Raw genomic sequence first — 71,566 nt, 5'->3', positions numbered from 1 at the left:
CTGGAGAAATCATCAATGCAGACAACATTATAAAGTATGTACAGGAAAAGGCTGTGCTATACTATATGCATTTATTACACTTCATGGCAGTCTTTCTCATCAGCTTGTAGTTAAATGTGTAATGTAAAATTGACTTTAAAAATTTTAAATAGCTTTGGGGTATCATTGACATAAAAGTTATATATATTTAAGGCCTATAATTTGATGTTTTGGTATTACATCCACACTGTAAAACAATGTCCATATTCCAGCAAATTATTATATCTCTTGTCTCTTCATCTGAACGTGTGTATGTATGTGTGTATGTACATGTCATTTCATGTGTGTAGAGCATACTTTTAACTGTTGTCCCTGTGCTGCTGGTTAGACCTCTAGAACTTACTCATCTTCCTTCATACTTTTCCCTTCCCTCAGTCCCTAGCAACACTCTCTTCTATGAATTTAATGATTTAGATTCTGTATATAAGTTATATATAAACTGTGTTTCTTTTTCTGTCTTATTTGTTTACCGTGATGCTCTCTACCATCAAAAATGACTGATTGAGTTCTTTTAAAAATATGTTGTGGTTTTGAGAGTTTAAAGCAGATTTTTACTTATGTGCTTGTGTGTGTTCCTACTTGTCTGTATGTGTACCAAGTTTGTGCAGGTGCATGTGGGAGTATAAAAAGGCATTGAATCCCCTGGAACTGGAGCTACAAGTGGTTGTGAGCCACCTGACATGGGTGCTGGGAACCAAACCTGGGTCCTCTGCAAGAGCAGTAAGTGCTCTTAACCACAGAGCCATCTCTCCAGCTTTTTTTTTTTTTTTAAGACTGGATAATACTCCTTTGTATGAGTGTGTGCTTACACATATGATATATTCTTTATCTTTTTTATCATTTGAAAGACTTTAAGGGAGTTTCCCCTTTTGGTTTGTTTAATAAATACTGCAGTGTGTATGGGAGTGCAGATACCACTCTGTGACAATTATTTTATTTCCTTTGGTTATCTCTCTGGAATAGGATTGTCTCTCTGAAGCAGAGAACTTATAGCAGTTAAGTCTTTATTTTTCTGAGGACCCTCTATGCTGTTTTCCTCTCATTGCTGTTTAATTACGTTCTTACCAACAGTGGTTAAAGGTTCCCATTCCTCTGCATCTCGCCAGCACTTACCTTCGTCGTGATAACTGTCGTCCTAACAGGGTGACACTCATTGCAGTCTTGAGACGCAGTTCTCTGGTGGTTAAGATCGCGAGACCGTTTTCAGTTGCGTTTTGTCTTCTGAATGTATTCTTTTATGAAGTGTCTGAATGGTCGTTTACTATGTTGGGTTATTTCTATTTGGGGTATTGAGTTATTTGAGTTCCTTACTTGTTTTTAATTTCCCTTTTTTTATTAATGTCCTTTTTAGGTTTGATCATGTACCTTTAGCAACACCAAATGGAGATATTTTGATCCGAGATCTTAGTTTTGAAGTAAGTTTTTAAATGTTCATATAAGAGTTTAAATTATCTTCAAAATATGAACTGGAAATTTGAATATTTAAATTAAATTTAAGGTTTGAGTTGTCTCTATCTAAACCCATACTATTACATTTGAAACTAACTCTTTGAACCATCTAGAAATCTCGTTTTTCTTAAAATTAACTGGGCTTTAAAAATTTCAGGGATTACTACTGCATCAAATTTGTTTTGTTGGAGAGATGGCTCAGCAGTTAGAACTTAAGCTCTCACAGAGGAACCCGCTTCTGTTCCCAGCACCCACATGGCAGCTGACCACTGTCTGTAACTCCAGTCCTAGGAGATCTGACATCCTCTTCTGTTCTCTGCAGGCTCCTGCACACACACAGTACACATAAACTTATGCGGGCATGCACATACACAAATGAAAAAATAATCTTCAAACAAATTTTTTTGCAAATAAATCCATGACAAAAAGGTGCATCTAATTAGATTTACCATGTATAATGAAAACTTAAACATGCAAATACAACTTTAATCGCCTTAAATAAAAAACTCTAAATCAAAAGTCTCTTTGGGGGGGGTGTTTATGCAGGAAGATTTATATCCATACAAACAATACAAGGTCATTCTCTCTTTACATTTTATTTATATATTTTGTGTGTTGTATGTTGGGGGTGGAGCACATGTCATATTAAGTATGTCAAGGTCAGAACACAGTTTGAGTGAGTGGGTTCTCTTCATCTACTATATGGGCTCCAGGAGTTGAACTCAGGTCATCAGGCTTGGCAGGAAGCATCTTTACCTCCTGAGCCATCTCACTAGTCCCTGAAAAACTAGCAGCGCAGCTGCACCTCGTGTAGCCAGTAGGCTGTCAGTCAAGTAAACAGTGATATTGATGCACTGTGTTTCCCTAATTAAACTGGTGATATGATAGGTAAAATGAAAAGGCTGTCCGTGACTGTTTTTGTGTGATTTGTATCTTGAAGTTTGAGGATTACTGTTTTAGGTTATTTGTCTATTGAGACTTTCTGAGCTCGAAGTCTTAAAAATTAGTAACACATTCTTACCCTACAAATGGTCTCTTAAATTCCAGATACCGTCCTGTAGAGCACACTGCCCAGGAGAACTCTGGGTCGCTCTGTGGCCAGGATGGGTATTGAGCATTGAAAGTGTGGCAGGTGCAGTCATCAGACTCAGTTGTAGAGTGTATTTAATTTTAATTAGCTTGATTTAAATAGCCGTGTGTGACAGTATTGGACAGTCTTGCTCTAGAACCCTCCTCTGTGTGTACCCATTGTGCTAATGTATTTGTGTGTTTTTTAGCTGCTTTCACGGAAATGTTTTCTGATAGCTTATAAAATAAAGAATACTGTTAGATTTGTTTTTAAACTCTTATAATCTTAGGTAATTCTTTAGTTTTCTGCTCTTACTAATTTATATTTACTAAATATATCTACTGTCTTAAGTAACTAAGAATTAGAAAATGTTAGTTATGCAAAGTGAGTATTGTATCATTGTCATGCCTCCTTTACAGCCAGGCACTGTAACAGGAAGTAGAAACTGTACTGTGGTTGGTAAATATTGGCAGGCCTGGGGTGAGGAGCACTCCTCTCAGTCACAGGCTGCTTCCTTTGTAAGGCAGCCGCTCCTCCTTCCTGCCAGCAGCCCTGAGCTCCACTCAGACAGTCTGCTCACTGCTGCTGGCTTTTCTAGTCCCATTGGCCCAGTCTGTCCGAGGCCCTAGTCTTCCCAGATTGGCCATAGCCTCTTTCTCCCTCATAGTCGTGTTCCTGACTCACCCGTTAGCTTCCGTTGGTCCCTGTTTCTCTTTCTCTGGAAACAGTCTTCTTGTTCTCTTGGTCTGCTGTTAAGAATCCCTTTTCTGCCTCACCTCTAGGTTAGATTTGGTCTTTTCTTGTTTGTCTTCCCAGGATTTTCCTCAACATGGAGTTTCTTTATGGAACAAACATTCCTCAATTTTTTATCATTTCCATTTAGTTGTGCCCATCTTGACTCACTTTTCAAAGTCAGTATTCCTTTCTTTGGAAAGTCGTCATAAGGCCGACTTGGCCATCAGAAAGCACACATTTCCTACTTGTCTGCATGTTGTGTTATAGCTAAACGATGCGCTTTCTGCAGGCTAAGATTTTAACCCTCCTCCTTTATGAGCTCTCAGTACAGGCATAGTTTATTCCTTTTTAAGATAAATAGTATTCATTGTGTGCATATACTACATTCTGTTTACCCCTCATCTGCTTGGGCTGTTTCTACCTTTTGGCTACTTTAAATAATGCTGATGGCAGTCTATTTTATCTCAGTAGGAGCCCTCAGTTGGTTTGTGCTATGTTAAGGGCTTGCTGACCACTATCTCTTCCTACCTGTTACCTCTCTGAGCTCAGTCAGTGCTACTGTTCTCTTTGCTGTCTTCTCCAGCAGAAGCAATCTGTCTGTCCTGTGAGATGAGGCTCATTCCTGTCCTCATGCCTGCTTGTTATGGGTGGCCAGGAGTGGTTTTCTCATGATAAGCTCCTTACACATCTGAAGTTTTCTCAGTTCTCACTTTGAGTGAGGCATTTTTTTTTTACCCTGTGGCTCAGTACATATCAATACTGAGTCTGTAGTATACAATTTAACTTATTTTTTGTATATATTCTTGCTGACATAGAAGTTATGCACAGTGTTATCTAAAAGAGCAAAAGAAAATATGACCTACATATCTAATCATTGGGGAATTTTTAATGGTACACTCTTAGTATGTACTACAGGCATTAAAAGAATGAGCAAAAGGGACATAAATACAGTGACCTGGAGGAATATTTGTGACATACTATTAAGTAAATATAGACCTCTAAGTAAAAGATTATAGTCTACAGTTCAGTTAAAAAATATGTTAATAAACATGAATATAGACAATTATTATTGTCCAGAATCCTCAGATTTTTTTTAAGCTTTCAAATTTTACATTCTGATTAAGACTACACATTGAACAGTCTAAATCAATGATGTTTTTTAAGAGAAAAAGGAAACAGTAAAAATTGAAAGTAAGCAGATGTCAAAGGTTTCTCCCCACATCACTCCATAGTTGTACCTGACACCACATTTACAGGTAAAATGAGAAGCTAATAATAAGCAGAGACCCCTTTGACTCTTAAGGAAATGCACATGCTTAATTTAGTTAATTAGTTAATTCAAAGACTTAATGTCTTTCAGGTTCGATCTGGGGCCAATGTTCTCATTTGTGGTCCAAATGGATGTGGAAAGAGTTCCCTCTTCCGTGTTCTTGGTGAAGTATGTGCATACTGGTTTCTAAAATTTACCATCTTATTTTGTAATGCTGTTAGGTTCTGAATGTCACAGTCACTTCTGTCCTCTCTTTGTGTTCATAGTTATGGCCTCTTTTTGGAGGACGTCTTACTAAACCTGAGAGAGGAAAGTTATTTTATGTTCCTCAGGTAAGACTTTGAGCTATTTTGTAACCTTTAAGACTTTTTGGTTTACTCTCTCAAAATGTACTTTTAATGACTCTTGCTATGTCATTATGACTACTAGCGACCCTATATGACCCTGGGAACACTGAGAGACCAAGTGATATATCCAGATGGAAAAGAGGATCAGAAGAAGAAGGGGATATCTGACCAGGTAAGGGGTGATCACATCCTACATTCACCAAGCATGCCCACTTCAGATTCTTTGTCATTTTAGATGTCAGATAGTGTGGCCTAATCTAAAGCCTTCCAAACCATGGTTACAGCTCTCCAGGCGGTGGCAGGAGGATAGCTGCTTCACTTAAGTGTTACTCATGGCATGTTTTAACCATTGTGATAGCGCTGTATCCCCATTACCCTCCTCTTTCAGTTGTATGATGCCGCTACCGTCTTTAAGCTACCAGACAGTTTAAGGGTAGTATGGCTAGAGACTGACAGTTCAGGTCACTTTGTGCCATTTCTTTTCTGAAGAGCACCTACCTGTCCAGGTGGTTGGCCATGGAGTAATGAGCTAGTCTAACAATAAGGTGAGACAGGTCATTAGCTTCTAAAACACTTTTTCGGTCTTTCATCTTTGTATAAAGGTGCTGAAGGAGTACTTGGATAATGTGCAGTTGGGTCATATCCTTGAGCGGGAAGGAGGCTGGGACAGTGTTCAGGACTGGATGGATGTACTCAGCGGAGGAGAAAAACAAAGGATGGCGGTCAGTATCCTCTGAAGACTGGTACCAAATACTTCTTAGAGTCGCTGTTAGAATCCAGAGTTTGGCTAATCTGAACACAGAGTTTTGTCTTTTCTCAGCAACTATTAAAGTATTAGTTAGTTTAAATTGTAATAAAAGTGCTAGGAAATGTTTAACTTCATATAAATTTGGAATTCTGAAAAATGTATCAGTAATGCTATTGTTCCATGAAAGGGAAAGCTGTAGATCTACTGTATCCCACCAGTTCATTTTTCTAGACATTGGCCCTGTGAGGATGACGATCGTGGTTCCATCTTTCTGTAGCTTTTCCCTCTAGATAGCACGCTCCTCTCTTCTGACTGCTCTCCCTGAGTAGCTGGAAACGCTGGAAACATGAGTTCTCCATGCTGGCCTTTGCCATTGTCCTCCTTCACTGTTACTGTGACTTGTTTCTCCACTTACTGACCTGCTCCTAATGTTAGTTAGAACTTAAAACTTTCCTAGTGTAAAGAAGAATTGAAAAGACACTGTTTGATTTTTATATATATATATAAAAATAACAAAGTTACCTTGGAAAAAGATTTTTCCCCTGCTTCCCAGCACTTACTCTTCCAGTATACCATCCCCTCATTATTTATTATATTCCAAGCTCCCACAGAACAGCCCATTAAACTCTGAGCAGCAAATGGCTTTTCCAGCTCCAAGTTCCAAATGCTTCCACTATCCTTCCAAAAAACACCATGGTTAGGTCCATTATAGCAAAACTCCACTATTGGTACCAGTTTCTGTCCCAGTTTGCTTTAATTGTTGTGATAAACACATGTCCAAAACCAATCTGGAGAAGAAATTTTGTTTTAGCGTACGTGTTACAGACCATCGTCTAGTGAAGTCAGGGCAGGAATTCAAGGTAGGCTCCTAAAGCAGAAACCACGAAGGATGCTACTTACTGCTCGCCCAAAGATGGTACTGCCCCAGGGAGCTGGGCCTTTTTTTTTTTTTTTTTAATAATTTTTTATTTAAAAAATGTTTTTCTTTCCTTTTACATACCAACCCCTGTTCCTCCTTCCTTCTCTTCTCCTGCTCCCCGCCTCACCCCCACATCACCACCATCCCCTCCTCATAGAGAGTAAGGCCTCCCTTGGGTAGTCAACACAGGCTGGCATACCAAGTTGGGGCTGGATCTAGCCCCTCCTCCCTGCATCAAGGCTGATTAAGTCATCACACCATAGGGAATGGGCTCTAAAAAGCCAGTTCATGTGCCCAGGATAAGTCCTGGTCCCATTGCCAGGGAACCCACAAACACATCAAGCCATACAACTTTCACCCACATTCAGAGGGCCTAGTTGGGTTCCATGCAGGCTTTCTGTGCTGGGCCTTCTTACTTCAGTTAGTAATCAAGAAAATAGGCTAGAGAGATGGCTTAGTAGTTAAGAGTACTGTTTGCTCTTCTAGAGGACCCAGGTTTGATACCTGGTACCTACATGGCAGCTCACAACTGTTGGTGACTCCACAGGTCTACGTCAGATGCCTTGTGTATTTACTTTTTTAGACAGAGTCTATCACTGAATTTGGAGCTCTTAAGTTGGCTGGGCTGGCTGGCCAGTAAGGCCACAGGATCCGTTTTTCTGCCTTCTAGCACTGGATTAGAGGTGGAGGTCACCATGCCCAGCTTTTTTTTTTTTTTTTAACATGGGTGCTGGGAATTTGAATTCAGGTCCTGATGTTTGCAGGACTGGCACTTTACCCACCGAGCCATCTTCCCAGCCCCAGTCTTCAGTTTTCTACCATAGCACTGTACCTCTCAGCAGAAGAACTCGTTTTATACTTGAAAAAGAGAGGCTGTTATCCAGGTCAATGACAGCTAGTTTTGAGTGCTTAGTAGATGATAGCCAATATGCCAAGCAGATTCCAAAGGCTAACACATTATATCTCTAAAGCAGTCCTGTTAAGTAATCCTGACTATCCCAGCCACCAAGGAAACTGCACTTGAGTGGGTTAGGGCTTGCCAAGCCGACTGTTGATGTTAGAACTGGTGAACGGTGGCTTGTCAAGCTCAGCTCAGGCAGCATGCTGGCTTGAACATTTGCTTTATAGCTTCCTTGTTTTGTGGCGACAAATAGCTGACAGCATGGAGGGAGATGGAGACACACACATAGACACATGATGAGAAAAGGGAGGCACTTGGGAAACGCTGTCAGATGAACTGTATCTGTGTGATCGTGTCTGTTTGCTGCTTCCTCTTCCTCACCTCATGCTCATGCGTGTGAACCCCAAGAAAGCAGTTTGTTTCGGTTATCCACTTGGTGTGGATTTGACTAGAACAGCCGTGTAAGTGTTAGGTGTGTTGTAGTGGCTTAGTCATGATTTCTGTGTTAGAGAATCTTACAGCTTAGGCAAACATGCGAACTCCAGGATGCCATATACAGACTGTTGCAATTCCATAAAGGGTTCACTTGGATTGAGAGAATGATATTGAGCAGACACTTGAAAGATGTCTGGACCAGATTCTGGCATTGGGACTTAAGAAAGAATAAGCTTGAAGTGATAGCACAGGCATGGTCCCAGCACTCCAGAGGCAGAGGCAGGAGGATTGCCATGAGTTTAGGCCAGCCTGGGCTACATAGTGAGTTCTGGCCACCAGAGGCACAGAATGAGAGCCTCTATCAAACAGAAACAAACAATACAACAGCAAAATCAGAAGAAAAGAAAGGAAAAAGTGGCATGCGGAGTCTAAGGCTTAGGATGCCTTCCTTCAGAAGGAAAGAAGGGAAAGGAAGGTGACACTTGGGTCTCTAAGGCCTGGGATGCCTTATCCTAGTAGTTGAGCGCTGGCTGGATGTTGAGATCGGAGCAGGAGGAGGAAGACTCCACAGGACCTTGGAGATGAGAAAGGGGAAGCTGTGGAGAAGGTTTAAGTTGGGTGGGGTTCTTTGATTTGCGTATGTGATAGATTGTCCCTGGTTACACAGAGAATGGAGGAAAGCAGAGAGGGAGCTGAAGGTTGTATAATCCTGGGAGAAAGTGAGTGTTCTCTGGGATAAGGGCACGGCAGAGATGAGGAACAGTGAGTGAGACTCTGAAGAGGAGAGTGGCTGAGAGAGAGGGTTAAGACAGGGCCAAGAAGATTCAGAAGAGAGAGGATCTGGGATTTAATTCTGAGAACTCCTCATACACACGCTTAATGGCCACGTGGGAAAGCACTCAAAGGAAGAGAGCGGGGGACTCCAGTGGCTTCACTGTTACCCTCAAGAAGGGAGTGGTTTGAGTGGAATGTTTCACACAGCGTAAGTGGATTGGGTTTAGGAACATGTCTCCTGCCTGGTTTTGCGACATGATGATGTCTGTTAGGGGCAAGTGACAGAATAACTGTCCAAGACAAGGACAGACCTTTCCAGAGAGTAGAGTGCACTCGGAGTGGAAGTAAGGGAAGAGGTCCCACAGCCTTGCTGATGAAGTGCAGCTTGAGTTTTCTTGCCTGGCCCACGGTCAGGGCAAATCTCTCTCACCTGCCAGTCCCACAGCCTCAGACCCAATCAAGTAAACACAGAGACTTATATTGGTTACAAACTGTATGGCCGTGGCAGGCTTCTTGCTAACTGTTCTTACAGCTTAAATTAATCCATTTCCTTTAATCTATACTTTGCCACATGGCTCGTGGTTTACCGGCATCTTCACAAGCTGTTTCTCATCGTGGTGGCTGGCAGTGTCTCTCTGACTCAGCCTTCCACTTCCCAGCTTTATTCTCCTCCTTGCCCCGCCTATACTTCCTGCCTAGCCAACGGCCAATCAGTGTTTTATTGATTAATTAGCAACACATTTGCCATACATCCCACAGCACTTCCCCCCTTTTTTTTTTCAAAAAGGAAGGTTTTAACCTTAACAAAGTAAAATTACATATAATTTGGGAATTTGGGCGTAGCTTCTCTTACTACTTCCTGCTGGAAGGGGGCGCTGTATCTTATGGGGATACAAAGAAAATTTTAGGATTATGGAATAGTCCATGAGGGTGTATTGTCTGAGCCAGTTGCCTTCAAATCATTCTGGATGTTGGATCATCTGGGCCATGGTATCATCAGAGACCTTCAGGGGGTCTTGGCTGGTCAAACCTGATGTATCTTAATCTTGAACAAATCCATAGCCTCTGGCTTTCTGTGGGAACAAAAGCAGAGATTCTTTTCCAAAGTAACATGTCCTTATATCCAAATTTTGAAGTAAAGATATCTTTAAAATATACATATTGGTTTAACTTAGCTTCCTTTACAATCAAATATCTCTCTGCAGTTAAGAATCCCAAAGACAACATAATCCAGATTCTCTGTGTAATATTCATTTTTACGTGGCTTATTTTTTATACTACCTTTACTGTCTCTTTAAAGACTTTATTTTTAAAAACTATTTATTTCTTTATATAACTGTATATATTCCTTTTTCTCTCTCTTCCAAGCCTACATATATTTTACACACATTGTAAACTATTACATCTGAATCTGTCTTATTGTGAATCTATTGCCTTAAACTGCAGCAGCTGTGGCTGCTGGCTCTGCCCACCTCAGCTTCCCAACATGGCTACGTTTACCACCAGCTCTGGGAGCTGTCGTGGGTCTATGCTTTTATCCAAGCAGCGTGTAGCCTAGAAACCTCTTTTTTTTTTTTTTTTTTTTTTTTTTTTTTTTTTTTTTTTTTTTTTTTTTTACCTGCAAAGGCTAAATCCACCAGGCAGCTTAATGTGCCACTTGCAGAGACCTCATTCCCGCCATACTGCAGGTCGAGCGCGCACACCAGAAACCCACAAGGAGCTCAAACCAGCAGCTGCCGCTCATTTGAGAGAGACAATTAGGAACTGTTTTTAGCTCCGTTTTAGAAACTTTTTTCTCAGTTTTTAGGTGGAAACTCTTGCCACCACGTTGGGCGCCATTTGCAGCTTGAGTTTTCTTGCCTGGCCCACGGTCAGGGCAAATCTCTCTCACCTGCCAGTCCCACAACCTCAGACCCAATCAAGTAAACACAGAGACTTATATTGGTTACAAACTGTATGGCCGTGGCAGGCTTCTTGCTAACTGTTCTTACAGCTTAAATTAATCCATTTCCTTTAATCTATACTTTGCCACATGGCTCGTGGTTTACCGGCATCTTCACAAGCTGTTTCTCATCGTGGTGGCTGGCAGTGTCTCTCTGACTCAGCCTTCCACTTCCCAGCTTTATTCTCCTCCTTGCCCCGCCTATACTTCCTGCCTAGCCAACGGCCAATCAGTGTTTTATTGATTAATTAGCAACACATTTGCCATACATCCCACAGCAATGAAGAGTCCATCTTCAAGAGCAGCAGAAGCTTTCAAAGACCGCACACACCTGGGGCCGACAGCAGAGGCTTGGCAGTGCTAAAAGATACTGGCGGGAGCTCTAACAGGTGCCATTACTTAAACAGCACCTGATTAAGATCTGTGATCTGAATTTTAAGGTCTAGTTCAAACACAAAACTTGTTTGTCTAGTGAACTTTCTTTTTTTTTTTTTTTTTTTTTTTTTTTTTTTGGTTTTTCGAGACAGAGTTTCTCTGTGTAGCTTTGCGCCTTTCCTGGAACTCACTTGGTAGCCCAGGCTGGCCTCGAACTCACAGAGATCCGCCTGGCTCTGCCTCCCGAGTGCTGGGATTAAAGGCGTGCACCACCACCGCCCGGCGGGAACTTTCATTATTTTAAAAGTCAGTCCCATCTCACAGCAGTTTTTGTTTTTCTCTTAGCAATAAATAATTTCCCACACACTATATTTCTCTCTTTGTTTAAGATGACAGTAAAAACAGTGTGTTTTATTTATATTATTTTTATCTCTAGGAATGATGCTTTTTAGTTAGAATAATTTTCATATTTTAGCTTTATAAGACGCCAGAAAACATATTTAACTGAAGCAAATTTATCTTTCCTTATTAGTTTTATCTTTAGGCCTGCCTCTGTTTACACACACTATCTCCTTTTATGCTTTAGATGGCAAGATTGTTTTATCACAAGCCCCAGTTTGCCATTTTGGATGAATGCACAAGTGCAGTCAGTGTGGATGTGGAAGGCTACATTTACAGCCACTGTCGAAAGGTGAGTGTCATGCCACAGGTGCTTCATTGGGGTGTCTGTGTGCCATGTCCAAACACAAACCTACACCTAAAGGAAATTCCAAGCCACAAAATTGCTACTAAAAGATAATGCCCTATATTAGCTTTAAATTGGTAACTAATAGATATGAACAGAGTACAAACAATTATTGGTGTATTCTAAATACAACTTTATAGATATGAATAGAATACAAGGAATTATCCTTGCATTCTAAATAGAACTCGTTAGCAATTTCTTAGACATGGTACAGTATTTAAATATATTCACCTTTTACCTCATTACTTAGACTTAACAAAAATTCTTAGCTTTCCTTTGTTCCATTAACTTTACCTATGTATCACTTTTTAAATCAAGAAAAGTCAATAGTTGATTTTTGGCAATCTAAATTTTTTTCAATTTCTCATTGTGTGTGTGTATGTGTTGGTAGCATACATAACTATGCTTGTGTATATTTGCATGTGTGGTGGTGTGCATGCATAGGGTACGTGTGGAGGACACAGGCTGATTTTTGGTATCCTTAATCGCACTTCCCTTCATTTACTGAGGCAGGGTTTCTTGCTGCACCTGTAGTTTGTTGATTTAGTTAGTTTAGCTAGCTGGCTTGCCCTGTCTCCCATTCCAAACCCTGGGATTCCAGATGGGCCACCACACCTGTCCAGCTTTTTCATGGGTGCTTGCAAAGCAGTTGCTGTATCCACAGAGTTATCTCTCCAGTCCTTCTTTTAGTAGTTATAAACTTATCTAGTTTATTTTATCTGCACAGTATTTTACCAAATTTCTTTTAGTTGACAAATAGGAGGCCGGCTGCCTGCCATTCTTTAAGTACTTGCTCACTAGTCCTGGTGAGCTTTTTGTTTTTAGGAATTGCTGCAACCATCTATACTCTGGCTAGATTTGAAAAATAATAATAGATTCCTTTTTAGAGGTCCTGTGTAAGTAAACGAGTTACAGGAATATTTTAACACTTTCTGTCTATATCTGGGGAGTTTACAATAAATAAAATAGTCATGTTGTATGCACACACACACACACTGAATTCCGACCATTTGGAGGCTAGCCATGGATCACTAGCATTAGCAGTTCCTGGTAGTTTGTTAGAAGTACACAGTCTCTAACTTTGCCAAGTAGAATGGCATATTAGCAAAATTCCCATGCAGATGCATATGAAAGGTTGAAAAGTGTGGTGTGATAATAAAAGGATCCTCAGTAGTCTTCTCCATAGGAAGGTCTGAACATTGACTGTATTTCTTTAATGACTTATTTTTTTATTTTTGAATCCCCTTTAGTAATCTGTATGTGGTTTTCAATGTTAAAGGTATTAGAAATGTGTGTGGTGTTTTCATGCATAAGACCGTCTAGACTGATTTTGGACTTAAAGGCTTCTCCCTGTCAATTCTCTGTTGCCTCTCACGTTTTTTAAGAGTCTCTAAATCTGTAGAACACAGTCCATTTGAGGGAGGACACTCACTTGGGGTTTCAGTGATAATTTAACGTTGTCACAGTAGCACTGAATACAGAGAAACAGAACCCGAGAGAATGGATCCTTAAGTTTAGAACCTTGTTGTTGTTGTTGATTTCGTATTTGTCTGCATGCCGTGCTGCTCATGGTGAGGGCAGAGGAAAACCGTGAGAGCCAGCCCTCTTCCACCACGCCAGTCCAGGGATTAAACTCAGCCTCGGTGGCAAGGGTCTTTACCCACGAAGGCCTCTTGCCAGGCCAAGAACTTTTTTCTAACTACAAAACCAGTGTAAATTTACAAGGGAATAAAGCAACACTTAAGCTCAATTCAGAATGTTTAACATTAAAGAGAACAGTGGTGCTGCTTGGCCAAAACTAAGCCGTGAGCATGAGATTTAATTATGGAAAGGTAGCATCTGGTGTTCAGATCTCAGCATTTAAACTTTGCTTTTGTGTTTTGGCTTAAGTAATTCTAATATACAGTATGCCTACTCTAATTAAGGTCTAATCCAATTATAAAATCAGGAACAGAAAAATATATCTAAGTGGCTTTTGATGCAATTGAACTGTGTGTTTAACAAAGCTGATAATGTACTTATCTTCTTACACAGGTCCTCACTAATTTGCACAAGGGAGCCAAACTTATGACACAGTTTCAGTGATATCACTGGGTGCCAGCAGAATAATTTAGTCATAAAATTTCATGGTGGAAATTATCCAGAATTTACTTAGGTTAATCTTTTAAAATTATTACAAAATAAAAATAAAATTAGTGTCTGGAGAGATGACTTGGTAGTTAAGAGCACTGGCTGCTCTCCAGGAGGACCTGGGTTCAGTTCCCAGCATCTACATGGTGGCTCACAACCACCTTTAACTCCAGTTCCAAAGGATAGGACACCCTCTTTGGCCTCTGAGGGCTCTTTGTATAGCTGGTAGATTTACATTTACCGAATCTCCCAAACGTAAGACGTGTGTGTTGAAGATCTGACCTCAGGTAGTGTTTCTCACCCTCCTATCTATTGGCTGGATAACTCCTAGACAGTCTGTGCAAAGGTTGTCCTGGGCATTATACTATGTTTAGCAACAATTCTGGTGTCTGTCCATTAGATGGCAGTATTGTCTTCAGTCATAGCCACAGTGTCCACCAGAGAAAGATCTCCCCTCAGTTGAGAACCATTGCTGTCACTGATCCAGAGCAACTACAGTTGAATCTATTGATGCTTCTCTGAAAATCTGAAGTGCAGTTGAAATCCTGAAAGCTGGACCAAGACTGAACATCTTTTTATAATTTTATAGCAGGCTTATTGCATAGCGATACCTGATCTAAACTTAGAAAAGATTTAAACTTTTTTGTCTCAATGTCAGTATTTGTACACATTACTGTAGACACATGCAGAATTCTGCCTTAGAACCTTCTAGAACAGATGGAATAATCACACTTCTGAATGTGTCTGAATTCCGAGGCACATCCCAAAATAAGACTGCAATAGCGAATTATGACACTGCATTTGAAAGCAAATTGGCTGTAGACCTTTTATGCTATTTAGTCCTGATTTTAACCTTTTGCTTTGTTTTGTTTTGTTTTGTTTTTGTTTTTTCAAAACAGGGTTTTTCTGTGTAGCTCTGGCTGTTCTGGAACTTGCTCTGTAGACCAGGCTGGCCTCGAACTCACAGAGATCCTCCTGCCTCTACCTCACAAGTGCTGGGATTAAAGGCATGCCCCACCACCGCCTGGCTACCTTTTGCTATTTTTATCTTACTGTTTTTCATAATAAATCAAATGTAGGGGATTGTATTTTGACATTAATTCTTAACTAGCCACTGACCATGTTATCCTAACAACTTAAATGTGTATAATTTGTGGCTTACCGTTACTGATGTAAATGTAAACCTTTTCTTCGAATTAGGTTGGCATCACCCTCTTTACTGTTTCACACAGAAAATCCCTTTGGAAACACCATGAGGTTTGTATTTCTTTCCTTGTATGGGATGATGAATGTTTATCTCACATAAAAATGTGGGTCTTGGTGACTGATTTTGGATTTCATGGTGAATGTTGCTATATAGGCTCACATCTTAAGGCAAAGGGTGATTTTGAGTTTTATAGTATACAGTAGGACTTTGTTCAGTATTATTCCATCAGTTTAGAAAGCTATAACATACATAAACTCTAGCTCTACTGAGATTAGTGAGCAGTTAGTTCTGTAGTGTTAAGTGACTGCTGTGTAATAGCTGTGGGTAAAAGAGCTGTGTCATTCAGGTTGGACAGAAGAAGAGGAAGTCTTAAAGTTAGATAGCAGAAGCTTAGGAGCATTTTCAGTAAGGTCAGAACTATAAGGGAGAGATGGCATAATGCCAGCCATGTTTGGAACGTAATAAAGTAGGATCTGTCATCAGTCACGGTGATTTACAAAGATACTGTGCTGAGGTTTGCATAGTATAGAAGCGCTGTGTATTCTGGGTAGTGTCCAGAGGGTTGGTGGGGTAATGTTGAGAACAAGTTCTTTCCTCTTCCGTCCACTTCTCTAATCCTCTCCTTCTCCTCCAACTTGCCCCTTGTTTCTCCCTTTCTCTCCCTCCCTGTGCCCATGGGATCTAGCCCTAGGCCTTGGGTGTGCTAGGCAAGAGCAGTGTTCATGTGAAGGGAGAGGGGAGGGGGACACAAAGAGCAGCCAGAAATCTCAATACAGGAAAAACAAATCTTTATATATAAAAGTTCACTAACTAAAAACAGGAGGCTTTGTTCTGTGTCTTCAGAAGGCACCTGAATGGCTCCTTTTCATCTCTGCTAAACCTAAACAAAAGACTTAAAAGTGGAGATTGGTAGCTGATCAGTGAAGCATCAGTTCTGCACCAGTGAGCTGCCCAGGCTCTGGCACGGTAGCTCTGAGCTGCAATCCAGAACTATGGAAGCCTCCTCATTTGTGGGATGCCTGTGCAAACGGACCTGTTGGTAGTTACTGACTCTCCCTTCTCTCCTGTAGTACTACCTGCATATGGATGGTAGAGGCAATTATGAATTCAAAAAGATCACAGAAGATACAGTTGAGTTCGGATCGTAAAGACCATTTCAAGATCTTCACCTGCTTCAATGAAACAAGAATGCATTTGTTAATGCAAAGTGCATTATAAAATAAGGTTAAGCTTGTTTTTTTAAAAAAACAAAGCAACAAATTGACTAGATACAGGATCTAATTGAAACATGTTAAAACACTTAATATTGTATAGGATATTGCTAATTGTGTATATGTTGGTTTAATTATTAATTATGTACTAAGAATGTCCTTATTCTTGTGGTTAAAAAACCTGCCTGAATTAAATTGGGCTTAAATCAGTGTAACCTGATTCATCCTGGGATGTAAACCATTTGAAGTCAGCTAATTTGACTTTTATGGCTCTATCTTTTAATGAAGAACCCTATTTAAAACTGGGGTCATTAGCTGTTCTGTCCTAACAAAATAGTCTTTGAGTTTCATTTCTATGTGCCCCATGGTAATGGGAACCAACCAATCACAATGTATTATTAAAATGTATACCATCAATACAGGATAGCACTTATTACCTAGTGGCAGATTTCTTTAGCTGCTGATTTATACTCATTCCTCATACAAGCCTTGAGGTACATTTGACTCCAAGAGAGCCATTTGGGTTTTCTTTAGCTAAATAATCAGTGTACCCCCTCAGTCTTATGGACTGAGTTGTTTTGAAGGTTCTTTGTGGTGGTGTGTAGTTGTGCTTACAGCCTGTGGTTAATACACGTTACGCTCAGTTTTAACAATGTTTGAGGTGTCCAGGCATGATCTCCTGTGTCAAGCTCAAGGTCTTACAAGAATTTTAGATTTTGTGAAAAGAATTGGACAGGTTCATCAGAAATGAGGTGGTGTAGTCGTGAACGCCATGTGACTGTAGAGGCACTACACGAAGTAACACACTGAGCACGCAGTGTTACTGCTGTCCTTGACTGGGTTTTTGTTTTTAAAAATGGTAAACATTATCATGCACATGGGTGAATGACATTTCCTAGGAGCTGTCTCTGACTCCTCTACAACTACTTTTGTATCTGGATTACCATGTTGAGAGATCATCTCTGGCTCCCGAGGACCATTAATGACTACACGTGTTGTTTGCACAAGGAGGGCCAAGGCTGGACATGATCAATAAGTGGTCGTGAAGTTGGCTTTACCAAACGGGTTCGGAAAGGGGCATTTGATAGTCTTGTTTCTGCATAACTCAGAATCACTGACTACCAAAATAACCTTGATGTATTGAGTCCAGAAATACATCACATTCAGTTTTACCGTATCTCCTTAGCAAACTTGTGTACTTATTTTCTGTTCAGATTAAAAAAAATTTGGATAACCTACACAACTTCTGCTTGTCCTTTTTTATTCTTGTGCCTAAATGCTGATGTTCAGAAAGTGCTTTTAGCACCCAGATGACCTCTTTATAGAACCTTATTAAATGGCCTTTAAATTTTTTTGTTTTATTGTTTTAGACAGGGTCCCACTATATGGCTCTGGCTGGCTTGGGACTCTATGTAAAGCAGGCTGGCCTGAACTCACAGAGATCCATCTGCCTTTGCTTCCTGAGTGCTAGAATTAAAGACATGCTCCACCCTGTCTAGCTAATGTACACTTTTTAATGTGTTTTTATTACTTAGAAAAAAATCCTCACCAGGTGTTTATACCTCACAAATGCTACCAGCTAGCCAAGAGACCTTAAAAAATGGTCTGTACTGGGAAAGGCTTTAAGGCATAGGGAAATTACAAGTTTTCAGATTTCTTGGCTACTCCCTGGCTGCCAGCAGAAGTATCCATCCTCTTGTCTGCCTCAGAATTCCTTCCTTCCTTTTACTCTAATAACAAAATGCCTCACCTTTTGAGGCAGCGAGGAAAGTCTTCCAGGAGAATCCCAGTGTATTCTAACATTATGATGGTTTTCTTAGGGCTGACTATAGCAGTGTTTCCAAAACGTGATGATTATGCAGTCATTCTCTGCATAGTTATCACAAACTACACTGAAAAGTGCTAGTTTAACCTGAACAGTAAATCAGAAAGTGAATGGAAGAACTTTATGGATTGCATTCTGCAAATCAAGTATGTTGTTCTGTGTCCGGAAGTTCTTTTGATCTAATGAGAACGTGTGTAAACAGTGTTGGTACGCACTGCTGGTGTGAAGTGTGTGTCTGCTGGTGAGTGGCAGTTGCCTTATAACTATGGGGTCAGTACTGTGGGGCCGTTTTCTTAATGAGACTTTAAGCCTTTAAGCTTAGTCCTTAAAACCTTGACCTGTACCTAGTAACCGAGTTCCATTGTCAGATTGACATTACTAATTTTAAGAAGCTGCTCACAATGTTTTAAACACGTTTATCATTCATTTTTTCATTTATGAAAGATGGAAATGTTTTGACCTTCTCTATAAATATGTCATGTGTGTGTCACGTTAGAATGTTAGTACCAAAAAAATGAAACACACACACTCACTCACTCACTCACCAGCACCAACCCAGCCAATACACTTTGCCCCCAAGGGTGACCATTTTTCACCCTTATTTTTTAAACATTATGACTAGGTTTTTGTTGTTGTTTGGTTGGTTGGTTTTGAGACATGGCCCCACTGCATAGCTCTGGTGGGCCTCAAACTTGCAGCTATCCTCCTGTCTCTGCCTCCCAAGTACTGGGATTACGGGTTGTGTATCATATAACTTGTTAGCTTTGGATAGTTCCTACCATTTACCTCCTGCTACATCCTCCTCCCCATGTAGTTAAATCATTTTTAAAACCTTATAAATACTGTGTTACAGCATATGTACAGAAAAGCCCTTAAATTTAAGCACAGTGATTTTTTGTGTGTGTGTGTGTGTCCACAATTGCAGTCATTTGAAACCAGGATAAATATCTTCAAAAGCCTCATTTACATCTTTTCCCAATGATTAGCTCCCTACTTGGCTAGTGTAATTTTCCCGGGTTTTAGACTTTTTACCTAAAAGGTGCCCTTTGGTACAGGACTCTATTCTCTCAGTGCTGTGAGGTTGACTGCTGGTGCGGCAGCAGTTCCTGTTCTGCGGCTGTCCTTAACTATCTGGATGCTTGTTGCCTAGCCCTCAGTGCGTTAGGTTGGCTCTATTGGAGCCACTATGCATAAGCCTTATAGACATTCCTAGGCGTGTCTTTTGATACGTTTTGGAGTGGGGCTTACCTGGTTTTTTTTTTTAGGTTCTGCTGAAATCGCCTTCTGTATGTCTCCACATAAGTGTAGAATCACATTCCCCAGTCCTTGACAATGGTCAGTATTTTTGTTGTTGGTTTTGTTTTGTTTTTTCTCACTGTGTGTCTTTAGCCATGGACTGTAGGTCATCATGTCTTCATTTCACGTTTCCACAATCACCAGTGAGGTTGAACTCTTCATAGTTACTAGCTGTGTCTACGTCCTCTGGGGGAGGGTTCACTTCAGGCCCCTTTCAGAAATAACATGTCCTGTTGATATTTCAGAGCTTCTCCCGTGAATTCTTATGTGAGTCTTTAATTCATTAAGTGCTCTAATATCAGACAGAGTAGATTATAAGTAAAGAGGGACATTTAATAAAACAACCGATCCTGTAACAGTGAAGTGTAACAATTCTCCATTTGTGCCTAATAATACTGATTTAAAACATGATAGAATAAAGCAAAAAATGGGCAACTGAGCTATTTGTGAGGGAAACTAATAGAAGAAGTGAAGACACAGCCTCCCGAACCCACATACAAACCCCATTTGAGCATGACTAACCAGGCCTAATAGACATATTAGGTCTAATAGAGAATTCTTGCAATCGTGAGACACATGTAAAGTCCTTTTACTCAGGACTTTACTTTCTGCCCAGTAGTGTTTCGTGGCTTTCTGTGTAGATATATTCTACCTCCTTAATGAGTCTTATTCCTAAGCATTTGATACTTGTTGATGATAGTATCAATTGTATCTTTATTTTTTAGCATACAAGATAATGGGTTTTGTTACGACATTTTCATTCATGTGTGTCTTTGTACTTTGCTCATCTTTGCCCCATTACCCTCTCCCACCCAGCTTCTCTCCCAGTTGTGTCCCTTCCTCAAAAATATCCCCTTCTCTCTGCCTCTCTCCCTCCCTCTCTCTTTTCCTTGCTTCCTATCCGTCCTAGATTACACATAAGAAAACATGGTAATTGTATTTCTGAGTCTGACATTCACTGATCATAACCATCTCTAATTCCTTCTATTTTCCTGAGAATGACATAATTTCATTCTTTATTGCTGAGTAGAACTCCATTGCACATATTATACCACATTTTCTACATTCATCTGTTGATTAGCATCTAGACTTATGTATCTCGGCTATTAACACTTCATTTTCTCCTGTTTGCCATGATAAAAAGTGCCGCTGAGTTTTATACATTCATCTTAGTGGCGAGTTGCAATTTTCAAAGATGGTCCTGTCCCATTTTATCTGCTCTTTATAACACTGTGGTGTCAGCATCATCCATGGAAAGGTGAGTCCATGCTACCTCTTGAACTTGTAGAGCTTATTGTGATAAATTTGGAGATTTGGGTGTTGATGCAGAAAGAGACTAGGTCAGGAGGGGCTTGTCATATAAGTTTTATGTGGATGGCGTGTAGACAGGGTTGCATGACAGGGTGGCACTATCTATTGATATATGAGAATTTGGATTTGATACCAGCAAGCTAGTGGTGCTAGGCCACTGTGGAGGAATAGACTGTGTCGGGCCATCCCTGGCCCACTCGTTCACTTCTATGGTCAGTAGACTGCAGCAGCAGTTCTATTTGTGTGGTTAAACCCCTTACCAGCCTTTGAACAATCCTGTGGGGCATGCAGAGCCAAATAGAACACAGTGTTTCTTGCTGACCTCCCTCTACAGTCTGATTCCACCATTTTGTTAGCCTTGTCCTGTCAGCCATCATTACAACAGGTACTAATTTTTTATTATGCTGGCTACATTTATGGCAACTTGACACAAACTAGAGTCATCTGAGAGGAGGGAGCCTCAATTGAGAAAATCTCTAAGGATCAGGCTGCAGGCAAACCTGTAGGGCATTTTCTTGATTAGTGATTGATATTGGAGGGCCCAGTCCATGGTGGGAAGGGGGCTGATGGTTCTGGGTTCTATATGAAAGCAGGCCGAGCAAGCCATGGAGAGCAAGCCAAAAAGCAGCACTTCTCCATGCCCCCTCATCAACTCTTACCTCCAGGTTCCTGCCCTGTTTGAGTTCCTGTCCTGACTTCCTTCAGTGATGGAATATGGTGTTTAAGTGTAAACTAAATAAAACATTTCTTTTATTTATTAAGCGAGAAAAGACACAAGGTACAACGAAACCCACTATAAGAGTTTATTAAGGGAAGGGAATAGAAGGGGTGTGCATAGGCCTATGGAATGACCGTGCAGGAAGAGAGGAGAGGAATAGGTAAAACCAATTTTCATAGGTTCCCCATACACATGCACATATGGGCTTACGTAGCTATGCCATGCATGTGCATAGATTGCGTGACCATGCTTCGCTCAGATTATGTGATCACACCGCACACAGGTTACCATAGGACGTAAGGCCCTAGGATGACTAAGCATCCTGCCTGGCTACTGGACAGCACGAGTGTGGTCATGTAGCTGGGGGAGTGGCTAGGAATTCTAACACTTTCCTCCTCAACTTGCTTTTGGTCATGGTGTTTTGTCACAGCAATAGTAACCCTAACTAAGACAATTAAGCAGTTGTTCGACATATCTGTGACCCTTGGGATGCTCTTTCAGGCTGCCCATCCTCCTGCACTCTAGGCTGGTGGTGCTGTAGCCCAAGCTACATAAAGTTCCCTATCTTAGCCAGGTGGTGGTAGCACAGCCTTTAACCCCTGCACTTGGGAGGCAGAACCAGGCAGATCTCTGTGAGTTCGAGGTCAGCCTGGTCTACAGAGTGAGATCCAAGACAGGCACCAAAACTACACAGAGAAACGCTGTCTCAAAAAAAAGAAAAGCCGGGCGGTGGTGGCGCACGCCTTTAATCCCAGCACTCGGGAGGCAGAGCCAGGCGGATCTCTATGAGTTCGAGGCCAGCCTGGGCTACCAAGTGAGTTCCAGGAAAGGCGCAAAGCTACACAGAGAGACCCTGTCTCGAAAAACCAAAAAAAAAAAAAAAAAAAAACAAAAAAAAGAAAAGAAAAGAAAAAGTCCCCTATCTTCTATTTCCTCTTTTTGGTTTATTCTCTCATTTAGCAGAACATGTCCTACCTACATGGCTCCCTAGGTATGTCTGAAAATATCTCTGTTCCATTATACTTGTGAAAAGTTCAGCTGGGATAAATTTAGTAAGAATTTATTTTAAGCTGGGTGGTGATGGCGCACACCTTTAATCCCAGCAGTGGAGAGATAGAGGCAGGCAGATCTCTTTGAATTTGAGGCCAGCCTGGTCTACAGTGTGAGTTCCAGGACAGCCAAGGATATGGAGAGAAACCCTTTCTTGGGGGGAAAAAAATGTGTATGTGTGTGCACACAGGTGTGAGAATAAGCGTGTGTGTACTAGGTCAACCCTGGATATCGTTCCTAAAGAGCTGTTCATCTTATTTTTTTATTTGTAATGTATTTATGTGTGTGTCCTTATGTGTCGATACGTGTGTTGTAAGCCAGAAGGGAGCCTTGGGGTCATCCTTAGTCAAGTCATTCACCTCCTTTGAGACAGGCTCTCTTGTTGGTTTGAGGACCATCAATTAAGCTGGATTGGCTGGCTAGCAAACTACAAAATTCCTCCTGTCTCTGCCTCCCCAGTGTGGGATTATTTTAATGTGAGTTTTCGGGATTCAACTAAAGTCCTTCGTGCAAGGCAAGCTGCTTTACCTACTGAGCCATACACCCCTCCCCTCCTCTCCCCTGGTTTGATATTTTTGTGGGGTTTTTAGTTTTGTTGTTGTTGCTTTTGAGAGCAGGTCTCTCACTGAGCCTGAAGCTCACCATTAGGCTAGACTGGCTGGCCAGTGACTGCCCAGGTGTCCTCCTGTCTCGGCCCCCCTGATACTGGGATTAACATGCGCACACCACCACACCCAGCTGTTGTAGCAAACTCAGGTCCTCACGCTTGCCTAGCAAATAGTTTACCTGCTGAGCCTTCTCCACAGTCCCCTCTCCTTAAACTATTTATGTGTGAGTGTGTGTATGCACAACCTTTGTGCGGGTGCCCATGGAGGCCAGTCAGGGGCATTGGCTGCCTTGGGACTGAAGTTAGCGGGTGGTTGTGAGCCACCTGATGGGGAGCAGGTGCTCCTAACTGCTGAGCCAGCTCTACAGCCTGTCCTTGAATATTTGTGGTCATTGTTGTCTTGAGTTTGCTGTTGAGAAGAGCCATGTTCCGATTTCTTTGCATGTGGCAATTCCTACTGCCTTTTCTCATCCTTTATCCCCACCTCTGTGCTTCCCCCCCTCCAAGAATGCTCTCTGCCCATCCGGCAAGTCTCGGTGTCTCAGCCTCTTGTTAGCTCAGTGGTGGCAAGTTGTTCTCCCTTTCTTACATGTATGCTGCAGATAAATAGTCCATTTCTCTCCCTGTTTGCCCTATAGACTCAAGCCTTTTTAATATTGCTTGGTATCCTTTTTGTGGGGGTCTTAGAAGGAAAAGAAAACACAAATGTCTTTCATTTTTAGCTGGAAGTACTTGACAGTTCCTATCTTCATATTTTTCATAAATTGATGCTCATTATAACACTACAGCTTAGCATATTTAAGAAAACTCAAAATAATGGGCCATGATTCTGTAATGTCCTTTAGAGCATCATAGATTTGGGATGCTTATGTAGTTTCTTAGATTGGAACAGCTTGCTCTGTGGTCTCATATGGACATTATGGTCCTCTTTCTAAAAAAAAAAAATCAGGTCATCCTAAATTTTAAAAATTATCAATACTTATTACATTTTCCCCAATTTTGTTGTTTGCCACTTTTTGACATATTAGTTGGCCCCACTAGGTTTTTTAGCTGGAGACACTTAGGCAGTTTCTGACTAGGAATGTGCAGAGTAACACAAGCCCAGATTTGATGAGACATGTTTACATGTGTGTTATCTGTGCCCAAGGTGCCGTTCAGATGCTTCAGGTCAGGCGTTCCCTCTTCCTGAAACGCTTTGCACCCCTTTCCCTTTCTCCTGGTGAACTCTGTCTTCAGAATGAGATATTATAACATCCTTACAAGTTCAAGGTAAATGGCTCTTGTGAGCGCCTTCATTCTCTCCATCATAACATTTGCACACTGTTCCAATGGCTTGTTTGACATTGTACCCAACACTTACGCAAGTTCTACAAGAACTGAGATGATTCCTGTCATAGTGCAATAAAGCCCATAATATCTGGCACATAGAGTTAGTCTAGGATAGTGAATACGTGAGTAATCCGAATTTGTAAGTGTGGCTCTTGCCAAGGGGACTGCAGTCTACAAAAGGGATGCAACAGCCGAACAGCTGTCTTCGAAGCAGTGAGAGTTGTTTGAGCACAGTGAGGATGTAGGAAGTGGGGAGGAGGGTCGTAGCAGGGGAAAGCGCCTAGATTTAACAAGCAGGCAGAAGCAGGGCGCCCACCCCTGGAACTGGATCAGGGAAGCCTGCCATTCACACAACTGTGGGTTAGGGCAGAGGCCTTCTGTGTGTCTCTGGGAAAGTAGCTGGTGATAGGGTCACAGCTCAGTTGTGAGCATGCGTGAACAGCTTGCTTGGGGCTTAATAAATGGCTCCTCTCATCAAGTCTATAGCTCTGTCCTTTTCCATCCCATGTCCCTCACCCAACCTTTGTGAATGACATCGGGAATGGTGGGCTGAGTGGTAAGGGAAATCACAGAGAACAGTCCCTTCGATTTCAGTGTACGTCACAGCATCTGGAGAATTCTGATTCTGGTTCCATGGGTTCGGCAGGGGACCACGAATTCCAACTTCTAACTAGTTTTCCAACTAGTTTGCTAAAGAGGCTGTCCCTAGACTGTGTTACACCTCTAGCTATGGGCCACAGAAGTCACAGGAACCTGGGGAATATTATCTTAGTCGGTCATTCTGGCCTCCTCTTCTCTCATGATTCTTCATTTGTAGTCACTTACAGGTGTAACATTTTCGCTTTCATTTATGGACTTTTTAGTAATTTTGTGATCTAGCCTGAATGTTCTTGTCTAGTTGCCCACAGGACCCATGGATGGCACCTCCATCACTGTGATGAAGACATGCTGTAAATCTGTGCGAGGGGAAAGTGCCTGCTGTCCTGGGAGCTGTGTCTCCTTTTAATGACCTGAGATATTTGTCAGAGATGACTTACTGTGCTAAAGCAATGTTTTGGTGGTGGTGCTTGAAGATCAGGGTGAATAAAGACTATGTCAGGAACCTCTCGATGTTTTCTTAGGCCTCTTTTTAGAAGTTTATTATACATCTCTGCAGTTCCCAAACTGGGAAGACTGGAGCAACAGGTCATGCGTTTGACACCTGTCTGGGCTACATGTAAGATCTTGTCTCAAAAAAAAAATTATCTGTTTAATTTAAAATGATCACAGTTTTTAACACTTACAATTCCTGGATTTTCTTTTCAGTGGTTTAATTTTCCTCAGAAAAGACTGACTAAATTATTCACTGATACACTCCTAATATATAGTCACAGAATTGAGCTTAAAAAGAGATGGCCTTTTTTGATTTATTCTTTTTAACTTTCTTTTTATTTGGTATTTGTGTCTTTCACATCATGTGTCCCAATCCCATTCATTCCCCTGTCCCTTCATATCTACGCTCTGCCCTTGCAAACCCCCCTCCAATAAAATAAAATTTAAGAGACAAAAAAGAAAAAAGAGGAAAAATCAAATCTCATCATGGAAGCTATAGTGTGACAGTGAGTCACTCAGTAAACCCTTTTATCCACATATCTTTACTTGCAAGTGTTCATTGCAAAGAGTCATTGGTCTGGTTTGAGGCCTCTGGTTTCTGCTACACTATTAATGCTGGGCCCTCACTGAGACTCCTCTTGGATATCCTGTTGTTGCTCTGTGTCATGGAGATCCTGCAGCATTGGGTCTGCAGGACATGGGGGACTGTTGGGAGTCCAGCCCTGACCTGCTCTCACCTATTGAAGGGTTCTTAGGTGGAGGAAAGAGGAATGAGAAAATATCAGATAGAAAGACCAAGATGAGGAGAAAGACAGAGACACAGAATAGCTTTTGGAGGGCCTGACCCAACAGCCTAGAGGTTTATTCAAAAGGACTTTTTATAACAATACCAAGGGGAGAGGCAAATGCTGTGGATATCGCTGTGTATAAATAAAATGCTGATTGGCCAGTAGCCAGGCAGGACGTATAGGCAGGACAAGCAGAGACGAGAATTCTGGGAACAGGAAGGCTGAGTCAGGAGACGCTGCCAGCTGCTGCCATGAGTACCAACATGTAAGATACTGGTAAGCCACGAGCCATGTGGCAAGGTATAGATTTACAGAAATGGGTTAATTTAAGATAGAAGAACTAGATAAGAAGAAGCCTGCCACGGCCATACAGTTTGTAAGCAATATAAGTCTCTGTGTGTTTACTCAGTTGGGTCTGAGTGGCTGCGGGACTGACGAGTAAGAGAGATTTGTCCTGACCATGGGCCAGGCAGGACTGGAGAAAACTTCAGTTACAGGCAAAAGACCCTCCCCCCTTCCAAGATCAAAGCACACCGTACAGCCAAATGTAGACCCTTTCAAACACCTGGTAAACATACCCATGGTCAAAATCATCATCTTATGCAGCCCTGCTGGGTAAAGCAAGCCCAGATTCTCTGACCCTGAGTAAGTTCTCACTAGGAAGTCTCTGTGTGTCTCCACAACAGGACCAGCCCCTTCTCATGCTCCAGCAGATCATAGATGGGGTGGATGTTGGGGTGGACCAATTCAGAACCCTGGTTCTGGGCCTGGGTACTTGCAGGGTTGAGCCCCCCTCCAGCTCTCCCCTGTCCTCATCACCAGGGTGAGTTCTTCAGTATTGCCCTGGCTAGTTAGTTCACTCCTTGCAGGAATGAGCAAGGGGTGGGGCCAGTTCTCCCTCAGGGTCAGCCCTCCCACACCTATATACCACCAGGGCTAGCTTTATTGTGTTGCCCAGGTGAGGGCCAGGGACCACCTCCTGAGTTGCAGCTAGTGAGGGGCAGGGACAGCTCTCCCACTCTTAGGACCTTAGAGCCAGCTCTCCCATCTGCCATAGGCAGCAAGGGGCAGGGGGCATCTCTCCCCTACCCATACCACCGTATGGCAGATGAGGGGCAGGATCAGATCTCTCACATTCGTGTTCTTGGACCGGCTCACTCCTGCCCCCATCAACAGGGTCATCTCTACTGTGCTGCCCAGACAAGATGTAGGGCCCGCTTTCCTGAGTGCTGCAGCTGATAAAGCGGAGGGTCAGCTCCTTTGTCAGCTGGAGGCAGTAGAGGCAAGGAGGGAGGGCATCTTTCCCTCACCTCCACCACTACACCAGAGACGACCGAGGTGGTGCCAGCTGTAACCCTCTTCACCCTCAGTGCTGGCTCACCTGCATTCCTGTCAACTCTACTGTGGTACCCAGGTGAGGCTCAGGGCCTGTTCTGAGTGCTGTAGCTGGTAAGGGGTTGGGTCAGGTCCTCCACCTCCTGGAGGTGGTAAAGGGCAAAGGGAAGTGTACCAGCCTGTTGGATCCCACCCAACCTTCAAAAAGTCCTGAGTAGGGGAGTGAAGATTGAGAAAAAACAGATAGGAAAAACAGAAACATAAGAGAAACGATGGAGACACCAAATAGCTCCAGGAGGGCTCTCTTGGTCCTGTACTGCAGCAGCCCTGAGTGTAGATGTAATTCTAAACGGTCTTATTGAATAAGAAACACAGAGCCAAATAGTTAAAAGCCTAAGAGGTCAGAACACTAGCAAATAGCCTTTAGCTTACCAGCCGCTGCCGTCCTTCCCCGGAGAAAGAGACCTACTTCCTGTGTGCCTGTATTTTTTACTGACTTTCTGTTCTGCCTTCTCATTGGTTCTAAACCCAACCACATGACTTCTTCGTCACTGCCTGTCTATACAGACCTCCAGGTCTCTACGGTTGGTACTTGGATTAAAGGCGTGTGTCACCAAGCTGGCTATGTCTTTGAACACACAGACTCTGTCTGCCATGTGATTGCATTAAGGGCATGTACTACCCCTGCCAGACTTCTGCTAAATGGCTTTCTGTTAGCTCTGACCCCCAGGCAACTTTATTTATTAACATACAAATAAAATCACATTTCAGCACAAATAAAATATCACCATATTTCCCCTTTCTATTCTAATAAAAAGAAAAAAGGAAAAAAGTTATAACTAATATAAGAAAAACTATATACAAAAAGTACAATAATTATATACAATATATACAAGCAATAAATACCTAAACAATGTCTATTCCATTTGCATTTGACAAACTCAGAGAAAATAATTCCATTATCTATCCCATTTTGGTAAGTCCAAAATGTACCTGATTCACTTTCTATCCTAACTTATATTACTAACAGGACTATTTTATAATGTCTTTCAAATTTATACACTTACACCTCTTTAGTGAGTTTCTTTTCTGAAATTCTTAACAAGAAAAACTATAACTATCTAATCTTTAACTATAACTATCTAATCTTCAACTATAACTATAACTATCTAATCTTCAACTCCCTCAGAGACCTAAAAAGGAAATAATATAACTTAATAAAACAGGAAGTGCAAACAAGCGACTTCCAAAAAAATGTGAGTTGACAGAAACAGCCAGCTGTCTGGACAGTCACCCAAGGTTTCTCCACAGCGTTGGGGCATCATCTTCAGCCTATAGGCTTAGCGTATCTGACAGACTCATTTGTGAGTAGGATGTACACAAGGCCAACAGTTGGACCTCACATTTGGTGAGAGTAATCCATGTACCAGAAACACCTGAATTCCACCAATGTCCTGTCATGATTCAGGATTTTAAATTCTGGAAATTGCTGATGTTTTTTGAATTCAGCTGTCCATTCTTCTTGGCTATATTTTTTGTGTGGCTTCATCTCAGCACATCCCGTTCTTCTCAGCTGGTGGGTTGCTTCAACTCTTTTATTAAATGCCAGTCTACCATTGAGAGGTTAGACTCCGTCAGCTTAGTTACTCTTTCAGGAATAACTGTTTCAGCTGCTGTTCCACTGCACATCAGAAGCCATTGGTCCACTGCCTGTTCAGCTGTCTTCAAAGAAAGGGGCACTGTACCTTTTCTGGATTGCAAAGGCCACTTCAGGGATGGTGCCATATTGTCCTGGCCTCAGAGGATGCCTGTTGCTAAAGCCACAACCACACTTGTCTTGGCAAGAATCAGTAGTTCTTTGTTTCGTGTCCTGTCTGTCCATTTTGTCCTGTTTGTCAGCAGTTGATTCGAGGATACTTTGTTGTCCAGTGGCTAACTTTTGCCACAATGAAAATTAATTCTATATATAGTTTCTTCAATGCCCATATTTTCTCTGAAGTAGATTGGTACTGCCAGGAGCCCACATGTCTCATAGTCATAAAAAAAAGAAAAAATTTCTAAGTTATTAAAACATTTTAAATGCCATATTCTGTAGATCTCTGAAGGGTTTGAAGATGACCTGTCTATCTAAAATATATCTGCTTGATCTTGAAAACATACCTAATATGACTACAAGTTCTATTGTAATGTCTAACTACTAACTTTCATTTCTTTATATCCTAATAGTTGGTAATAATAACATTCAAGGATTAGCAAATTGCATTACATTGTTAAATGAATGGTGGTATAAGTACAATATCTTGAACAAGATTAGAAATATATGTATGGAGGGTTGGGGATTTATCTCAGTGGTAGAGCACTTGCCTAGCAAGCGTAAGGCCCTGGGTTTGATCCTCAGCTCAAAAAAAAAAAAAAAGAAATATATGTATGGCATTTTCTAACAATATCAATCTCAATATATATAATTTGTACACAATATACAAAAATCCAATCCAATGTAAAGTATTTAAAACTAGTAATTGTCTTTTAAAAGTAGATTCAATAATCTCTTTTTATCTATATTGTATCTATATCTTCTCTTTATTTTTCCAAGTAGATTCAATAATCTACCCTCTATTCTATCATTTCTATATATCTTTTATTTATTTATTTAAAACAAGAACCTTAATTTTAATTTTCTTTGCTTAGCCCTTTTCCTAACCCTTAACAACAACTTGTAACCAACACTCCTAAACAATGAAAATTATCCCAGACCCAAAACCCATTAAAAGACCAAAAAACTACCCGCCCCACACCACCTCTTTGGGAATGTGGGCGTTGTGTTCTTAAAATTGCTTCCTGCTGGATTTATGGACGAAGGTATCTTTATTGTGAAAAGAAAAATTTGGGGTTAATTGTCAAATTCTAGGAAAGGTAGCTATATTCTTCATTATCCATTCTGTGTATAATGCCAAAGTTCAGGGCTTACCCGAGGTTATTTTTCAGTCTTTTTTTACCCAAAGCAAGGAGGCGAAAAAGAACTCCCCCTCTCAAGGACACCATGTTCAAGGAACAAATAAGCATAAACACTTCCTTAATTCTCAAGACACCTTGTGACCACACCTTTGGCCAAACATCCTGTTACCCAGCCTTAAGGAGCAAAGACAAGCTAGAACTCTCTGACCTTGAGTCAAGATGGAATCAAGCCACAAACTGGAGTCCTTGTGGGCTCCCATACCAGCCTTTTTCTTTTGGGCCACCAACCAGCCCCCAAATCATGACATAGAGTGGTGTAAGAGGAGGCGGAGTGTAGAAGTAACCGTCTTATTAAATAAGAAACACAGAGCCAATGTAAAGATAAAAGCCCAAGAGGTCAGAGCTAAGAGACTTACCCTTCCTGCTTCAGCGATCCTCTTCAGCCAAGAGAGACCTACTTCTTGTGTGTTTGTCTTTTTAGAGACTTTCTGTTCTGCCTTCTCATTGGTTGTAAACCCAACCACATGACCGCCTTGTCACTGCCTGTCTGTACAGACCTCCAGGTCTTCTATGGTTGGTATTGAGATTAAAGGCATGTGTCTCTAATGCTGGCTGTATCCTTGACCACACAGAGATCTACCTAGCTCTGACTACCAAGTGCTGGGATTAAAGGCATGTGCCACGAACGCCTAGCTCTGCTATGGCTTGCTATTAGCTTTGACCCCCCAGGCAACTTTATTTATTAACATACAAATAAAATCACATTTCAGTACAAATAAAATATCACCATAGTGGAGCTTTTTGTCTTGACTGCCAGGTCCCAATAAACATACAGAAACTTTAATTATATAATTTAATTAACTATAATTAAAAGTTAATTATAAATGCTTGGCCAATAGCTCAGGCTTATTACTAACTAGCTCTTACATTTAAATTAACCCATTTCTATTGATTTATGCATTGCCACATGGCTGTGGCTTTACTGGTCCTCTGGCACTTTGCTTCTTCAGTGGCTCTGGCTCTTTGTGTCTTTCCAACTCCCCCTTCTTCACCCTAGTCCTCAGTTTGATTGTACCATCTAATCTTTTTTTTTTTTTTTTTGGTTTTTCGAGACAGGGTTTCTCTGTGTAGCTTTGCGCCTTTCCTGGAACTCGCTTTGGAGACCAGGCTGGCCTCGAACTCACAGAGATCCGCCTGGCTCTGCCTCCCGAGTGCTGGGATTAAAGGCGTGCGCCACCACCGCCCAGCCGTACCATCTAATCTTATCCTGCCTTGCCATAGGCCAAAACAGCTTTTTTATCAACCAATGAGAGAAATACATATTCACAGTGTACAGAAGGATCATCCCACAGCAACAGAGACTTCTTATTAGTTATGAATGCTCAACCTTATCTTAGCTCTTATTTTAATCTGTTTCTCTTTAGCTATGTTTTGCCTTGGGGCTTTTTAACTTTCTGTATATCTTACTTTCCTGCTGTCTCTATGTCTGTCTGTCTGGCAGCTATCTGGCTTCTGGCCCTGGGCATGTCACCCACTTTCTTCTCATTCCCTCCTCCTTCTTCTCCTTTCTCACCTTTTTATTCTCTCTGCCCACCAGCCCTGCCTATCCTTTCTCTGCCTAGCTATTGGCCATTCAGCTCTTTATTAGACCAATCAGGTGCCTTAGGCAGGCAAGGTGAAGCAAATGCCACACATCTTTACATAATTAAACAAATGCAGCATAAACAAATGTAATACACCTTTACACAGTTAAAGTAATATTTTGCAGCATAAACAATGTAACACATCTTTACATCGTCAAATATTCCACAACAAGGAGGCATTTTTCCCTCACCACATGGCAGACGAGACCCACTCTCCCCTTCTCAAACCCTCGGGGCCAGCTCACCCATGCCCTTACGAGCAGGGTCAGCTCTACTGTGCTGCCAGATGAGGTGTAGGACCCTCTCTCCTTAGTGCTTCAGCCGGTGAGGGGCAGGACCAATTCTCCCTAATGTTGCAGCCAGTGAGGGGGCGGGGCCAACTCTGTACAGTCCTATCCTCTAGAAGCCACAGACATCAACACAGACTGTGGCTGCATCAGAGCCATGAACCCAGACATGGGCCCTAGACATCACCATGGCCCTGGGTGGTAATCAAGTCACCCATGCCAGCCCCCTCCTCACTGCTTCACCTCTTCAGATATGCCTCTGTCCACCCCACCCCTGACTCTCTTTCCCATACCACATCATACATTTGCTCACCATTATAGTACCTGTCTGCCCGGAGCCACAAGGCTTGTGTTTTTTTCTCAGAGCCTGGGGGCAAACTGCCCTGGGCCTGCATATGGGTCTCCTTGTCTCACTCAATCTGTCACGGCTCTGGGCAGGGCCCTGCTTCCTCCTCAGAGCCTAGGGCAGTCCACCCATGGGGAGATGGTTTTTTTTTTTTTTAAATGAACATTTTTAAGTTACTTATTTGTGTGGGTGTGCATGTGGCAGTCAGAGGACCACTTTGTGGAGTCAGTTCTCTCCTTCCATCTTTTTACTTGGGTGCCAGGGAACTTGTGTTGCCAACGCCTTTACCCACTGAGCCAAGAGATGAAGATCTTTAGAACAGCTAGCTTCTTCACACACACACACACACACACACACCCCAGACCTCCAGTTTTCAGTTAAACTTTCAGGATCATTTCTGTTCAGTAGGGCCAGTCCCCACAGCTTCACATGTGACAGACAGATGTTCACAGGGAGTGTGCCATCAGTAGAGGGAGAATTGTGTCTTGTTTTTCCTGCTTTTAATTTGTGTTGAGTTCAGAAGTGACTGCATTCTGACTTCTCCAATGGTTGGATATGCCTGTTCTGGTCTGTACCTACCCCAGCCTCCTTGAGAGTTAAGTAATAAACATTGTGCTAATTGCAGTTGTTAATAGAGGCCTCAAACTTGAGGTGTAAGAATCATTTTCAGAAAAAAAAAAAAAAGAAAGAAAGAATCATTTTCAGAGATTTTTGTCAAAACAGACCACTAATTAAGTATTTCTCGGGTGACACCAGAGCTGATCATCTGGGGACTGTACTTGGAGCATAGTGAGTTAGCTGACATGGGAAGAAGGTGTTGGTGTGGAAGCATGCTGGAAAATGAGCAGGATTAATCCAGGTGGTCAAATATGTACACAAGATTTCACCGTGGCCAGCACACAGTTTTCCTTTAAAAATAAGTGGCGTGGCTTCTCTGATATGGGGGGAAATAGGGTAAAATGTGGACAAGTGGATGTCTGGGCTCAGAGCAAAGGACAGCAGGACTGTTGGAAAGACAGCCTGTAGCATGTAGTTGGGTGCAGGAAAAAGACGTCTCCTGCCTTTCCCCCTAAAGCTTTGAGCTAGGAATGCAATACCACCATTACTCTTTTAAAAGTCTGGTTGTTCTAAGAGCACAGATTTGGTAAAATATTCTGAGTCATCGGCTATGGTGATATTGTGTTCCCCAAAATATTGTGCACCCTAATAAACTTATCTGGGGTCAGAGAACAGAACAGCCACTAGATACAGAAGCCAGAAAATGGTGGCACACACACACCTTTAATCCTATCAGTTGGGAGGCAGAGATCCATCCAGATCTCTGTGAGTTCAAAGCCACATTGGAAACAGCCAGGCATGGTGACTCACGCCTTTAATCCCAGGAAGTGATGGCAGGAAGCAGAAAGGTATCTAAGGCTTGAAAACCGGGAACTAGGGCTGGTTAAGCTTTTAGGCTTTTGAGCAGCACAGTTCAGCTGAGAGGCTTCCAGTCTGAGGAAACAGGATCAGCTGAGGAACTAGCAAGGTGAGGTGGCTGTGGCCTGTTCTGTCTCTCTGATCTTTTAGTGTTCACCCCAATACCTGGCCTCAGGTTTGATTTTATTAATAAGACCTTTTAAGATTTGTGCTATAATTGGCATTTTGATGTGAATGATTTTTAAATCCTTACCTTTGTTAAACGGTAGAGTGATAGCTATCCTTTGAGATATGAAACTGCTTTCCTGCTCACCTGATTTTTCTCCCATTTAGTCAGCTCAGCAGCTCTGTGATCCTTGTCTCAGAAAGGGATGTGGCAGCTAGAAATGGTGCCTCCTATGGCAGGGTAGTTAGGACTAGGGCATGACAAGAACTGGAAAGAGTGTGGCGTCAAATAAGAAATATTGCCCCACTTCTATCCACCCACCCTCAGATGAGGGAAGGATCATCTGAGCCAAGCAAGCAGTAATTGAGGAGAGGAAGTTAGGAGGGAGTGAGAGTGTCATGTAGAACTCTGCCCTCTGAGCATGATGTAATAGTTGCCATCAAATTAGCGCTGCTGTGGTTACCTGCAGGGGATCTTAACAAGACTGAGTCCATTAGCACTCTCTTGTGGAAGGGAGGGAGGGTACACAGGCTCCTCCCCTCTATAACAATACATTGTTGGATGGGCACTGTTCATCAGTGGTGAAGCTGCCACCAAATTGGCCATGCTTCTGTGAGTAATCCCTCACCCACGCTGTATGTCACCCCACTTAAATACTTTGGTTTAGCAAACTACATTGAGGTGTGTCTTAGTTAGGGTTAATATTACTGTGAGGAAATACCATGACCAAAAGTAACTTGGGGAGGAAAGGGTTTCTCGGCTCACATATCCTGAATCACAGTCCACTGTAAGAAGCCAAGGCAGGAATTCAAAGCAGGTGGACCTGAGGCAGGAGCTGATGCAGAAGCCATGGAGGGGTGCTGCTTACTGGCTTGCTCCCCATGGCTTGCTCAGCCTGTTTTCTTATAGAACCCAGGATCTGCTATCCCAGGGGTATCCCCACCCACAATGGGCTGGGCCCTCCCCCATCAATCTCTTATTAAGGAAATGCCATACAGCCTTGCCTGTCTCCAGCCTGATCTTCTGGAGGTGTTTTCTCATCTGGGAGTCCCTATTCTCGCATGTCTGCGGCTTCTGTCAAGTTGACACACTAGATCAAGGTGGAATTGTTTCCTTGGTCTGTCATTGGTGTCCGAGCTGCAGGGTAGGATGTGTGTTCACAGCCTCCAGGAAACCCCACACAGCAGTGGGGAATCACCAGAGTGCCTGGGATGATTGCTGCCATCTATAGAGAAAAAAAAAAGATGGGGGTGAGGTGGGGTGGAGGCAGGGGGAGCCTAAATTTAAAATGAAGTCTTAGGAAAACAATCAGCATATTATTGTGATAATTGTGTCCTCGGGCTTTGTGACCCTGCTGTGCTGTTGAGACTGTGTGGTCGTTGTGAAGATTGTGGCTGGAGCAGGGAGTGAGGAGATGAGCAGTGATGGCAGGGTGGCTTGAGGTGGGGGTGGGGTGGGCTGGAGATGATGGCTGCAACTGGGATCTGGTTTAACCCACGTGCTGGCCAACTGCACTTAGACTGAAGCGTGCTTGGGAAAAGGAAGGACAAGTTAATGGTTACACCAGGGTTTAGGGCTGAGCCAAAGGTGGTATCATTTCTTGAAATGGGAAAGATTGGAGAGAAACAGGCTTGAAGCAGGTAGGAAATTAGTTTCTTTGGATGGTTTGAACAAGCTCCCTGTTAGATAGCAAGTACGTTGTGTAAGCAGCTGGGTCAGCTCTGAACTTTGAATGAAGCTGGGGCTGCAGTACATGTTTGGAAGTCATCATCACATTTAGGTCAGCATGTGTGCTCAAGACTAGACCATAGGCTTGGACAGAATGCCAGAGTAACTAACCACTCGTGGAGACAGGTTCAGGCACTAGGTCAACTCAGCATTCACAAGTTGCAGGGCAGAGGATGGTGTCCCAGGAATAGGACTTTCATAATGTGGAGTGTTTTTTGAGAGAGAAAATAGTATGTTTGTATTATGATATGAATAACCAAATGAGGAGGACGTCATGCTAGAAAAAGATGATTTCAGCGGCAAAGTCTTTAGAGTTGTGAACTCATGGAAATGGAATTTGTTTACATTAGGAGTGCTCTGCCTCTTAAGTTTTCATTATAGGTGCTGTCTTAGTTTCTTTTCATTTGCTGTGACAAAGCACTATTTAATCTGTGGCTCGGTCTCATCATGGTGAGGAGCATGGCAGCAGGCAGGCAGGCAGGCGTGGAGCTGGAACAGTAGCTGACAGCTTGTCTTGATGTACAAGCATGGAGTAGAGAGAGAGAGAGCTAACCCAGAAAGGCATGGGCTGGGCTTTTTAAGCCTCAGAGCCCACCACAAGTGAAACCCTACTCCAGCAAGGCCACACCTCCTAATCCTTCTCAAACAGTTCTACCAACTGGGAACCAAGCATTGGAACACATGAACCTATGGGGGCCATTCTCATTTAAATCATCATGGGTGGCTTCTTCCTTTATTCTTAGCCTCCATATTATATAGTGTTAGTTTGGGTGTTTTTTACTACAAGGAACAGAAAACCTGATCACAGAGAACAGAAAACCCCGCTCCAGCTTGCTGAAATAATTAGTTACAATAGGTCCAGTGAAAAGTCCATGGTGGGGACTTGTGGTAAAGCATATTCCAGAAGTCTGTGTCACATCCCAAAACTGTCTTCTTATCTTGCTACCCAGATCATCTATGTGCACCACCCAGTTAGATCATCCTTTTGTGTAAAATTAAGAGAGGGTTCCTGCTGCAATAAACACATTTACATGATAGTCATTTGAGAGCTTCCCTCCTTAAATGGGGTTAATCCCACAGTATTAAATCCAAGATTAAATGAAAAAAAAGGAAGCCAACTGTAAAATACAAGATTAAATGAAAAAAAAAAGGAAGCCAACTGTTGGAGGAATATAATGCAGATGTCCTAGACCGTGTAGGCATTTGGAAACAAGTTTTTTTTTTTTCTGATGGAGCAAGATTATTATTTATTTAAGAGGTAGGTAGTCAGACTAAGAGCCATCAGCTGCCACTGTCCTCAGAGTTCACAAATTCTAGTTCCTTACGTATATGCCAAACTAATTTAAGAGGGAAAAAGTATCTGTAGAAAGCACGTAAGTGCTTTTTATTAGTTAGTAGTAAGCTTTATCATTGAGTAGTAAGGTAAGGAGGTTTCAGTTTGGCCCACTAGAGGGCAGCAAATCCTGGTGTCTGGTTTCAGCTGTGGAGCCCATCGCCGTGATGATCAAGGAGCAGCTGTTTAGTGTCAGCAATAAGAAGGGGTGTGGCTGTGCGCGTTGGTGACCGTTTGGAGGGGAGCCCTCTGATCCTTGCATTACTGCCTCACCAGATCTGGGAAGCCTTCCTCCCTCTGTGAACAGCTAGGCACCTTATTTATATCCAGATCTGCTTTCAGTCTGTGGATAATTCAAATTCCTTAGATTATGAAGGAAGGGAATTACATAATGCTATAATTATTCCTGGCAGAGAAAGGCAGGGCCAGGCACAAGCTCCTGCAGCCTGCTTTGCCCTTCATGTGGTACATGGAGCTCTTTGTCCCCGGCAAGACATGTGAGCAGGAACTCAAGATAAGGGCAAAGGTACCCTTCTCTGAGGACGTGAACCCAAGCCTGGCCCTTCTCTCTCTGGACTGCTGCGCATGCCCTTTGCTGCTGTAACAAACGCTGCAGGGGTGCAAGCAGGCTCGGCCCCTGCAGTGGGCAACTGAGCATGTTAGTTATTGAGTAAACAAGTAAAGCCTGCCAGGTTAGATGGGCTGCTGGCAGCTCCCCAGCCTTCCAGAGGGAAGCCAAAGCAGGTTTGTGGTTCAGGCAACTCAGACCTTCATCTTCATCCGCTTCCAGTCTTCTTTCTGTACAGCAGAGTTTGCTGCATGTGAAGGTCTCCCTCAGTTTCTCCACTTTAGAAGTCACCAAGTCAGCTCAGCATGACCAAGTCCTTGGCTTAGTCTCCTCAAATGAGGTCTAAACCAAGAGCTAAACTCAGTGGTCTCCCACAAAGAGCTCTCAGTCTAGAGACTTTGTTCCATCTCTCTCACTCCCTTTTGGATCTAATTTTTGTCCAGATAATAAATAATCAAGAGAAGTTTTCTTCCTCTTAGCCTTATCCACAGTGCAAGTGAGTGACTATGGGAAGAAATCTCTCGTCTGTACTGGATTTCAGCATTTTCTTCCTTGTCTGTAAGATTATATCCCTGCCCATCAATTTGTGACTTCTGGTCCTTCTCAGAAGGTCAAATCTTATCAGGCTTGGTCACATGACTTGTTTGGCCATGTGAACCAAAGTATGGACCAGAAGTTTTAAGACCATGAGTCTGAATGAGACCAAGGGTCAAGGGGAGGAATTGATGTGATTATATTATAACCTAAATAGTGATTTTTAAAAAGTGGCTTAAACATTGAAGACGCAGCAACCTGGGTTTATTTGTTTGGTGTTTGGCTTTTGGTGTGTGTGTGTGTGTGTGTGTGTGTGTGTGTGTGTGTGTGTGTGTTCACCTTTGCTCTGATCCAAATAGAGATCTCTGCTTTGTTTGGGGTCTTGCAATGAGAAGACACTACAAGGAGCCATCACCTACCAAGACTCACAAATGTGGTGTCAGTGAAAACTACACACTGTTGTAAGCCACTAAGAGTTTTAGGATCATGTGTTACTGCAGCAAAGTCACCTAATGCAAATACCAAGTAGTAAATAATAAATAGAAGATATAAATGTAATAGAAATAGAAGATATAAATGTAATAGTCTCAATTCCCAATGACCTTTATTTATATAAAAGTATATTAAATAAATTATTTCAATATATACAAATAGAAGCTATATACATAGAAAAACCCATAAACCTTTAAAATTTATATAAATATATGCGAGGTTAACCATAGACACTTTAAAGTACCTTAAGTCATAAAACTCAATGTAGTTTCTTTATATAGTAGTCTTATAAAAATAGAATTGGCTATCAATGTTTAATCCCCACCATTGTCAGTTAAAGTGCTAAATTGTAACACATATCAGAAAGATGCCCCAAGCAGAAATATCCTGCATTTAACACATTAATATGAAAGTCTACCAGTTGCTTTGAACTTCCAAAAGTACCTAGAAGGGGAGACAAATAAACCACATACCACTTTACAAAAGGACAGCTGTCAGAAAAGTTCACCAGTTTCCACCTACTCTACAGCCTATGAAATCCCTTCTCCAAGGCTCTTCCGAAAGTCCCCCAATGACCTAGTGTCTTCCTGAGTGTAGAATATACAATCTAAAGCATTTGTGCAAAAGACGCTGTAGTGTTCACCAGCCTGTACCGTTCAGTAGATTTTAAAGTGACAAATGCTAGTGTTGGAATCACAGTGTTGGCTGGAATATTAGGTCACAGGGAGCCTTTCTGAAGCAGAATCTTCAAGCTCCGTGCTCCACATCCTCTGTTCCCATCAGGTCTTGGTAACAGTGCTATGCAGATCGAGTGGTAGTTAGCGGCTTCAGCTTCTTTCCTCTATGCCACTCGCAGTGGGGAGGTTTCCTTCCTTTTCTGCCCAGCTCTGCCCTGTCTACGCTTGCACAGATATATGGACAGGAGGATGATAAAGACGGTGACCACGAACACCACTGCTCCCACAATGATGAGTGTTTCTGAAAAAAAAAAAAAAAAAGACACAAAGTCAATTTGGAGGCTCAAATCCCACTCACAGGTGGGCGTGACCCCAAATTACACCATCCTGCTTTTTTGAAATTTGAAGTCTATTTCTTCCACTCTTTCTACCATTTTTAGATTAAAAAAGAATTTACCCAACCTCATATGCTTGAGAGAAACTGACAACGGCTATAGCGTTAAATGAATCACCCTATGTTCCTAGGATAGAGAAGACCCCCTGGAGTCGGATGTAAGAACAGGCATTGGAAATGTGGCCAAAAGAGACCCTGAGTTTGGTGGCTAAGATCGTAGTAGAAGATGAATGGGAAGGGCAAAGAGGAGATCCAATGTGATGCAGGAGATGTAGCGAGGAGGCTTTCTAGAGGAAATACCTCAGAGGATAGAGGTGAGGCTGCAGAATTAGAGTAGGGCTTAGGAAAGGGAATCTGGAGGCTTGTGGTTCAGGAGCTGGCCCAGAGGGGTGTGGGCCCAATGGAAAGAACTTTCTGTCAATAGGAGTAAGAAGGCAGAATACTTCAATGTATTTTTGCATTTTAAAATATTATTTTTAGGTTAGCATATAAAGTAATGGGTTTAATGATGGCATTTTCATAAATACATGTAATTAGACTTGGTTCTCATTCATCCCTTACGCTTATACCCCTTTGTCTTTCTCTAGTTCCGCCCCCTAGATAGGCCACCCCTGTACTTTCTTATCACATCTATTCCATTGCCCTTCCCCCTTATAGCTCTCCCTTCTCTCTGATGGTCCTCTTTCTAGTTCCATGACCTACACACACACACACACACACACACACAAATGCACACATGTATATAATTTCAAATCTAGGTTTCCACATATAAGAGCAAACTGTGGTATTAGTCTTTCTGAGTCTAGCTTGCTTGCCTTAACATAATGACTTGAAACTTAACAGGGGCCAGGCCACTGCTCCTGTCCCCTGCTGCTTCGTCCCTGATAGCAGAACCCCTTCTCTGTGGGGCCCAGAGGGATATCCACAGGCTTTCAGGCATGACACTCAACACCCAGAGTGTGTGTTCACATGTACACACACACACACACACACACCCTGTAGCAACAGGCCATCACAGGTGTGCTGAAATATCTGCCATGTCCAGAGCTAGCTGGTCCAGAAGCCACTGCCCCCAAACACAGGCAGAGATGGCCGTGACCTGAGACTTAGTCCTAACGGTGCTCTGCATACCCAATGCCCAACAGAATCGGACCCATTGCGAGTGCCCAACAGAAGTACTTGCTAACCAAGGGGGCCACATGGAATCATTTCTAAATGCCCCGAAGAGAACCCAAAAGAAACCCTCAAACACCCTAAAGTCATTTCTCCCAGAATGTTTGAACCAAAGAGGTACATGTTGGCTCCGACGTGGGGCAGCCCACCAGGCCACTGACATCCGTGGCCACTCACCTCCCATTATACTTCTCCATTGGTCTGTGCACTCAGTGATGCTTTCTGGGCTCTTTTGGTTAAATTTCCTGGAGTTAATCAGAGCTTGGACAAAGAAGCAGTAGCTTCCTCCTTGATCCACATCAATGAAGAAATTATTACTGCTTATAGTGGCGGTTTTCTGTGAAAAGATAAAGAGTGCTTATTCCGTCGAGGCTCAGCATGAATTCTTTCCCTTTATTTAGTCACTGAGGAGGGTGAAACCTGGGATCTAACCAAAGTCTATGCAGACATCATTGACATAGGAGGATTAGAAGTTACTGGGCCGACCAGTAACTCCTGATAACTGCTAAGGATGCCTTCCCCAAGGCTGAAAAGGTACAACTTAGGTACATCCAACTCAATTCAGCCCCTTTTTCTATAACAAAAAAAAAAAAAAAAAATAGAATCACTGAAGAGGCTGCATTTGGGGGCCAGGGATGTAACTCAGTGGTAGGGAATTTATCTGGTGTACAAGGCCCTGGGTAACAATCCCCAGCATCACAAAGCAGCATGCACACATGCACGCATGTGTGCATACCCCCCAGCCCTCGGAGATTATCTGGTCCAGCTCCTTGGTTGAGAAACTGGAATGTCTGAAAGGACCTGCCCAAGGGCACAAGGCAACTAACTCAAAAGTGACAGGAGAGCGAGGACCTGTCGTCCGTACCACTGTGACAACCCCTAGTCCTCTGTATTTGAACTAGGAAAGAAAGCAGCAGGCCGTGGAGAATCAAGGGTCTATAAAACAAGGCATAAAAATGAATGAGAAATTTCTCACCCTTCCTGTGCTCGTGTCTTTCCGATAAAAGAGTGTGTAACTCAAGTCCTTGCCGAAAACGTCCCGCAGGGTGAGGAAGGTGCCGTTCCGTCTGACCAGCGTACGTGGGTCTTCTACTGTCACGTTCAGTTTGCGACCAACTTGTTTAAAATTCTTAATTACTGGCTGTCCGAGTTTTGCTGAAATGGAAAAAAAAATAAATTACCTTGGCTGGAAATTACAATCAATACAAAGAAAAGATCACTTAGTTGTCATAATGGACAGCTCCTCCATTGTTCAGATAGAACATCTGTACAGAATCAGCTCCAGGAGCAGGAGTGGTAGAGGGTCCTGGAGCTGAGTCCAAGACAGCACATGACAATGCCATCCTCTGGAAATACAAGGAGAGCTTTCATCATTAGAAAATCTGAAAAGGAGCTAGTGGAATTAATTTTAATAATAAACTTCAATAGGTCCATTAATAAATTGGCATTTTAACATGCAATCAATATAAACACTTTATGGATATTTTACATTTTTCAAAAACTGGCATGTATTTCATCTTGGCAGCATTAGCCATATTTCTAGAGTTTGGTGGCCATGTGTGGATGATGGAATGCATATCATCCAATGCAGTTTTGAAAGCTGCCATATTTTAGCTACAATAAATTAGGGGCTGGGAAGCCCAAGAGGTGTGTGTGTGTGTGTGTGTGTGTGTGTGTGTGTGTGTATGTGTATGTGCGCGCACGTGTGCACGCGTACGTGCATATATGCTCTACCATGTACCACAAAGGATTTGGCCTGGCTTACTGAAAGCTCAAGAACTATAAAGGATAATCGTGGCTGGGGGAGAATGACTGTCAGTGAGCCTTCATGAAGATGAAGCAGAAACACACAGGTAAAAACACAAAGGAGTCTGAAGAGAGGGGCTTGTCAATGGAGACCCTAGGAATTCGGCCACATTCACCTGGGTAATGAGACCATCAGAGCAAATATCAGAAGTAAAATTCTGATCAATCGTCCCTTACCCATCCATGTCACAGTGCTGTCAGAGGGGTACAGATGGGAACACCAAAAATACAACGCTTTTGTTTGACCCAGCAGGCCTTGCAAAGGGAATGGAGTTTAGTCTTCCTCCTATGCTGCATGTGCTCATGAAATGTCTACTTCTGAACAGCCTCCCTCGCCTCCTCGCAGATCTCCTACATGGCGGGAATTCTCTGCACTTCCTTATGAGGCTAGCACACTGGGACTAAGGTGGGGAAGGATGCATGCCACAGGTTCAAACCCAGCATGAGGGAGGCTGGCCCAGAGCTGGCACATACTGGCTCATCTGGGGATCAAATGAAGCTCAGCTGGTTGAGGAACCAACGCACCAGATTATAGGCACAAGAGAGCTTCCCTGCGGACCTGTGCTTGTTTTGGGAAAATCTTCAACTAGGACCTCTGATCTGATGAAGGGATAGAAAAAATCCATCGTGTGACGAATATCTTGATAGGGTATCCCGAGGAAAAGCCACAAACAACCCTAGCCTTGGTGCAACCTCCAGCTGGTTACTGGTAGGAACTGAGGGTAGACAGTAGATGGCACAGTGATCAACACACAAGTTCACGTTGTTCTGTGGACCTCCCGCCACATCTGCAGAGAGCGGGAGCTTGTTTATTAGATGCGTATCTATCTCTCTGTATACAGAGACATATGTTTAATCTAATGGCCAGTAGGGGTCACAAAGCACAAGAATATACAGAAGACTAGACCAAGAATGAAAGCATTACAAGGCAAGCTACTTACTGTCTCGGTAAGGTGAAAATTCTGGGGCATTTGTAAGTGGTGGGTTCCCCAAATAAGTGTTATTTGGTGGGACAGATAGGACCCTTGCTTGATAAATCTGGCGCACATCTTGTACGATTTCATCTGTGAGGTCACACTCAGTGTTTGGGGTTAAGAAGCATTTGATTTTCCAGTTACTAGATCCAGTGCTAAAGGAAGGAAGGAGAAAAAGAAATGGGATGTTAGGGTCGTATGTCCACCAGGATGAATGGCCTCCTAGCAGAGTGCTCTGTGCAGCTACAGGGAAACCTGAAGAGGCATTTCCCACTCGGAGCATTTGATATATAAATGCAAGTTCACTGGCTCTGCTGGATTATTTAAATTAATCAATTAATTTTATTTAATATGCATTGGTGTTTGGCCTGTATGTCTGTCTGTGTGAGGGTGTCAGATCCTCTGGAACTGGAGTTACAGACAGGTATGAGCTGCCATGTGGGTGCTGGGAGAGCAGCCATTGCTCTTACCCACTGAGCCATCTCTCCAGTCCCCTTTTAAAAATGCATGTGAGCACAGAAGGTCAGAGACACTAAGCAACTTTCAAAGTCACTCCATAACCGGTGGTAGAGCTAGGTTTGTTTGCCTTACCACACCACACGCTAACTGGGACTACAAGAATGAGAACACACCTCTCCAAAGATCCGAGAGAGCCAATGCAGGTAATACCCATTTAACAAAGTCTGAGCCTCTGAGGGCAGAGGACAGATCTTTCTTTCTTTTCCCCACCCCACTGCTATGAGAGCTCTGAACATGCGGGCTCTCTTTGGACCAAGAGTTCTGATTTTCATCTCTCTGCCAAGCAGCGTGGCTTCGTGTGTGCTGAGTACGAGGCTGCTGCCCGTTCTGGGTGAATACACACTTCCTACGACCACACACATTAAAAAGAATCCAGCACCGCCTTAAAGAGATTAGAGCCAATGAGGTTAACATGTGCAAAGGGACCAGCATAATATCTGGGATATATGAGAGTCGGTGGTTGACTAACCATCCACGATGATCATGGCAGAATGTAATTACGTAGGGATCTATTATTGATAGACTTTATTATCCAACATAGATATAGAACATGATACAATGAGCAGGGGTGTCACATAGAGATTCAATTATCTAAATCCACACAGAAGAGGCACAAATATGGATTCTTCAAAAACATAAACAGATTGAAAGAACTTGGGTACATAGGTCCTTTATCCTCAAAGTTACACACTAGCATTAAAACGGGAACATTTTAGCTTCTTGTATTTTTTTTAAATTTTCTTCTATGATAAGTATAGAGGCTGTTTGGATCCAGAATGACTAAAATGCACCCTGATCACATCTTTTCCGTATCAAAAGCCAATGGTGAGCTTCTTGATGGCTTCTTTCCACTGATAAGACAAACAGGTCGTTGGGGGGCTAGGCCCTGGGTGAGGACGTACAGCTGAGAGATGCGGTGTTTTGTTCCACCCAGCTCACAAGTAGGAACACGTGCTCTCTGGAAAAACTTTAGAGCAGGGGCTGCATCCTCCCGTGACAGCAGGTCAACGAGAGGACAGCTCTCCAGCAAGGTCCTCTGGGTGCTGCTAAGAGCACAACTTCTTTAAAAGTCTTCAAGGTCCCTCTAGGTTAGTGAAAAACTCCCCAAATTTGGAAATAAAAGTCCCTCCTAGTTTCCTGAGGAGTTCCAACAGAAAACAGACATTCACTAATTGAGTTAGAGGCTGTGTCTGGACACTTCTAAATTCAGCTCCAGAATTTAGCACACACTATGGGCTGGATGGCACAAGTTATGGTGTGGTGCTGAGGCTGGGCCTCTGATACTTCCCAGCTACCGCTGAGCCTATTTTCAGAGAAGATGCTGTGGAGACTCAGCCAAGGGGCTTTGGTACCCCAGAGCTGCCCTTGGGCCAGCACCACACAGCCAAGCTTCAGCAGCATGGGTGGAAGTGGGGAACAGGGTCCCCTGGTTAAGATGCTGCCTCCTTAGGGAGGAGATGAGAAAATAAAGGAGATTCAGGAGAAGCAGTGATGAGCGAGGCCCTCCTCCCAACCTTGCATCAGACTGAGAGTCTTCTGAGGATGTAGCACACCTCAGTTCCAGGCAACCTCGCACTCACCAGCAGCAGTCAGGGTAGGTCCCTGGCTTCCCAGAGCAACAGTCTCATCGAGAAAAATGACTGTTATGATTCCCTTAGTCCTGGAACCCCCTTTCCCCTGGGAAGAGTGAAGGCTAGCTCAGGTCTCAGGCACTGACTGATGGAAATGCTTCCAGGATCAGCCAGCTTGAGCAGCAAGGGCCTGAGGAGGGTGACCTGACCCGTAGGATACCCAAGTCTGAGAGCATTCCTAAGCTGTGCCCTGAGCTCTGGTGTTTAAAGATCATAAGCTCTATTCATCTCAATAATGACCACCTTAAAATTCTCCCAAACTTAGAGCTGGTAAAGGCTAATATTTCAAAAATCAAGTCAATCCAAGCTACATTTCCAATGCTGTTCCAATAAAGACGATACATTTAGAAGATAATTCCTCTCCAAATCTAATCTTCATATCTTAAAAAAAAGTGCTTCCTAAGGTAAATGCCAGGTTTATACAAAGGAAATTAATTACTTTAACAGCTCTCATCTGTTAAAATATGAATTGGCAAGGTCTAATTTGTTTCGAGTCAGAGTCTCACTATGTAGCTCCAGTTGGCTTTGAATGTATATGTAGCCTTGAAATCGTAATCCTCGTGCTTCATGCGACCAAGGTGTGCAGGGATTACAGGTGTGTTCCACCATTACCAGTTCAACTCAATTGTTTATGGATGAGATCCAAGCCTTTGTATATGGTAGAAAAGGACCCTACCACTGAACCATTATCACCAGCCTTTGAACTGGTAAGTTGGACCACAATGGTAATTACAGATTAGGAAATGTCTTTATCTGCATATATCTATGCACAGCTACACATGCATATATGCGTGCATGCTCACACTCAAGCTCTCTTTGCTTTTGGTTTGGCAATAGTTATGGAGTTCATTTTGAAAAACAAGAGAGTCCTCTGAAAGACCCACACCTGAGAGCTGCACCCAAGTACTGCAAAAGGTTCGGCACAAGCTGGAGCAGCGGAACACAGAGGCAAAAGCACGCTCGACTTTTGCCAGTGATACTCTTACGTCTCTACATCATCGCTATTAAAATAATTCCCACACCAGGCAGCCTCGATTTCCCAAGTTCCTTGCACATCTCCTCGGCCCTATCAGAAACCAAAGGCTTGCCAAGAATACGTGAAAACCATCAAAGGAAAACGTGGCACACCCTGATACTTAGATTTCAAGTGTTGAATTACTTGTTCCTGAGAGCTGTCAATCAGTGGACAGGCTTGAAGGAGCCCAGGAGCCCTCAGACAGCAAAGGATATAGACAATCCAGCAGTGTTTTCTAGGCAGCTCAGTGAGTCAGGAGCTTGGCCTCCACCAAGACCATGAGTACAACCAAAATTTGATTCACAGAGTCCATAGATGAGTGAATCAAACACCGCTTCAGGGCAGTGTAGACTCTGGAATCCCTCCTACCTCTGCCCGACATGCCAGGAGCAGCCCAGTCTAGACACAGACAGCTAGCAACCGGAAAGGCACATTGGTGCTTACAGGAGATTAGCTGCCTTTGATGCCAAAGCATACTATAAATGCCTGCGTGAGCAGGCTCATCCCTCTAAAGCTTATGCACTCAGTAGTTTTCCTGTAATTTGCCCCAAATAACTAGACATTATATCATTTTATTTATTTGCTTTTTATTGTTTATTTATTTTGATACAGGATCCCATGTATTGCAGGATGGCCTGGAACTCCATATACAGCTAAGACTGACTGTGGATTTTTAATCGTACACACCTCCTGAGTGATACCACGCCAATTCTATGCATCACTGGGGATCTAACCCAGGTCTTTAAGTGTGCTAAGTAAGTACTCAACGGACTGAGGTACGTCCCCAGCTCCTGTCCTATCCATTTAAAGTATGGAAATGTTTCTACCTTGATGGGACATGACAGTGGCCGGCATATCACCATGAAAACGCTATCATTTGCTAAATAGCCTCACCTAACATCGGCTTTAAAGAGTCGGTGTTAGCCCACAAGAGCCAAAAATACTATCTTTTTGTCTTCAACTTAGCTTACCTTATCTCCACATTGTAGACATAATTGACGGGTTTGGGTTTCCACTCCAAAATTGTCTTGAAATTCACTGATTTCCAGGTTAAATTAAATGCTTTCTGTGGAGTACCTATAAACAACACAAAAGAACTGTAATTCCATGTACTTCTGTGTTCATGAAACACTTTCCCAGCCTTAAAAGGAGCACGTTTTAAGTGTCAGTTACAAAAACGTTGCTGACTTATAAAGAAGAGTATGTGTGTGTGTGTGTGTGTGTGTGTGTGTGTCCAATTTTTTTCTAGACCCATTTCGTCCTCCTGGCAACATCCACACCACAGTCCGTGGAGACGGCTAAAGACCCTGAAGTTCTTGTTTGAACTATTCAAGGGAAAGCCCACTTTATAACGACATGGAAGGAGCACCCAAGGTCCACTCACAGTGCTGGAGAGTCCCAGACCCTTCTGACGTGGTCAAGCTCAAAGTAGAGGCAGCAAAGAAGGATTTGAGTAAGTTCAAAAGAGGGTACGTCCCACACAAGTGGGGCGAGTCCGGAATGCGCATAAACGAAAAAAGCCAAACTTGACCTTTCCGATTGTAATCTAAAATATCTGTACACTGAAACTCCCACGGAGAGCAAGGTAGACGGGCGGCCCACGTGGCACCTGTCACATGGTGGGATGCCATTCCATTAAAATACTCTGTTACTAACGTCTCTTTTTGCAAGTCCTCCGGTTTCACCTCAGGCATCGGGCAGATGAGGGGTATGCACTCGGTCTTGCCCGAGTTTACAACAGGATTGCTTCTATCAGATCTAAACTAAAGGCCACAAGAGCAGCTACTCATTGCGGGAAGGCGCACACCTTGTCAAAGATAAAATGCAAGCCACGGAAAGCACGCCGACTTGGACAGAGGCGGACCCACGGGTCCGCCACCTTCAAGGGCACAACTTCCTAGGAAGCTCTTTCCTCAAAGTCAAAGTGGGAACCCCAGATCATTATGCAACCGCGGTGGACGCATAAAGCAGGCATCTCCAGCGGCGACAAAAGCCGGGAGATCGGGCACCAACTACCTTCCCGCCCTGCGTTCATTCAAACCCTCAGGACAAGTGCAGCTTATCCCGTCCACACGTGCGGCGGGACACATTGGGGTCCGTCCCTAAGGAGCCACAGCAGCCCCCAGCCAGCCAGATCTGTTCTCTGTCTCCGGTGCGCCACGAGATCCCCATGACCAGTGCCACTCACCTGCAGCCACGGTCACCTGGGCAAGGAGGCAGCCGAGAAAGGTGGGCGCGAGGGCCGCTAGGAGGCGCGGGCGCACGGGGATCGCCATGTCCAAGGGCTGCTGGCGGGAGGTCGCGAGGCTTCGGCGGCGGCGCGGAGGCTGCGCTACCGGGAAGCGATCGGAGGGAGCGGGAGATGGGTACCGGCTATACCCAGGCTGCCAGGGTCCGCGCGGGGCGCGTTATAAAGGGCCTCGCGCGGCCACCGGCGCCTCTCCACCCCGCGCCGCCTCCGCGGAGGCCAGCGACTCCCCGCCCCCCAGCCCGGTCACTCGCCTTCGCGGTGGGCGGCTCCCGGTCAATCCACACCCCTGCCCCGCCTCCTCCCGTAGGAAACTCCGAGACCCCGAAAGGGGTGACTCACCCGTGATTCAACCGCGCCGCCGAGCACGAGCTGCCCCTTCGGCACAGGCGGATCCAGGTGCTGCAGAGACCCAGGCTGTCCCGCCGATCCGTGGATGACCAGCCTGAGTGGCTTTCGAAGAAGAAAGGAGTCGCGTTGGAGGGACTTGAGTTGAAAGCCAAGGGAGCCTTTCTTTCCCTGTGTTTTCCATGTAGTCTGCGCCCCTAGCAGAAGATGGATCAGGATCCCTGGACCTTTCCGAATAGATCAGGGCAGTTCTAGGCCCTGCCTGAGCACCCAGTAGTTAGCAGAACATTCGGCCAGTCCCTTGGTACATTGTGCAGGGCGGTGCAGTAAATACACGTGTCTGCCATGGACAAGTGCCCTGGATTAGATCTAAAGGCCACTTGGCATCCCCTCCCCATACCCACCCCGTCCTGGTTCCCGTTCCCAGCTTCAGAGGGTGACTGAGGAACTGCAGCTTAAAGCCCCGGAGAATTTGAGCATGACTTCTGTAGCCAGGGGGTTCCAGGAAGGATGGTTCTCACGTTGAGGAAGACAGCTGTGAGTTTAGAGGGAATTCCTCCCAAATACAGAGAAACAAAAAATGAAACCGAAAAATAAATAACATTCGGACTACCAGTTTTGTTTGTTTGTTTTCCATTCTAGATGCTGGGAATGGCCCCAGGAGCCCACCCATTCCAAGCACACCTCTGTCACTGAGGCTAGCCCCCAAACAGGTGTCACGTGTAAGCTTGGGTTTTCTTATTTCCTCTCTTCCTTTTCTAGGTTTTACTGTGAAGTTGGTCAGGTCTGAGAATGTCACTTGTCATATTGGTAGTGTTTGTCCAGCATCTTGCCAAAAGAGTCTCCTCATTCCTTGTCAACTCTTCAGCTTATTCCTTCCTTTACACCAGGGGTTCTCACCCTTCCTAATCCTGCAGCCCTTTAATACAGTTTCATGTTGTGCTGACCCCCAACCATAACATTATTTTCTTTGCTACTTTCATAACTGTAATTTTGCTACTGTTATGAATTGTAATGTAAATATCTGTGTTTTCCTGTGGTTTTAGGGGACTCCTGTGAAAGGGTCGTTTAATCCCTCACGAGGTTGCGAAACACTGCTTCATACACCTTTTTTTTCACTTTAGTAAAGTCAAGCTTAGGAAAGCCTCATAGGCTCTAAGGAGTGTAAAAAGTTACTAACCTGCTGTCACACTCACAATGCCTTTGATTAGGCTTCCTGATTATATCTGAGAATAGACAGGGCAGAACCTCTTAGATATTCTTTTACAGTACCAATCCTGAGGCCAGCGGGTCCGTGTGGACTCACTGGCCAAACCGCACAACATAGCTCTATCTATTCCTCTGCTCCAGGGGCTTTCTCTCTTGCCGGCTACTCCTGATCGGGCAAACAAAGATTGCATCAAGCAAACTGTTGAAAGAATGATTAATTTTTCCGTTCACGGACACTCAAAAGTGTCCTGCAGTGGCGTGGAAAACACGTGCAGTTTGAGGAACTCATTGTTGGCAGGCAGAAATATCCTGTTGGCTATTCCTTAAAACACACATGCATGAAGACACGTAGAGATCTCGATTTCCTTTTACATAAGCAGTGGGGAAATGCAGCTGATGAGGAGTTTGCAAATGGCCAGGACACTCTTTCAGTCCTTCCTATGCACCTTTATAGAGCACGCTAACAGCTTTACCCATTTCATCCAGTACTTCATGAACTTTTGATTATGCACTCACATGTCAATCTTCCCCATTCAAGCTTTTTTGGTGGTGGTGGGGGAATTACGTCCCCCCCCCCCCCCCCCCCCCCCCCGCCTTTAGTCCTTAGCACAGTTACCAGCTCTTGGGAGGTGCTGTGTGTTTAAATCAACGAAGATTGCTGTGCAGAGATGCATGCAGCTGCAAGTCTGGATTAACATTCAAGAGATGGACTCTGTCACTGAAGTTTCCCTGTGGAGCAGCCGGCTGTGAAATGGTCGGATTGGTGAGAAAATGCAAATCTATGTAAATCAAAAGGCGCCGCCCCGCTCCGCAGCCAGCCCCAGCCCCAGCCCCAGCCCCAAATGGTCTCTAGGTGGTTGAGGCTCTTTCTGGCTTCCAGGACTTCTAACTGGAGGAGAGGTAGTTCCAGAGCAGAATGAAGAAGTTTGGGAGCTGTTCATTTTTCTAACAGCCTACACTCTAGAGTGATTCAGAATCTGCCTAGTCATGGGACCAGGCTTAACAGCTGTTTAGTGTAATTTCCTCAAAATGTCTGTCTTCCTAGGAAAAGGACAGGTTAAGATTTATGATAAAAGGTAAAACTGAGAGCAATTTAAAAAAAACCTGCTATATGCATGGGAAAAGGTAAAAAAGAACAATTTAACCACTACCCCTCCCCCCTCAAAATGTAGGTAAAAGGCAAAATATGAGAAAAAAAGCCAGAGGGAATTTGGAGTTAGTGAGAACACAGAGTTCTGAGTGGGGGGGAAAAAGTGACTCAGCAAAACCAAAGAAACATCTGGCAGGGTTAGTCATGGAGAAATTGGCAGTTGTGGTGATGGCTTCTTGTGAAAATAATTATGTACTATCCAACCAAAATTTGTTTCCATCAAAATTAGCTGGAAACCTGCACAATAAGAATCTGTTACCCTGACTGTCCCACATGCTTCTGCTCGCCACCTTGGTCACTCAGTCAGTCAGTTATCACATAGCACCGAGATTTGGAAAAACACTAATTTTACTTATTTATTTGTTAGTTAGCTAGTTACTTAGTTTGAGACAAGTTCTTATTAGATAGCCCTGGCTAACCTGGAACTAAGTGTAGACCAGGCTGGCCTCCAACTCACAGAGATCTACTTGCCTTTACAACCTAAGTGCTGGGATTAAGGGCATGTGGCTTAAAAACCCTCATTTTAAATTTTAGAGAAACATCTTCTAGTCTAAGTCTTAGGGTTTTTTTTTCAAACTCAAGGCTTAGTAGAGTGTCTGATCAACACACTTTCATAATGATCAATAGTTAACATTTTATTGTGTACATGCAATGATGAGAGATAAATTACAAATGAATCTCAGTTATGATCGTAGTTTAAAAAAATCCACTCAAAAGGAACCTTTAACCTGCACTTTTATTAATACAACACCATGTGGCTTAAAATTTTGTAGGGTAGCACTTTCTGCAAGAATGCCTTAATTCTCAATTTCTGAGACTTCTCATTGAATTTGATGTATAGAAATCCACTCAACAGATACTCGAATGCCTAGCAGCTGCTGGATTCTGTACTAGACTACAGATGTGCAGACTAAAATAAAAAGTTCCTCTCCTGTGAAGTATATCGTCTGTCCTACTTGGGTTTTAATGGTTTGAATGCTTTTCTGTCAGCATATGGAGTAGAGAGGAAACAATTTTAATAGTGTTGTTTATTGATAAATTTTCTTCTACTCCCTCCCAAGCAAAAAAATTTAAGCCTGCACTGGTCAGTCCTTCTAAAAGACATTTTTTAAAGATTCATTTTATTTTCTAAGAGAGAGAGAGAGAGAGAGAGAGAGAGAGAGAGAGAGAGAGAGAGAGAGAGAGAGAGAGAACAGATGCCTGTGGAGGTCAGGAACACTGGGCTGGATGCCCTGCAGATGGTTGTAAGCTTCCCAAAATGGGTGCTGGAAACCAAACTCAGGTCCTCTGCAGGATCAGTACATATTCCTAACCGCTGAGCAATCTTACCAGCTCCAAACAGGTATCTTCCACTCAGAAAATAACCTAGGAGTCTGAAAATCCCTCGAGCGAGTGAAAAAAAAAATGAATGAAACAGCCAACTTGAGAGCCCATGTGCAGTACATTTCGATCTTGTTTCTGTATTTACTTGTCGACATTTTCTAATAGCCTAGTTCACTGATGTTTGGAAGTCTATCCAGTCACTCTTGCCTTTGATGAGGATGCTTCATCTTCTCCTGAGTCTTTGTTCAAGGAAAGCCCTCAAGGCAGAGAGTAACTCTCAGTAAGTGAAGATAAGTTACAGAACCATGTGTAATGCTTAACTGGTTGTAACTATCATCTTTAAACCATTATTGTTTAACTTAGCATATTGTAACAGCACACAGAATGGCTACTCCTCTCCACCATTAGGAGGCTATGGAGTGTACAGCTAGCCAGGGAGAAAGGGCAAATACTCAAGTCTTACGAGGAACAAGCAGGATTAAGGTATGGGCTACACTGCCTTGTCCCACTGAGGGACTGAGAACGTGCTGGAGGACTGCTTTGGCTTTGGTAATACACAGGCTTCCTAGCACACGGCAGGTCCCCATGTCCTTAAAGCTTTGCTTACAACATAAAAGCTCTCAGGACCCTCTGGGGCACTCTCTTCTGCCCAGGTCATCAGAGAAGGGTCTTCCAAGGAAAGAAGAGTTTGAGCTATGTCGTTGTCCATTTGGGCCACTCTAACAAAATACCTTAGTGCTCACTTGGCAGCCTATACACAAGAAGGGGAGAATGGAGAGGAGGGAAAGAGGGACAGGAGGACAGGAGGACGGGAGGAAGAAGGGAAGGCACCCTTAGACTGCATAGTTTACAGTAACAGAAGTCCCAGTGCCAGAGGCTGAGAAGGCCAGAAGAGAGAAGGAGGTGCCCACAGATTCAGGGTTTTTCAAAGCCTAGTTCTGGGCTTCATAGACAGTGACTTGTATCCTCACATAGTAGGGGAGGACAGGCACCCCCCCCCACATTTTCATAAGGGCACTGATGCTTTATATAATTCATGAGAATGAGACCTTTTGATGTAATCACCTCCAGAAACCCCCTCCCACCTCCCATTGATATTATTGTACCCCGCCAAAGGTTCCACGACATGAATTTTCAGGGCACAACAACATTCAGATGATGGTAAACTGGAAAGCAGAGGGACAGTAGAGCCTGGAGCAGAGGGCTGAGGTCTGTGGGCAGATGATAGGTTTTGGAATACAAGAATGTGAGACATGTCTCCACATTAAAGCCCCAGGGCAAAGCCTGAGGCTGATGTTACCAGGCTATCCCCGAGGAAGCTCACTCTTCCGGTTATAAAATGTCAGCAGAGTTGAGAACTGAAGAATTGAGTTGAGGTCACATCAAACAAACAAACGGAGCAGAACCCCCCACCTACAGATGGGTAGAGGAGAAGTGGAAGGGGCTTCTATAAGAAACCATGAAAGAGGGGCTGGAGAGATGGCTCAGTGGTTAAGAGCACTGGCTGCTCTTCCAGAAGACTGGGTTCAATTCCCAGCACCTACATGGCAGCTCACAACTGTAACTCCAGTTCCAGGGGACCCGACACCCATGGCAAAACACCAATGCACATAAAATGAATAATAATAATAGTAGTAGTAGTAATAAAAGAAACCATGAAAGAAGTCGAGGTGGGGTTTAGTGATTGACTTGGGTGGAGCAGGAAGCGGGGGCATGTCTGGGCACACAGGAAGGTAGCACCACAGGTCAAGACCACAAAAAGGGGGGCAGCTTAGATGAGCTTAGGGACTGCTAGCACAGAGTAGAAAGTGGGGCACAGCTTAGAGGGGAAAATGAGGCTGAAAAGAGAAATCGGGAACCATGCTGGACAACATCCCCTAGAAACATCTACAATATTAGCAACCCTAAAACAATTAACAGGAGCTGTTCAGCCTGATATAAAGAAACATGTTACAGTTCACGAGTCCAGGAAGCTCTTAGAACCAACAGAATCTTCCTCCATGTCTCCTTTCAGTCAGTTTCTGTGTCCCAGTGCCTAAAAGTCACCAACAGCCCCAGACTCAGGTCCCCTTGGCTTTGTCACACTGCCATACGATCCAGGTGTCCCTGATGGAGGCAGGAACCGCTCATCTGGCAATCTCTGTAACCAGAGGAATACTCAAGTCTGAGTCATGTGACCTACCTTGGCGGCAGAGAGTGGGTCTGAGGCTAGAGCCACAGGTTGGTATAGCTCCCTGGCAGATGGCACATTAGTTGTTTTCCTGAGGTCGTGATAAAAGAACCCGACAAATAGCAAGTTAAAGGTAAAGAATTTATATCTACTTATAGTACCAGAGAGAGAGAGAGTCTACTGTGGCGGGGAAAGCATAGAACATGAGGCTGGACTGGCAGTGAGGAATCAGAGAAATCAAATGTTATCCACACACAGGTAGTAGGCAGCGGGAACAGGAAGCTGGGTGAGGCTACATATCCTCAAAGCCTGTCCTCAGTGATGTACTTTCTCTAGCAAGGCTCTTAAGGATTCCATAACCCCTTAAACAGCACCACCAACTGGGGGCCAAATGTCCTAATCCATGAGCTTATGGGGGACACTTCTCATTCAAACCCTCACTGACAGGAACAAGAGCTACTGCTGGGCCTACAACAAAGAAGTCCTCGGTGTGTGGCTGGAGGAGGAAGGTGACCTGGGAGAATATGCAGGACTATCCAGAGATTTGGAAAAGGACAGGATATTAAGATTGCAAAAAGAAAAGACCATGAAGTTAAAGTGGCAAAAATCCAGTTATCTGTGTGGTTATAACAGCTACTAAAAGACCCAGCCACTAAGGATAAATTCCCGTGGATCTTGTTAAGTTTCTCACTTCTTTGGATTATCAAGAAAGGAAGTAACTGTTGACTTGAGAGGTACATATCAGTGATTCAGATCAATTCCCCGAACTTTCTTGATTTCTCTATCATCAAGGTTACTCATGGTGTCAGTCTAGCTTGCTCTGACCTAAGCATCATTCATCTAGGAATTTGCCTTTATCAGTGCTTTAAAAATTAGAAACTTGATGTGGTGTGAAACTATTTCTGGGGAGACATGAACAAAAGTCTACTCACTCCAGAAAGGGAACTGGTGACAGATCAAGGTAGCAACACTACCAAAGTCCAGTTTGGTAGCAAATGAGCTTATTGGGGTTTCTTATGAGAGTATGGGTGAAGGGTAATTATAGAAGTAGGGATGACTTAAAGGCAGCTTTCTCACCAAAGCCTACCCCAGCATGAATGAAAACTCACAAAAGCTAGAGCCTTGGAGCTCTCTGCACAACTTGTAGCCAGCTCGACAGATGAGAGAGTCTCTTCTCCTCAGCAGTCCCTACTGCTTCTATAACCATGGGGAGGGAGGAGCCTTGTGAATCTGATAAGTTTCAGGGACTTCCTGAGACTTCTGAGTTGTTTATTTCCTAAGTCTTAAATAGCCTACCTTTAAGGCAAATTTTTGTGAGTTTAAGGCCAGCCTGGTCTACAGAGTGAATACCAGGACGTCCAGGGCTATATAATAAAACCCTGTCTCAGAAAACAAAACAGCAACAACAAAGTCTTCCTAAGTATTGGGGGCTGGAGAGATGGCTCAACAGTTAAGAGCACTTGTTGCTCTTGCAGAGGAGTTCAGTTCCTAACATCCACACCAGGTGGCTCAGCCTGGCCACCAGCATTACCTGCATGTAGCGCATACACACACACACACACACACACACACACACACACACACACACACACACTATTTCCTGAGTACTAATGAGCTTCCCTCCATGATGGAATTTTTCTGTTCAGAGGAAATTGCTATACAACACCCAAATGCTCAGATTCTACCAGCAGGCCTCAGACAATAATGAATGGACAGTTCAGACATGGTTACAATGGTTTCTGTCATAGGCAGGAAGGATCCTCTAAGAATTCAGGAACCCTACAAATAACTTTGTTTCCTCTTTTATTTCTTCTTAACTGACATCATGTCACCGGTGGAAAAGCAGATGATCATCTAGAAACTCAGAGTGAATCTCAGGACCATGCTATGATCTTTCTACCATTAAAAATGGCCAGAAAAAAAACATCATTAACTCATTAAGTCTTTATAGTAATCCCATCTGAGATAGATAGAAACTTGCATTTTATAAATGGGTTAACTGAAGCCGAAGGTGGCTGGTCAAGTTGTTAGATGGTACCGTGGGATACAACCTCGTAACCACAGTGCTACACTGCCTCTCTACTGAGTGTGCCACAACACACACTCCCCGTGGAAGCACTGTAGACATTGCAGCATAGATTCAAGTCCTCTTCTCGTCTGCCCTCAGTGTCCTCTGCCTTGTGAAGCTGCACCTCTCTGGAGTTCCTGGCTTCAGGAAATGGGGATTTTCCAAAAGAAAACTGAGCCAAAGCTGCCATTGGTCAAGAAGAAAGGGCTCTTTCTTCTCTTTGTCCCCAGCTTATTCTGTTCTTGTATTTCCACATTCAAGCTGTGTCCCTACCCAGAAGAGAGAAGAAAAAAGAAATTGTACCTGAAAAATGGCTCATTCGCCCGAGAACATGACATCAACGCCCTCCCCCCCCCCCCCCAGCAGTTACTCACTGAGAACTGTGGGTCATGTTTCCGACTAAGAACCTGGGTAGGGAAGCCCTCTCAGACTTGCTAACTGAGTTTATGGGTATGTTTGACGGTAATCCCTTCCGCCTATCAACCTGCCATTCTACATCGCTTCTCTTACCTGTCACTTCATGTCTGTTTATCATCATGATGCCTCCACTCTGGCTCCAGATGGGACTTGTGATGCGGTCAACCTGCATTTGCTTCGCTCTATTTGTTCAGTGGTTCCTCCTTACCCCAGGGCTCTGGAGGGAGTCCCCCACCCCATCCCAGAGCAATGGAGAGAGTCCCCCTCCCCCTGGTGCGTAGCTTTCTTCTGTGAGATGTCCAGTGACCACCCTACTGACCTGGCTTCCCAAAGCCACTCACTTCCATAAACCTAGTCAAGTTTTCCTGGTGATGACCTCAGAGCCTGCCTCTGGGACAAGTTAAAGATTTATTTTTATCCTTCTCCCCTGCGTGTGTGTGTGTGTGTGTGTGTGTGTGTGTGTGTGTGTGTGTGTAGGGGGTAGAGAGAGTCTGTCTCACATGGAGGGGGGGGGGCGGGACGGAATCTGCAGAGGAAAGAGAGAAAAGGTGTTGGCTCCTCTGGAGCTGGAGTAACAGATGGTTGTGAGCCACCTGATGTGAGCGCTGGGAACCGAACCCTTGGAAGAGCAGTGATCACTCTAACCCAGTCAACCATCTCTCCAGCCCCACGGGGCAGGTTAGAGGGCACTGCTTCCCAGGTGTCAGGCTCCCCTGTGCTCTTGCTCTGGGTTAGTCTCATGTCACCTTTGAAGCAGCCTAAGAAAAAAATGTCGTTGGTGTCAGCAGAGCCCACAGCTGAGGCTGAGCGCAGGAAAAATAACTTGTTCTTTTTCTCTCTCCCGTCAGAGGCACTTAGGCATTTGGTAGGCAGGTTCCTGTCATCATTAAGGGCAATGGCAGGAGAACAAGCCCACTGGGAAGCTGTTGTTATGGAGGCAGCATGTGTCTGTGAGAGGGAAAGAAAGAGAATCTTAACTCTATAATCCTGAGGAGTGTGGAGTCTGGATTGAAACAAACCATAAACAGCTGCAGTAAGTCCCCACATACCTCAAGGAGAGATAAAGGAAAACTGGATAGCAAATCAGAGAAAGTCATCCGCCTATTTTCATAGGTGATATGTTACACCACAGACTCTGGAGTCCCCGCCATCTTTGAGCCTAGTGAGGTAGGGATAGTTTATCACAGCCTCCACCACGATGGGTTATGAAGACAGCAGGTGTGTCTAAGAGCACCACAAGTGTGATTCTTCCACATAGAAATCCACATGCTCTAAAATACTCAAGGGAATGGCTTCCTCCAGTCTGTGTCGGTTCCTGCCTCTGCCTCTTTTCCTAATAGCTGTGACGCCCCCAGCAGCGCAGGCTTGCTCCTGGTCACCTTTAGTCTCTGAAAAGATGTGCTGTCTCCCCACGTGGGCACATGAAGATACGCTTCCAGGATTTGGTTGTAATTACCATGGGAGAATGTTCTGGTCCTGGACTCCTTCTGTGCCCGTGACCTGTTGGGCAGGATACTAAATTGTGCTTTAGTTAGCATTTCAAAGAGCTGATTACAACAAGTTAGACATTCACTTCAGTTCATCCTGGAGCAAAGAACACTGAGTTATGAGGTCATGCTGAGTGGCCTAGTTGTCAAGATTGAGTGCAGATACGGAAAAGCACACCTGCTCTTGACACTGAGGGAGAGAAGTGTGTGTGTGTGTGTGTGTACACACATGCACATGTGTGTCTAACCGTTTGGTTTCTCAGAGTTTTTGTTTGTAACAGAGAGCATGGGACCAGGGCTTTGATCTTGTATTCTATGATCTGCTACTTAAAATATTGATTCTCTGGGTCAGAACTTAGTCTCACGGCTGATCTGTGCCAATCAGGTTGAATAATGATTAAGTCCAAGTTTATCTTAAAATTTTAATTGTTGTAATTATGTTTAATGATTATAATTAGTAGTTCCTCTGAACATTCCTTCTGAAGTGACTTGTTCAAAGCATCCAGGTGCAAACTGGTTATGAGAACTGATAGCCAGCTCAGCCCCCTCATTTCTTTTCACTACAATTAACTCAGACATGGGGACCATTTGCTTGCGGGTCTGGTTGTTTTAGTTCAGTGTTGGCACATGCAGTAATTATGGTTGTGTGCTCTTACTGTGGTCCACTAGGACTTAGACTCAGCACTGTCACCCGATCCTGTGAGGGCCATACTAGTCAGCTCTTGACAGACTCGAGTGGGTATACTAGCAAGACACATCGCCCGTGAAGGGGCACGAGGCTCTGCGTCTGCTCATCAGCACCATCACTTCCCATTGTAAGCAGTGAGATGCTGTTCTGGGAAGGGCTTTGGGGATGGGAGAACTGAGAGGTGCAGGCCAGAGAGTGAGGTGGGAAGCAACTGTCTGGGACTCTCCTTGCACAGGCTCCCTGCAGGCACACACACTGGGTTCTCCCTTCGATTGCCAGCTCCTGACCTCACAGTTCTTCAGTTTTCTTGCTGACGGTAGACACATACTGAGAAAGTGTCCTCAGCACTCGGCACCTAGTATTCCCACCTTCACGGTGTAGCTGCTGAAATCAACAGGATGTGTTCGCCTGCACAGTTCATAAACAAGTCACTGGTTTTATCAGCATTGATAAGTTCTGTCTGGGCTACTCATGTTTAGTCATTAATAACACTCTTGATGTTTGATTTATCTCTCATGTAAACCCCGGGAGGCAGATACTCCAACAATGCTGACTTGCCCCTTGAGAAAACTGTGGATTGCCAAGGCCAACGCCATTTGCCCAGGATCAAGTGTCCAGGGTGAATAAAGCTGCAGCTCACAGCATCTGGCCCCAGAGTGCGTGTGCTTAAACCCACCCCAGCCTGCTAGCATCTAAGCCTAAGCTCCTATAAAACACCATCAAGGAGAACGTTCTGCACGGCACTCCTAGTCCCCCACAGAGCCTAGAGGGGTGAGGGCAGGAACATGGCGCTAGAGCTGTGTCACACTCATGACACATGAGCAAGAGTGTTGCTGAGGCCTGGGGAAAGCCTTCGGCTTCCTGGGGAAGCATTTTTCCTTTCAGTCTCATCAGGCTGGAAGGATTTATCCATTAAAGTGATGACTCAGACTTAGAAAACTAGTAAAAGTGCTTGCGTTGCACACACATACACACACACACACACACACACACACAAAGGTAGAACAGCTTCAAGTAATGCTGCAGTGCCCTTTTACTCACGGCCCATGGGAGACAAGGAAATTTTTAAATTCCCTTTTCATTTTGCTCTGTTTTTCTCTAATTGTCTGTTCCCTCCAAAGGTGAATTCAGCTTTGGTTGTTTTGTTCATTCCAAAGGCGTTAATGTTGACATAGTGTTCAATTAACCCCGAGGGAGGGCGGAGGGAGGGATACTCTCGGAAGTTGATCCGCCCTTTCCCACACCTGCTCGACTGCCCCAGCCACTTCAGTCAACAAAACTAGTCAAAGAAGCAAACAAGCCCCCAGTCCACCCAACCCTCAAGTTCATTTCCCATACGCTCATTTGAGTGACGTGTGACATTTGAACTTGGCTGTACAAGCCAATGACAATAGTTGGTTTTATTATGCAATGCCTAAAACTTCACTGGATGTCTTCAGGTGTTGAAAGCAACAAAAGTCCTCAGTGAATATTACAGTAACAAAGCAGTTTATGACTCCAACCAGGCAGGTTTCTTTTCAAAACAAATTCCCACAGAATGAGGCAGCAGGACTTTGGGGTGCCATGGGTTAGGAGGTCAGCCCTGGACAGGCATGAAGGAGGCCCAGAGAGCCAGACTGGAATCCCAAGCTACCCCTCAGAGTTCCCAGTTGCAAATCCCCATGAGGTGGAGGGTTGGGGAGATCTCAACAGGATACAGTAGTCCTACTACGCTTTCTTGAAACAAATGGATCAAGAGCGCTGTACAAAGTGCCACTTGACATCCCACATCCTGGAGGTAAGCAGAGACACCCAGCGGGTTACGTTTTTGCTTATGCTTTGAAAATGCATAATCTTTCTCTGTGTGTAAAAAAAAGAATTCAACTTTTCAAAGCAAACTGGTATTCCAAGAAGCAAATTTTCTACACCAAAAAAATTGCTAGGTTCGGATGTGACTCATTCCCTGTTATGAAACAGAGTATATCTGTGCCTGAAGACCCAGCAGTATCACCCTAGGAATGCAATTTTGTATCGTAAGTGGAATGGATGGAGTCCTTTATCAACCACATGAATGCTTTTTTTTTTCCCTAAGAAAAAGTGTTGGCAAAGAGTTTACCGGGTGTAGATTTTAAAATTATTAATAGATCAGAAATATACTCCTGGGTTAAATTACACAGGTACTTTTTTTTTTTTTTATAAAACATTAATCTAACAGGAGAAAATCAGACTTCAACGCAAAGAAGATATCCTGGTCTCTATTCTTTGCCTTGTTCTGCTTGAGGAGAGGTGGACAGCGAGGCCTCCGTGGCTGAGAACAGGGAGGAAGCTGTTCAGGACCCTGCAGGAGCTAGAAGCCTGGCTTACACCGTCTGGTTGTTCTGAATTCTGAAGGCGCACTGTGAGGAAAAGGGGTCCCCATGGTTGACAATCAGCACTCAGAAGTGGTGGCTGGTGGAACTGCAGAGGTATCTCAGCCCGGCTTCCCACGGCCCTGACCAGTGTCACCATTGCTTTGTCCTGGGTGACTCCCCCGCCCCCCCCCCCCGCCCCCCAACACACACACCTCAGAGAAACCTACAGGGGAACCCAGGTCTCCGGTAACACTGTCTGGATTTGAAGTTGCCTACGTGTGCCATTTCTGCCTTGTTGAGGGAAAGGAGAGTGTTTTTAAAGAACTCCAGCACCAGACACCCAGTTGGCACATCACAGATGTTTGTTGAATTGGGTAGAATAAACTAGGCTCTAGAAGGACACATAATTGGTTCTGTGGTGCTGTCTCTATTAATGAAGCAGCTGTGACCTTACCACAGAGATGTGGGCATCAGGACTCAGAGTGACAAGGAGGAGGTGTGCACCGATGCTTCTCTCTGGCCAGACCCTGTCCTCACAATACCCTTCCCTCCGCTCCAGATGGGCTGGTCAGCGTCACTCTGACTCACAGAGATGCTGGAATATTCCCATTACTTGACGGTCCTCTGTGGTTCTTAGGGTGTCGGTGGGGGGTTCCACGAATTTCTGTGGAATGAATGAACCTGCTGCTGTTATTTACCTCAGGGACATCCAGGCCTCATGAACTGCAGCCTGGGCAGCGCTCTGAGGACCTTGGGTGTGGGCGCATGGAGACATGGCTATCCAGGTTGTTCAGCCTTCCACCCTTCAGCCCTCCCTGGGTGGGGCTGACTGTTCAGGTTTGGTGGATCCTCCTCTGACAACCGTCAACCCTTCCTTTGTCTGCCAGCTCCATCACAATGAACCCGGTGCTGCTTCTAAACCTATCTTCAGATCAAGAGTGCATTCACTGTTCTTCAGTATTTCTTTGGGATCATACTTCCTGAATTTTATCCCGCTCTTGTGTCTCGTCTTCATTTTCCTGAAGGAAAAAAACAAAAAAGAACTTTAAACTCCTTGACACTACGTTTGTTAGTCAGCTTTGCACGACTCTAACAAATCCTCGAGACAAGCAACTGAAAAAGAGGACAGGTTTATTTATTTTGGCCCGTGGTTTCAGGGGTATCAATCTATGGTTGCTTGGCTCTGTTGGTTTGGGACTGTGGTGATACAGAACATGTGGCAGCAGGGGACCTGTTGACCTCATGGTACTCAATCCTTCGCTTTCCCTGTCCTACTTGCCCCTGCCACATTTACAACCTACTCCTTACCTCATTGTTGATAATGCCAATCACTTGCATTTTTGGCTTTCGATTTGAGACTGGTTTTGTAAGACAGGGAAGTACATTTCCCAAGATTCCTTACCCCCTAGCTTCAGGACATTACATAGAAGGCTGTTGAGAGGAAGTGTTGGGTCTGGGGTCACACAATAATGGGGACAGACCACCAAAGTCTATTAAACCAGAAGCGGACTTTATTCCAGAAAACAAACAAAACAAACAAACAAACAAAACCAAAGAAAGAAGAGAAAATCACCACGGGGCACAAAAGCTTATCAGCTAGCTAAGAACGCAGCCAGAGTTTGGGATTCTGAGGCTGTGGTATTGGAGGTGGGTTCTGGCCCCCTTTTTATAGCAAGAAGTAAGCATTAGGCACGGACAAAAGAACTTGTACAATTCTGAAGCTAAACTTTTAGAGACAAATTGCTTTTTAGGTTTTACAGTTTTCCATTAACAAGGTTTTAGAGGGTTTCAGCTAAATGTCCCTATATGTCCTTCCTGACACAGTTAATTGACATTTGCCCACACCTGTAACTTTTCCTAACATGGCTGGGGTCCCATAGCGGGAGGAATACGAAACAAGGCAAAGCAGGTTGTCACACAGAACACATTTAAAGTGAACTTTGGTTTCGGTAGTGACTGGCAGGGGTTTATCGAGAATAACTAACCCCAGGGCTACAGAGGGCAATCTTTAGTAAAAAAAAAAGCTAAACATTTGGGTTTCTGACAGAGCTGCCCATCATAAAAACGGAGGGGCCCAGCTAAAGGCTAATCCCTATTTGCTGGCAAGCTTTTATTTTTTTAGGTTTATAATTTTATATTTCTAGATTCCTGGACCCTTCAGAAGGGAATGGTAGGAGGCCATTCCTCCGCCCCTCAGCCCTTGCTCTAGTGACCAGAGGGTCCTCCTTGGACACTCTGGGAAACCTGCTCCTAGGGTTTGCCAGAGCCATCTCTTCCTGCCATCTCCTGTCCCCAGGGGTGGAAGCACGTGCTCTTGATCCTCCTGAGATGGCTCTTCCATTATCTTCTCAACCAACCCCCTGCACCAGATCTGCTTGGTTAAGAAACCTAGAGCAGTTAAGAAACCTAGAGTGGTTTCTTTATAGCTTTCTTTCTTTCTTTCTTTCTTTCTTTCTTTCTTTCTTTCTTTCTTTCTTTCTTTCTTTCTTTCTTCCTTCCTTCCTTCCTTCCTTCCTTTCTCTTTCTTTCTTTCTTTCTTTCTTTCTTTCTTTCTTTCTTTCTTTCTTTCTTTCTTTCTTTCTTTCTCTTTCTTCCTTTCTTTCTTTCCTCCCTCCCCCCTCTCTCTCTTTCCTTCTTTTCTTCTTTTTCTTTCTTTCTCTTTCTTTTTTCTCTCTCCCTCCCTTCCTTCCTTGATCACAAGAGCCTTGTTGCTTTGGGACTGTGGTGAGACAGAACACACAACAGAGCGGGGACCTGTTGACCTCCTGGACTCAGCCCACTCTCACAATACCACATACTACATCTGACCTCATGGCAGCCAGCCCTCCCTTTCCTTCCAACTGCCCTATGGCATGAAGCTCTCTCACAAAAGGATAGGCATCTCTCAAAATAATTGTAATAACTGGTTGTTTGTGGATGATCTCTGAAATACTGGAAAGGGTGGTATGTTGTGAGGACTGTATATATGTCTGTAATTAGCATCCAAATACAGCTGTCCTTTGGTATCTTTGAAGGGTGGTTTCAGAATCCAGTAAACATTAAAATCTGCCTCTTCCTTCTACAAAGTGTTATAGTACTTGTTTATAAACTATGTGCTTACTCCAGCATACTTTAAAATAATCTCTGATTACTTACACTACCTAATACAATACAAGTGCTATCTACATAGCTGTTAGAGTGTCTCGACTAGCGAATTACAAGGAAAATGTCTATATGTATTCAATGTAAATGAAATTTGTCAGTACTTTTTATTTGAAGTTGTTTGGATCCGCGCAGAACCCACAGAAGTAGAGTGTAGACATACTCTTTGCAGACTGAACACTAATTTCTATTTCCTTTGGAGCAGTTGCATGGACGATTCCAGGCGTAGCAGACTGGAGAGCTCCTTTGCTGATCACTTGCTTTTCTTCTAACTCTGACTATCACTCACTCAGCACCGGGCCATTGAAGTCATTTACTCCTCAGCCAAGGATGCCAACGTGAACTCAAAGGACCTAGAAGATGGCTCATGGCGGCAGATTTCTGTTGACAAGACTCAGTGGGAAAGGTATGGTCTTTGGAGCCAGACACCCCAAAATTCAAATCCCAGCTTGGCATGTCCTGAGTTTGAGGAAATTGCTTCTTTAGATAAATCTTAGGTTTTTTTAGATATCAAACAGAGAGGAAGAGTCCCACTTTGCACTGTGCTGAGCACAGTAGATGACGGCACCTGGTACCTCACGGATGAGAACGGCTGTGGCCACACGTGCTGGCCTAGCGTGTCCTGAGCATGAGAATTTGGAAGGTCCCGTCTTAGTTGTAGGAAATAGGGCTTTGGCTGTCAGCTCATAGCCATGAGGTAACTCAAAGGAGGGAAAGAAAAAAAATCCTCAAGCGGGAAGAATCACGTTTGCTTTGTAAAATAAACCTTTACTGACTCATCCTGCCCACATCTGTACTGGTAGCAATTGGAAGCATTTTGTTTTTACATTTTCTTTCTTTCTTTCTTTCTTTTTTTTTTTTTTTTAAATACTGTTGCAAAGTAGTTGTGTTTCTTTTCTTGTCTAGTACATTTCATAAAGTGTTCACAATTCTAAATCAGAACAGCTATTGCTATGCATAAGATAAAGTATGATTTTAAAAGTAAATAATGTAAATAAATAAACCAGAACAGCATCTAACAGAGCACACAGGAATGTCACCTAGCTAACTCTGCATCTTGTGACATATTAGACATACACTCAGTGCTTGTTTCTAAAGTCATATTACCCTGTCCAGTAATTAAATGAGAGAATATGTCTCAATTTTTAAGTAAAATAATTGTTCTACATTGCCTTTCTTTGCATATTAACTGAATAGAACAACACTTATAAAATGTTTTACAAACTTAGCTTTTAAGTGAAAATGCTTTTTAGTTAGGCATCTGGGACAGGTGAAACCAGACACTAATGTATAAGACTTTATTAGTCTTAAGACTTTGACCCAATAGCTGTATGAGTATACAGTGAGTTTAAATTTAAACTTTAAAAATAATAACTAATTCTTATTGTATAATTTGAATGAAGTGAGGAAATGTAGGGAAAATTGAAAGTCCCCTTCTGCCCCCCCTAATTCTCCCCTGTCCACAACTGTCAGTCATTCTCCATCCTCCTGGATCATTGTCTACGTACATTCGTCTTCCCACACACCAGGAACCTGCATGGGTATCAGCTCTCTGTTTATTAGATAATTACATAACTGAGACTCAAGAGTATATTCTGAAGATATGGTTTTTTGTTGTTGTTGGTTTTTTGCTTTGTTTTCAATGTCTAGAAGGTGCTGTGTTCGATGCTGACTGCTACTCCCCTCATCCTTTAAAAACCTGCCCCTGCTGTGGGTTTTGAGTGGCTTCCTCCAGGCAGCAGGAGTCCTGGGTACAGAGCTTAGGGCTCTGAGGCACCCTGGGCTTGACTGCCAGTGGGTGTCCTCTTAGAGTGTCAGCAGGGCTCTTAAGGTAGCTGTCCCCAGCTGTCTCCCAGGGCTGACAGTGACAAGCGAGCACTTTCAGAGCAAAGACGCCAGATCTCCTGAGACCTTGTCTTCCCCTCCACCATCCCCACAGTATGGAAGGTGACCTCGTGCTAAGGTTGGCCTTTCAAGACCACAAAAGCAACTCTCGTTTATTTCCAGACATGCTTGGAAATAACCTAACAGATCCTTTAAGGAACCTAATACATTTGTTTTTACAAAAATCAGATTCCTTAAGTGAGTTCTTCTCTGGGTTTATCCATCAGGCCTATCTATCACAAATAGGATACACACACCAAAAACAAAACAAAACAAAACAAAAAAAGTTAAGATTTGAAATGTTTGACTTTCATAGCACAAAGGACTAGGTAAATATTGAATGGTGCTGATGGAAATACGTGACCTTGAGGGATTCAACAGGTGTTTTTCATTATGAATTGTAGACTAAATTCTAGCTTGATCAAACTCTATGCTTGAGGACATGACATCAAGGTTGTGCTCCAACTTGAGCTCTGTTGGAAAGACCTGATTTAAGATAAGAAAGTATACTGTTGATTTTATTTAACAATTTTGTTGAATATTTTTAGCATTTTTAAACCAGGGGGTAGGAGAAGGAAAGTCAATGAGAACTTGAATTGAAATTTTACGAAGTCTAACATCCAGAACACGGCTGGGAAACATGAAAAGGGATCCTGCATCCGAAGCCACCTCTCAGCGGGCTGATGGGTACAGATCTAAAAGGCTCAGGTGGGAGCAACCCAGAGCGGAGGGCTAGCAAAGAACAGCACTGAGAGAAAGCCTCGGCCCTCACCAAACAGAGACATTTGCCATAGAGGGCGACTGAGGGCCTCGATTAGCAGCTGGGGAGGTGTCTCCCCCCTCCTGCCCATTGAGAGCAGATGGCAGGAGCTGGTGAGCCTTGGTGTAGGGCACCACTGAGTTATCAGAACGCAGACTGGCAAATAGCCAGACACAACGTATTTTAAAGACCTAGTAGTTGAACAGACAGCACATAGGGCAATTCATTCTGAAGTAGTTCCTGATGAGAACAGTGAGGACTCGGGACCTGTCATTTCTTAAAACAGATGTCATAAGTCTGCTAATCATCTGCTTTCCTCCCTGGTGTGGAGGCCTTTTCAGATTAGCCCCTCAAAAGTGTCTGGGTGGTCACCTGAGTACCCCCAGTGTCCATGCTCAAGGTGGAGGTAAGCCAGTCAGTGCTCAGAAACATCGTAGTTCACTAGTGTGCACTCCAAATTCTCCTCTTGCTCTATTTTGATTTTTTTAAGACACTTTTCTTTTTTGAGGCAAAGATTCATGTATCCGAGGCTAGTTTCTAACTCATTGTGTAACTAAGCCTGGCCTTCAACTCCTGACCTCTACCTCTTAAGTGCCGGGATTTCAAGTATGCACCTTCATACCCAGCTTTCTCTGTTTTTAAAACTTTAAATAAAGTCTCTCCCCCAACATAATTATTCCTTAAAAAAGAAAAGAAAGATGTTAACTGATGGTCTCCTCTGTCCCTTTGTCCCTCCATCGCTCCCTCCTTGAGCACAGATATCCCTGTGTGTTCATCACTAATGTGCACCTTCAGCAGTTAGAAGACGCCTTGATATACAGCAGATGCTGTATATACAGATGAGTGCCTGAATACGGAGATGACAATCCCAGTTTTATATTTTTGATATCAAAAAGTGCATAACAGAACTACAGTTTTTAAAGCTCCAAGAGCAGACTCTGGATGATAGCCCGGCTCCCCTCCTCCCCCTTACACCTGCAGTCTATGCTTGTTAAAGAGCAGAACAGTGTTCAACCAGCTCGTCTTGCAGACTTCAAGTTGGGTGCCTTTGCTCAACTGGAATATAGCTGACCTACTGCTGCAGATCATGTCGAAAGGCAGTGGAATTCAGTGACACAGAGGGGTCTTGGTAGCAGGGACACAATTATGTAGTCTAGAGCATTTGTCTTGCAAATTGTATAGACTAGAAAACACAATTTGTACTGTGCTTCATTATGTGCATGAGCTCCATCCATGACTGACTGCTGTCTCCAACAATAGAGCCAATTCATGTTCCGGGATGGGAAATAAAACTTTCGTATGCACAAACAAAGCAAGCTCATAGTTTGGACTCTGCCACTGAGAAATTGCACAGAGGGCCAGACTGTCAACTTAGTGATGCTGGAATTGGAAGCAAGGGGCATGTTCCCAGGACTCATCATCCCAGCTGCTTATGTCCTTCCCAGGGGTATCTCTACACTCTCATGGGCCTGGGGAAGCTGTGCTGGACAGCTTCCTTCAGTCCACCAACTCTAGTCTTTCAGGATGGGGAGAATGAGCCAAAGTTTATTTCCAAAACCTCCTTTTGTGTAAGTCTACAGGAAAAATGCATTACTCTTTGACATGTTACTACCTCAATCAAGTCTTGCTGCGGCCTGAGAATCATTGCGCCTCACTGATAGATTGGACACACATGCACCTGAAGGTAGTTCTTGAGTGCTCATTGAAGTGAAGGGGTGGACATGGCTCCTGTCTGATCTACTGGGCGGCTGATCCTCAGTAGTTCAGGTCTTCAGAGGGTGTCCATTTATCCCTTCTCTAAATACTAGTTTAACGTTCTATTTCCCACATCTGCTGCCTCCTCACATAAGCAATCTCCTGAAATCATGGATTCATTCTCCCAAACAGTGTCCTTCAAGGGAAGAAGAATAAGGCGACTTACTGACCAAACATGCTGCTCCCTGGCAATTTATTGTTGCCTATAAATTAATGAGTTGCCCTTTGAGCTTGACACAAGGCAATGAGTAGTGAAGAAGTCACATAGCTTCAGAGAGATGAGGCCCAAGGTCAGTTGACATTTTGTTTCTATGAGGGGTCCTTACTCCATTCCCAATGCCACGGCCTCTCTGCGTGAGGTTGCTGCCTTTAAAAACTCTTGGCTCCTTGTGCGGTGGGCCTAGCCCATCTATCTCATTGTCCCTTGGTTTTGGTTCAGCCCATGATTTATCTATGGATTAGCTCTATCTTTGGAACATGAACAGATGAATTAACAAGAGACCAGATAGAAAAGCCTGTCTATCTGGAGAGCCAGTGCTCCCTTATCACCTCTTGAACAATGTACCTATAAGACCTCAGCCAGGAAGCCTATGAAGGCCACGGTGTGAGCCCATCAAGTGGAGGGTGGCAGCTAGAGGCTTCTCTGAGGCAGAATCTATTCGTATCATCTTCAGGATGGTGAGCTCCCTGAAAAATGTCCAGAGATGCAGAATTGCTCACATATTCGAGGCATTGATCAGAGTTGGCTCTCTTCCACTGACTACACATTGCATGACTTTCTTCACTAACCTGGGAATCCTGCAATAACAATCAGTTTCTTTATATAACTCTGTGCGATATCCACTCAGAAATATAATATCATCAGTGATTTAAAATTTCCTGTTGTCCACATTTCAAAAAAGTAAAAAGAAAAAAAAATGAAATGAATTTTGAGTACATGTTTTACTTAATCCAGTATTTCTCAAACATTGTTTTTTCAATATGGGATTGATCTAAAATTATTAATGAGATGTTTGGCATTGGTATTTTGCTTTTGGTAGCAAGTCTTCAAACTCAGTACATGATCTGTACTGGCAGAACATCTGGGTTTGGGACAGCTGCATTCCACGTTCTCTGTAGCCATGTGTTGCCAGTATGAGACTTCGTATCCCACAGTCTTCCCAATGTTCTCAGTAGGGCCTGCTAAGTTCAGGGACAGCATCAGCTTCTGTCTTACATTGCCCCTGCTTCTGAGAAGATCCAGGATAATCGCTTCAGATGAAAACCTTAAATATGACCTCCAAG

General features: G+C 43.6%; 2 protein-coding genes across 3 annotated transcripts in view; one reads left to right on the top strand and one right to left on the bottom strand.

Annotated features, from left to right (window-relative positions):
• Abcd3 (ATP binding cassette subfamily D member 3) overlaps nt 1–16,713 on the top strand; it is a 64,650-nt gene extending 47,937 nt beyond the window's left edge. For both annotated transcript variants that reach the window (XM_059266175.1, XM_059266176.1), the window contains exons 15-23: nt 1–34; nt 1,391–1,454; nt 4,653–4,730; nt 4,829–4,894; nt 4,992–5,081; nt 5,512–5,631; nt 11,590–11,694; nt 15,079–15,135; nt 16,156–16,713. The exon at nt 1–34 is cut by the window's left edge and continues 39 nt beyond it. In XM_059266175.1, coding sequence (XP_059122158.1) covers nt 1–34; nt 1,391–1,454; nt 4,653–4,730; nt 4,829–4,894; nt 4,992–5,081; nt 5,512–5,631; nt 11,590–11,694; nt 15,079–15,135; nt 16,156–16,233 — 692 coding nt within the window. In that variant the 3' untranslated portion in view covers nt 16,234–16,713. The remainder of the gene's footprint in view (nt 35–1,390; nt 1,455–4,652; nt 4,731–4,828; nt 4,895–4,991; nt 5,082–5,511; nt 5,632–11,589; nt 11,695–15,078; nt 15,136–16,155) is intronic.
• Nucleotides 16,714–39,243: 22,530 nt separating this feature from the next.
• F3 (coagulation factor III, tissue factor) lies at nt 39,244–49,776 on the bottom strand. Its single transcript, XM_059266174.1, has 6 exons — nt 49,493–49,776; nt 48,276–48,381; nt 44,107–44,294; nt 42,336–42,514; nt 41,537–41,696; nt 39,244–40,093 (listed from the first exon to the last, which is right to left on the bottom strand). The coding sequence occupies exons 1-6, from the start codon at nt 49,578–49,580 to the stop codon at nt 39,957–39,959; spliced, it is 858 nt and encodes a 285-aa protein (XP_059122157.1). The 5' UTR covers nt 49,581–49,776; the 3' UTR covers nt 39,244–39,956.
• Nucleotides 49,777–71,566: the final 21,790 nt, after the last annotated feature.

Source organism: Peromyscus eremicus, chromosome 6 (assembly GCF_949786415.1).
Source record: "Peromyscus eremicus chromosome 6, PerEre_H2_v1, whole genome shotgun sequence".
In the NCBI taxonomy this organism is placed as follows: Eukaryota; Metazoa; Chordata; class Mammalia; order Rodentia; family Cricetidae; genus Peromyscus; species Peromyscus eremicus.
This window is presented reverse-complemented; position numbering and strand designations above follow the sequence as displayed.

Excerpts from the sequence above, each read along its gene's own strand:
- F3 (XM_059266174.1), bottom strand. The coding sequence starts at position 49,580 with ATGGCGATCCCCGTGCGCCCGCGCCTCCTAGCGGCCCTCGCGCCCACC. Across the intron at positions 41,697-42,335 it reads AAGACACGAGCACAGGAAGG|AAAACCGCCACTATAAGCAG; the intron begins GTGAGAAATTTC and ends ATCTTTTCACAG. Across the intron at positions 40,094-41,536 it reads ATGGAGAAGTATAATGGGAG|AAACACTCATCATTGTGGGA; the intron begins GTGAGTGGCCAC and ends TTTTTTTTTCAG.